This window comes from Diabrotica virgifera, chromosome 4 (assembly GCF_917563875.1).
Source record: "Diabrotica virgifera virgifera chromosome 4, PGI_DIABVI_V3a".
Classification (NCBI taxonomy): Eukaryota; Metazoa; Arthropoda; class Insecta; order Coleoptera; family Chrysomelidae; genus Diabrotica; species Diabrotica virgifera.
The window spans coordinates 149,266,491-149,338,579 of record NC_065446.1 but is presented as its reverse complement, the minus strand read 5'-3'; the positions used below and the strand labels follow the sequence as shown (position 1 = coordinate 149,338,579).

The 72,089-nt window shown below is 32.5% G+C and overlaps 1 protein-coding gene across 2 annotated transcripts; it reads right to left on the bottom strand.

The window, feature by feature from the left end:
- Positions 1–25,821: 25,821 nt before the first annotated feature.
- Positions 25,822–40,635, bottom strand: LOC126883963 (uncharacterized). Of its 2 annotated transcripts, none has more exons than XM_050649731.1 (3): positions 40,336–40,635; positions 27,135–27,266; positions 25,822–26,367 (listed from the first exon to the last, which is right to left on the bottom strand). In XM_050649731.1, exons 1-3 carry the CDS (start codon positions 40,520–40,522, stop codon positions 26,135–26,137), a joined length of 552 nt encoding a protein of 183 aa, XP_050505688.1. In that variant the 5' UTR covers positions 40,523–40,635; the 3' UTR covers positions 25,822–26,134. The 2 variants fall into 2 exon arrangements, with proteins under 2 accessions (XP_050505688.1, XP_050505686.1); XM_050649729.1 differs by lacking the exon at positions 40,336–40,635 and adding an exon at positions 32,327–32,513.
- Between the last annotated feature and the right edge of the window lie 31,454 nt (positions 40,636–72,089).

Sequence of the window (72,089 nt, the reverse complement as noted above, 5' to 3'; positions counted from 1 at the left end):
CAAACTAAATTAATCGACTAAGGGATGGAAAAAACCTACCGGTTATAACCTAAACCCAGTTTTTTTAATTCGAAACAACCGGTTTTACCGGTTGTTTCTTTGTCCCGGTTATAACCGGTTTTTTTCTTTTTAAAGTAATAACCATTGAAAAACCGAATAAGTTGCCTGTGGAAAAAAATTAATTTAGAGAAAAATGAAGAAATTTCTATATATTTTCGATCTTAATCATATAATATTATAAATAATAAATGCGAAGTAATTAACCCAAACAACCATAATTCAACTTTTATTTACTAATAGAGAACTGGACGAAAGTGTCACATCAGCTTTTATGAAACAATTTTGAGAATAGTTATTTAGATTAATAAATATTTCAAAGACTGGTGAAATAGTGCATGTGATGATAATATTTACATAAAAGTATGTGATCTGCTTGAAATCGATATTCCAACCATCATCAGCTAAAAAATTGTTTATACTTGAGTACTTGAGACTTGAGACTCTTGTATAATGTGAATACCGAAATACGATTAGGAATTTCTATTTGTAATTTTTAAACAATAAATAATTCTTACGAAATAAATGGTAGGTATTATACAAACGTATTAAAAAATATTACCTACTGAAATTTTTTGATGGCGATAGAGAAGTAAATACTGAATTGGTTTATCGAATTTATTTTGTAAAATACCTATAAGTCATTTGTACATTTTTTTAAACTTGATAGATCCAAGGGACATTTTGATAGATCGATAGGATCATCACTTTTGGGAATATCCCAATTATTGACAACGCAATATACGCCGACGCCGTCTACAACGAGCGACGAATCAGAGATTAGGGTACTCTGGCCCATTTTTAGGGTAACTTGAAAGCGCCTGGGAAAATTTTTATAGGTTGAATTGGTTGGGGAATTTTTCGGGAGGAAAATTGAGCAAACTAAAGTGCAATATAAATGTAACATTATAACTTATTGAGTATTTGCTTTTGATTAAAAAAACCGAAAACCTGTTTTTGGAACAACCGATTTTTTGACCGGTTATAACCGCCAGGTTAAACCGTAAGTTAAAAAAACCGGTATAACCAAAAACCGGTTTTTTGTTCAACAAGCGCCATCCCTAGACTTTAGGATTTAAAAAGCTGGTACTTTTACATTATTATTATATTATCGGTTTATAACGTTCTTCGTCTTCCGATACCCGTTCGCCATTCCTCTCTGTCCGTACATTGATCTACTTGCAGACCTCTTTCATCCATGGCTTTGTTTATTCCTGCCTGCCAACTTTTCCTCGGTCTACCTCATCTTCTTCTGTCTTGCAGTTTCCATTTTTGCCCTTGTTTTGGGATTCTGTCTTCATGCATTCTTTATACGTGACCAAATCATCGTAGTTGTATTTCGTTGGTTTCGTCATTTATTGTATGTGTGACCTTCATTATTTCTCGTATCCGTTCATTGGTGACATGTTCTCTTCTTGATCTTCCTGCAGCCCTTCTCCAGAAATCCATTTCGGTGACCTCTAACATTCGTTTTGATTTTTCCTTCATATGCCATACTTCGCAGCTGTATGTTATAATGCTTTTCACTACGGCGTTATAGATCTTTTTCTTGTTTTGGTTGTTTACCTGCTGGTCCCAGGGTACTGAGTTTAGGAGCCTAATTGCTTTCCTGCCCTGAGTGTTTCGTTCTTTAACGGCTCCGTCTAGTGTTCCATCATTCGTGATTTTCATATTCATACCCAGGTATTTATATTCGTTACATTTACTGATTGTTTCTCCTCCTTCTATAGTCGAGGAAATGAAGCATTTTGACTCGCAATTTTTTCGTCCAGCATGGATTTACTTGAAATTTTCACAGAAGGTAGGGCGTAGGAAATAGGCCAAGGATCATTTTCTATATCATGCCGCTGTACGCTAAAAGCTTGGGGTGGTTGCCACCCCATCTCGGGGACGGGAAATTTTTATTGCATTTTAACCATGTAAATCGATGTAAAAAGTAATTCTAAGAAAGAAAGGTTTTTTACATTTTCTTCGTAAAACTAATATTTTTCGAGTTATTCGCGCTTGAAAGTAACAGTTTTTCGATGAAAAAATCGACTTTTTTAGAGGGTTTTTTGAGAATACCTCGAAAAATATGCATTTTATCAAAAAATACTGTAGATATGAAAAATTTATCTTTTAGTAACACAAATTACCCCTGTAGTTATCACATTGTTTTCGATGTGTACTTTTACATAAATGTTAAAAAAAACTTTTACCTTGATTAATTACGGTCAAAGTTAGGTACTTTTTTTTATTTAATTCACAGCTAGTTTCTTTATAACAATTAAGAAACCTAACTAGCGCTATTTTAAAGTTCAAGGTATGTATATAGTTTATGTGTAAAAGTTTGAGTAAACTTGAACAGAGTTGTTAATATATCTTTAAAAATGACGTCCTAACGAAATCGACTCGTGGTCTGTGGAGCGGAATTATTAAAATCCGTGCACTCAAAAAATGAAATTAACTTTTCAAATATATGTTTCGCTTAATATCTCCGGAGCTTGTTGATGGACTTGGATCATTATTTTTTAATTTATATATACCTGTAGATTTGTAGAGTATGTTATGTACACATATACCCACCTAACAATACAAAATGTTATGTATACATATACAAGTATATGTATACATATATAATTTCATAAAAATCGTTCAAGCGGTATCGGAGGATTATGGCAACTAACATTACGACAGGAGAATTTTATAGATGTAAATAAATAGATAACTATTAAAAAATAGGGGTTGGTTGTAGAAAGGTGAAAATTAAGGGTTGTATATATTTTTAATGGTACATAATATAAAATGAAGGTAGACAATTTTCTCCAAAACAATAAAAAAGTGGCAGGGGGCAACCCCCCTTATAACGTATGGGTGTAAATAATAGATTACCACCTATTTTCAGTCCTACAGAATATACGTGTAAAATTTCATAAAAATCGGTCAAGCCGTTTCGGAGGAATATGATAACTAACACTGTTACAGGAGAATTTTATGTACATAGAAGTAACTGTGAATTAAATAAGTAATAAAAGTGGCTAACTTTGCTCGTAATTAACCTAGGCGAAAAGTTTTTTTTGAAAATTCGTGTAAAAATATCAGCTTTTCAAATCCCAACGCAGATTTAGTCAATATGTTAATATGGTTATTAAAATTGTTTAGAAGCCAAAAATGATTCTACTTTCGTAAAATGTTTTCAGAATGCTAAAAATGACTTCTTATTGATTTTTTAAATAAGTTAAAAATATAAGTATTCTTCTTTCCTGTGGTTTCCACAGAATTGCTGTATTATTATAATTTTCTGAACAATAACATTGCAAAAAAAGCTCTTTGTGATAAAAAATCGAATAAAATTTAAACTAATTGACAAATCGTCTTCAAATTTATTGTGCATTATGGACTGTTTGACTCAACATTTCATGCAATATCAAAGTCTTAATTTCATTTTTATAACAATTTTTTTATAAGTTATAACAATTTTTTTATTTTCGAAATTTAGTTTTATTTTGCAATTTCCGAAGTAACAAATAATCGGATCAAAATTTAAAAATTTTTAAACCTTTGCTTATCTACTAAAAGGTGAATAATCTAAATAAGATATTTAATTACCTTATTTTTACCTGTAGCGATTTAAACGAAAAACTGTCATATTTGACCCTTATTTGTTAATTACTAAAATTCTCGTCCGAACTGTGACGGGCATTGTTGTATTTATAATGTAATAGGTATAATTCCAAAAAAAAAACCATTTGCAACCTGGCTGGTCAAGTGTCCTGACAAAAACCTTATTTTTCTGGACTATTGCAACTAAGAGAAGAAAGAAAGAAATTTAAAAAAAAAATGTTACAAAAAGAAGCAACCGAAGAAGGAAAAAGCAGTAGAAAGGAAATACAAAGAAAAAATATAGCGGTTAAAAAGCAAGCCAGGAAAGACAAAAGATACTATGTATATGATATGGTAAAAATGTCAGAAAAAGCTGCGCAAGAAAACGACCTGAAGATACAGTACAATATCATCCGAAATTTGACAGGGAAAACACTAAACAGTAATAAACAAGTCAAAGATAAACAAGGAAATATAATTAAATCAGAACATAAAATAATACAAAGATGAAAACAACACTGCGAGGAAATATACTCCAAACACCAGATATAGACGAAGATAACGTAATACAGGAAATAAACATTAGAACAATTGAAATTACGAAAGAAGAAATACAAAACACAGTGAATCAACTAAAAAAATGGCAAAGCCGCTGAAAGCGACAACCTACCGATAAATTTAATAAAGGCGGGCGCAAACAAATTAGTAGAAATGTTACACAAACTCAAGATATGGGCCGACCAGGAGCTCCCACCGAAATGAAACGAGGGTGTAACCATTAAGACACCAAAAAAGGGCGATTTAAATAAATGCGAGAATTGGCGAGCAATAACACTGCTAAGTGCCACATTCAAAATAATGTCAAATATCATATTGAATAGACTGAAGCCAGAAATAGACAAGAAACTAAGACTAAGAAGCAACCAAGAAGGCTTTCGCGCAAAACGCTCCACTATCGACCACATTTGTACTCTATCAGCACCTCTGTATCTTGTACCTGTACCGCTGTATCTCCTGTACTCTATAATTATCTTGGAACAAGCTAGTGAATGGCAAAAAAATATAAACATAATGTTTACTTTGACTTTGACTTTGAAAAGGCATTCGATAGTATAAACAGAGAACAAATGTGGAAGATTCTAAAACTATATGGACTACCGATAAAATACATCAACTTAATCAGACTATTTGACAAGAAATATACAGCCAGACTAGAACATGCGGGAAAAATGGTAGTAGATGTAGTTATACAAAGCGGAGTTAAGCAAGGATGTGTGCTATCCCCAACATTATTTCTAATAATAACGGACTGGATCATGCAGAAAGTAAGCAATAATACAACAGGTATTAGATTGAAATTGCATGACTAGTTGGAGGATTTGTAGTTCCCAGATGACATTTTTCCCCTAACCGAACATAGCAGCCACAAGCAAAAGAAGCTTGCAAAATACTCCAGGGTAATGGGCCTGAAGATAAAGACAAGAAAAAAACAAAACTTAAAAAACAGCAACCAAGAAACTAAAATTAAAATACAAGGAAGACAAATACAGGAGGTAGATAACTTTACATATCATCTGGGATCAACCATGGAAAAAAAGGCGCTAGTAGATCAGATGTAGAAAAAAGGATAGTAAAGGCACAATATGCACTCATTATATATTCATAATGCATTAAGGAAAATCTTGAACACACGCGATATATCAGAATTAACCAAAATCAAAATATTTACAGGAAGAGACAGGAAGAAACAACTAGCAAAAAATTAAAAACCTTTATAAATAAATCGTTGAGGAAAATCCTAAAAATATACTGGCCAGATAAAATAAAAAACATAGATCTACGGAGAAGAACAAAACAAGAGAAAATAACAGTCACGATTAAAAATAGGAAATGGAAATGAATTACACGGACTCTGAGGAAGGATCGAAATAATTTAACCAAACAAGCACTCGAATACCAACCAGACGAAAGAAGAAGAAGAGGAAAACCTGATAATAGCTGGAGAAGAACTGTAATCAGAGATCATGAAAGAATTGGCCTGAGATGGAGAGAAGTCACACAGAGAGCAAGAAACAGAGAGCAATGGAAAATACTTGTATAGCAAATTTCGAAAGAATAAAACAGATAAGGATGCGCTGGGAAGGGATTACAGGAAGAGAGAGAGAGAGAGAGAGAGAGAAACAGTACCGATTATTATCAAAATAAAATTTAATAATATACCTAACCTAACTTATCGAAAGGCTCATCAAACAATTATTAACTTTAAAAAATAAAAATTTGTCAAGGGTATATAGTGGTATTGTTAAGTATATTACAATATAAATTATTCCATCGAAATCTTCCGAAATACATAATCTTCTTCCATCGAAATAAAATAGAAAATCTAAAAGTTTAGAAAATACATCATTCATAACTACACCCAAGAAATAAGTTTTTCTAACCTGATTTAAGAGTATAAAAAAACGAAAACAAACAATTTACAGCAAATCCTTATCGTATATCCGAGCAAAACCACCTAATTGGCAAAAGTTATAAATAGAATTTGTCTGGGTTCTACAACTAAATTTGCACTTAAACACGACCAAGGTTAAATATTTTACTTGATATTATAAGTACGTTGTTGCCAGTATAACGGATGCCAAAGCGAGCGCTAACTGTATGAAATTATTCTTGTTAATATACACGCTGTTTATTGATCGGAAGTCACGAAGAGTCAAAACTATACAGAAGCCACGAGGGACGCAAATACAATATATATATATATATATATATATATATATATATATATATATATATATATATATATATATATATATATATATATATATATATATATATTTCTTTAAAATAACAGCTGACCTGGTAGATAAAAATGGGGTTGAGGTTTATTGGATATACAGCTGAATAAAACCAAGTGGTACTCTGTTTAACAGATCGTTATATTTCGCTGATTTTCATCAGCATCATCAGACGAAAGCTACAATATTTAAAAAATGGTACAATGTTATAATATGATCTTTTTTTAACAATTTTTATCTTACCTAATTGAGGTTAACGGTATTAAGATATTAAGATGACATTGAGATACTGCAATTTTGATATAAAATGGATGAAATTTTGTTAATAGTGATGTATTAGGATTAATTTAAATTATTTTTATATTGACAAGAAGGAAAATTTTTTGATTTGAAGTTGATTGAATGTCAATAAGGTGAAGTACTAGATATACTAAATATTGAATGTTATTGAGTGTTTTATGTGAGAAATAAGTTAGGTATAAATCGTTAATGTCACAAAAGCTTATTTGAATAAAATCTATTATATCGGTTTTCTTTTAGTTGGAAAATTTAATATTATTTTTTGTATGTTAATTATTTATTTAAAATTTATATTTATTGATGTTGTTTTTCTAATTGTAATAAATAAGCATAAATTTCACTTAGATATTCGATGTCTGATTTTTTATTTATTAAGTTATCTGTTTGACTGATAAATGCCATCTCGAGGAATAGTCTCTTGTTAAGATTATTTTCCATTGCAAGGATTTTTGTTTCGTTGTAGTTCATTACATGTTGTTCATCATGTACGTGTTTTGCAAGGGAACATCTATCAGGATATAATCTACTGTCACTCTTGTGTGAAGTGATACGGCTTTTCAGGTATCTATTCGTTTCACCTATGTATTGTTTGTTACAACTTCCATAAGGAATACAGTAGATTATGTTAGATAACTGGTCTTTAGGTGTTTTATCTTTAACCTTAGTGAAAATGGAACCGATTGTTAAAACTGTGTAATTAGCGATTTTAATATTCTCCTCAACTGATTTAAAAATTCGTGTAAGTTTAGGTGTTAAGTCTTGTATAAATGGTAATTTAAAGTATTTAATTGTAGGTAATGGCGTGTTAGTTGTGGTGTGTACTATTGGGTTAACGTTTTGTGGTGTGTGATTAGGGTTATTTTGTGTTATAGATAATGTATCATTTGTTGTATTGAATAGTAGTTTATTAAGTAATTTGTTTGGGTATGAATTCTCTAGAAAAAGCTGATGAAGGATTTTTAGGTTTTTATTATGGAGTGATTGATCTGCAATTTGTAAGATTCTATTTTTCATTTGTGTTATAAGATTAATTTTTGTATTATGTTTATGATATGACCAATAGTTGATATACCTTCCGGAGCTAATAGGTTTTCTATACCAATCTGTTATTATTACGTTGTTATTATTACGTATTAGTTTGGTGTCAAGGAATGGAACTGATTGATGTTTGTCTTCTGTTTCCACTGTAAATTGGATATGTGGGTCGAAATCGTTGAAGATGTATAAGAGTTCATTTCTCATATCTTTTGGTAGGGCTAAGATAATGTCGTCAACGTATTTCTTTAAAAAGGTTATTCTGAATGGAAGAACAGGGATGACTATATCTAAAAGATCATCCATAACATATGAGGCTAGAATAGAACTTACACAGCCTCTCATGGGAGTGCCTATTTTTTGTTTATATATTTTGTTGTTAAAAGAGAAGTATGTGTTGTTGAATAGGAAGTTGACTAGTTCTAAGAAGGTATCTTTATCGATTTTACAATGTTTAGTTATGCTAGACCAATGTTTGTTAATGGATCTTATGCAAGCGTCCAGATAGATGTTAGTAAAAAGAGAAACGACATCCAAACTTACAAGGACGTAATTATTTGGTAGTTGTAATCCATTAAATATTGTTTTTACTTCAAATGAATCTTTTATGTAGTATTCATTATTAAAATCATATGATGCAGTTAGAATGTTTTTTATAAAATTGGCAATATGTTCAGTTAGTGAGTTAATAGATGAAACAATAGGTCTTAATGACAATGTCGGTTTGTGTATTTTTGGTAATGCATAGAATTTTGGAGCGTTACTATTATATTTCGTTAGTTATTTTTTGGTGGTTTCGTCAATAAATTTGTTATTAAGTAAATTCTGTACTAATTTATTACTTTCTTTTTGTATTTTAAGTGTAGGGTCAGAATTTAGTTCTAAATATGTTTCATTATTTTCAAGGAGTTGTTGTGATAATTCTATATAGTCTGTTTGTTTCATGACTACAGTAATGTTTCCTTTGTCAGATCTGGTGACTATAAGTTCTGGATGTTCTTTAAGAAATTTCTTTGTTTTGATAAGTAACTAGTGAAAGTAGTTGTTGGTCTTTTTATTGCGTTTAGCGTAATTAGTGAGTACGTTCGTAGATCTAGCTCTTGTGTTAATTTTTGTTTGTTCATCTTTAATTGATGAAGCTACCAAGTCAATGTCAGCAAGTAAGCTCTTTATTGTAATGTCATTATTCACTTTCGGTTCTATACTGAACTTTGGGCCTAATGCTGGAAATTTTTCAATATCTTTAGGAATATCTACGTTACTAATGTTTTTTAACCAGTTTGGATTTGTGTTAAAGTGTATAGATTCAAAGTCATTTTTAAGTTTCTCTAATTTATTGATTTGTACTGTTTTAGTAATGTGATATAGTCTGTTATATACTATCAGTTGTTTGCTAGAAAATTCATTGAAAATTTGTTCATTTATGTTATTAATGATTTCGTCTTTAAGTAGTGTTAGTTTGCGTTCTAATGTGTTTATTAATTTGTGTACAAAATGAATTTCTTTATTTAGTGGACTAATACTTAACCTTTTTTCTATCTTTAAAAGTTCATGTTGTGCTTCAGGTTCTTGTCTCAGTAACAGTTCTTCAACTGGAGTTGTTACTTGTTTAAGGTGTGTTGGTTGTAATCCCATTGTTCGGCAGTTTAGTAAAAATTGTTTCCTATTTCTTTCTTTAGCTAGTTTTTTATTTGTTTTAGACCATTGTTTTAAATAATTGACGGCATCAGTTCCGTAGCGGTATTCGATGTTTTCGTAAAAACCCATAGCTGGAATTAATTCTTTAAAATAACAGCTGACCTGGTAGATAAAAATGGGGTTGAAGTTTGTTGGGTATACAGCTGAATAAAACCAAGTGGTACTCTGTTTAACAAATCGTTATATTTCGCTGATTTTCATCAGCATCATCAGACGAAAGCTACAATATTTAAAAAATGGTACAATGTTATAATATGATCTTTTTTTAACAATTTTTATCTTACCTAATTGAGGTTAACGGTATTAAGATATTAAGATGGCATTGAGATACTGCAATTTTGATATAAAATGGATGAAATTTTGTTAATAGTGATGTATTAGGATTAATTTAAATTATTTTTATATTGACAAGAAGGAAAATTTTTTGATTTGAAGTTGATTGAATGTCAATAAGATGAAGTACTAGATATACTAAATATTGAATGTTATTGAGTGTTTTATGTGAGAAATAAGTTAGGTATAAATCGTTAATGTCACAAAAGCTTATTTGAATAAAATCTATTATATCGGTTTTCTTTTAGTTGGAAAATTTAATATTATTTTTTGTATGTTAATTATTTATTTAAAATTTGTATTTATTGATGTTGTTTTTCTAATTGTAATAAATAAGCATAAATTTCACTTAGATATTCGATGTCTGATTTTTTATTTATTAAGTTATCTGTTTGACTGATAAATGCCATCTCGAGGAATAGTCTCTTGTTAAGATTATTTTCCATTGCAAGGATTTTTGTTTCGTTGTAGTTCATTACATGTTGTTCATCATGTACGTGTTTTGCAAGGGAACATCTATCAGGATATAATCTACTGTCACTCTTGTGTGAAGTGATACGGCTTTTCAGGTGTCTATTCGTTTGGCCTATGTATTGTTTGTTACAACTTCCACAAGGAATACAGTAGATTATGTTAGATAACTGGTCTTTAGGTGTTTTATCTTTAACCTTAGTGAAAATGGAATTTTTAAATATTGTAGCTTTCCTCTGATGATGCTGATGAAAATCAGCGAAATATAACGATTTGTTAAACAGAGTACCACTTGGTTTTATTCAGCTGTATACCCAATAAACCTCAACCCCATTTTTATATATATATATATATATATATAAAACAGGTATATAATCTTTGCTGAACAGTTAGGAAACAAGGTTGAAATATTGGGGTAGCAGCAATCTCAAAGAAAACTCTTTATAATAATTCCAAGCTTTCGATAATGTTTATTATCATCTTCAGGAAACTACAAATATAAATATACAGTATTTAACAATTAGTCTAACTAAAATTAATAAAAATTGTTATCTTTGTGCCATCAAAAATCCAAAACACCATAGTTTTCTCTCACTAAACTAGGTGTCTAGGATCCCCAGAAACACAAAAATAACAAAATATTGCTCTGAGAAATGCAGAGCTAATACTCTCACTATAAACACCGCATATCACAGAACAACCTTACTAAAAAATTTATTTATATGTTTTGTATATATATATATATATATATATATATATATATATATATATATATATATATATATATATATATATATATATATATATACTTACTTAATCAGTAGACCCATTAGTACCTTTCGGTGTAGGGCAATTTATAATACAATTCATTAAATTACAATTCAATAAATTACAATATTTTACAATCTTCTGAATTGTCCTAGCTCTTAACGAACTTTCTCCATTCCTTCCTATTGGATGCCATCTGTGTTGCTTCCTGCCAAGTCTTACCCTTACTCTGCAGTATCTGCGAAATGTCACTGTTCCATTCTTTGATGGGCCTTCCTCTTCTATTCTTACCTATTGGTTTGGCTTCCCACACTCTTTTCACTTGTCTATCATTGTCCATCCGGGTTAGATGTCCGAACCATGCCAATTTTTTCTTCTTGATTGAGTCGAGTATCGGCTTGATTTTGAGTCTTTCTCTTATTTCTTCATTTCTGATTCTATCTGTTCTTTTTACTCCTATCGTTCTTCTGAGGTATTTCATCTCTGCTGCCTGTATTCTGCTCTGGTGTCTTTTGTTTAATATCCAATTTTCTGCTCCATATGTCACCGTAGGTCTATATATTGTTTTGTATATTTTCATCTTGGTCTTTGTTGATATTTCTTTGTTATTAAGGAATCCTCTATTTAGTGCTTGGAATAGTTTTCCTGTGTTTTCCATTCTGTTGTTAAGATCGTCCTCTATGTCTCCTTTGTTGTTGATTACTGTTCCTAAATATTTGTATGAATTTGTCTGTATTAATTGATGTTGGTCTATCATTATTTCTATTTGATCTTCCATCCCTTGTTTCCTTGATATTTTCATTATCTGAGTCTTCTCTTTGTTTACGTTTAAGTTGTATTTGCTTGCTTCTAGGTTCCATTTCTCTAAGTTGTATTTCAGTTTTTCTGCTGTTTCCGCAATTAGTACTATGTCGTCTGCAAATATACACATCTCAGCGTTTATCATTTGCATTCTGTTCCAACCGATGCAGTATTTCTTGAAAGTTTTCTTACATTCTTTCACTATCTCATCTATTACATTTATGAATAGCACTGGGCTGAGACTTCCCCCTTGTCTAACTCCTTGAGTTGTTTCAAATGGTTCTGACTGTATATTTAACATTCTTACTGTATTTGTTGTTTTCATGTATATACTCTTTGTTGCTTCTATCAGTTCTTCGCTTACTTCCTTCTTCTTTAGGCTTTCCCATATATCTTTTCTTTTGACTGAGTCGAAGGCTTTTTCCATGTCTATAAAGCTCAGGTATATTTCTCTATTTTTCTTTAATGCTTTTTCTATTACTGGTTGCATGGTAAATATATGGTCTTGTGTGTTGTGTCCTTTCCTGAATCCACTTTGTACGTCCTCTAATTTATGTTCTATTTCTTTTCTGATTTTCCTTTCTATTATGGTTTCGTATACTTTTGCTGCTACACATAGTAGTGATATACCTCTATAGTTCTTACAGTCTCTTGTGTTTCCTTTTTTGTATATAGGTATAATTACTGCATTTGTCCATTCTCTGGGTATTACTTTTCTCTTCCATATTAGGTTATATATGTATAACAATTTTTCTTTTGCTTTTATTCCTATATATTTCATCATTTCTGGTGCTACTTCATCGCTTCCTGGTGCTTTTCCAATCTTTGTCTTTCTTATTGCTTCTTCTAGTTCTTCTTTTTCTATAGTTTCTGGATTTTCCGTGTTTCTTATGGATACTCTCTTTATGTGGCTTTCCTTCTCCATTGTGTTCACTTGATTTCCATTCAGTAACAGCTGGAAATGTTCCCTCCATCTTTCCATTATTGTTTTATCGTCATTTATTATTATTCCTTCCTTGTTCATTATTTGTTTCAGTTTCGTTTCTTTGTTGCTTCTTAGGTTTTTCAGTGTTCTATAAAATAATTTTAGGTTTTCTGTGCTGTTTTCTTCCATTTTTTCTCCAAATTTTTCCCAACTTTTCTTTTTCTCTTTCCTAACTATCTCTTTAACTTTTGTTCTTTTTCTCTTATAATTTTCATATTTTTGTTGTGTTTTGTCTTGTATGTATTCTTTCCATAATTTCTTCTTTTCTTTTATTTCTCTTTTCACTTCATCGTTCCACCAATACGTTTGTTTCCCTCTGTTGTTATTTCTTGTGGTTCCACATATTGATTTAGCTGTTTTTATCATCGCATTTTTAAATTTTCCCCATTCTTCTTCTATTGTTTCTGTTATTATATGTTCATTGTCTATTTCTTTCTCTAGCCCTTCTGTGTATCTTATTTTCGTTGTTTCTTCCCTTAGTTTATAAATTTTTATTATTTCTTTGTGTTCTCTGTTTATGTTCTCATTTCTTTTTATTTCTTTTCTTTTGCTTTTGAATGTGGTTTCTAGTAGATAGTGGTCACTACCAATTTCATAACTCCTTTTCACCCTTACGTCTCTTATCCAGTTCTTGTCTGTTTTTTGCACTATAGTATAGTCTATAATTGATTGTTCGTCTCTTGATTTGACTTCTCTTGTTATCTTGTGTATCCTTTTATGTTGGAAGTATGTGTTCATAATCACCAGGTTATTGTCTAGACAGAATTCAAGTAGTAATTTTCCATTTTTGTTTATTTTTTCCTCCCCATACGGTCCGATGACATTGTTCCATTTTTCTGCTTCTTTCCCCACTCTACTGTTCATGTCTCCTGTGATCACCATTTTCTCTGTACAATCATTTATCACTTCTTGTAATTTGTCCCAGAACTCATTCTTTTCGTTTTTTGTTGCGTCTTCATCTGGTCCATAGCATATGATTAGGTTTGTATTGGTTTCCTCTGTATCCATATATATGTCTACTCTTAGTATACGTTCGTTGTAATATATCCAATTTTTTACTTTGTTGATACTATCCTTCTTAATCAGGCACGCTACTCCTGCCTGAGCTCTCTTCGTTTCTTCCACTCCACTGTATATTAGTAACATTCCGTTTTCTAATATTATTGATCCTCTTCCTTTTTTCTTTGTCTCTGTTATAGCTACTATTTCAATGTTCTTATCTCTAATTTCTTCCCCCAGTTCTATTTCTTTCCCATTTATACCTCTAACATTCCATGATGCCATTTTCAAAATTGTTCTGTTCTTTTCTATGTTTAGGTTGTACTTCAATTTGTTTTTCCTTACGTTTGTGTTATTATCTTTAAATCTGGTCATGTCCCTGTTCTTTGCCTGTTTTGTTTCTCGGTCCATCATTGTGTTTTCTACAGCTAGTTTTTTGAACAAGTTGGTTCTGTATTGTATGTTACTTTTTCTATCCGGCTTGTTTTTTGGTTCCATTTCCACTTAATGTCTTCAATAATTATGAATTTATATCCAATTTTTGTCCTTTTCCCATTAGTCTTTTCCTCTGCTGCTATCTTCCTAAGGTTTCTTTGTATTTCTATCTCTTTTAATGTTAGGTCACATTCTATATATACTCTATGTTGTTTATAGCTCATTAGTTTACCCTTGGCTTTCAGTATTTTCATTTTATCTTCGAATTTTTTACATTCTATAACACACATTGTTTCATTTATCTTTTGTACCCTATTTATTTCTGATTTTACTCCCATTTTTGCTTCTATGAAGTTCTCTATTTGCTCTGTTCCTATTGTGTCTAGTGGTAAGCCTCTCATTATTAGGTTATTTTTCTTCTTTTCTTTCTGACATGCTTCCAAGGTTATTTCTATTTTATCTATTTTTTGTTTCATCGTAGCCATTTCTTTCTTTAGATTTTCATTTTCTCTTATTATTTCTTTCATTTGCAATTTGTATTCATTATTTTCCTTCCTAATTTCTTTTAGTTCCTCAATCATATTACCCATTGTATTTTTTATATCTTCCAGGTCCTTGTTTTTCTTTTTGTTATCGCTTGCTAATTGTCTCATTAGTTCCATCATTTCGTTCTGGCTGCTGGTTTCATTCGTTGATGGTTTCGACCTGTCTGGTGTTCGGTTCACTTTTCTACTCCTGCTAAATATATCTGGCTCCTCTTTGCTTTTTCTTTTACCGTCCTCATTAATGCTATCATTACCATCCGCCATCTTTCTTCCTATTCAAATTATTAAAGTAGGTATGTATTTATAAATACAAATATTAAATCAAATTAAAACCTACTTGATTAAATCAAATTAATTAAATTTTTTACTTTAATTACAAAATATTTATATATTATTCAATTTTTTTTACTTTAATTATAAAACTATTTAAATACCATTTAATATCTTGTTATCTCTAATAACAGCTGACCTGGTAGATAAAAATGGGGTTGAAGTTTGTTGGGTATACAGCTGAATAAAACCAAGTGGTACTCTGTTTAACAAATCGTTATATTTCGCTGATTTTCATCAGCATCATCAGACGAAAGCTACAATATTTAAAAAATGGTACAATGTTATAATATGATCTTTTTTTAACAATTTTTATCTTACCTAATTGAGGTTAACGGTATTAAGATATTAAGATGACATTGAGATACTGCAATTTTGATATAAAATGGATGAAATTTTGTTAATAGTGATGTATTAGGATTAATTTAAATTATTTTTATATTGACAAGAAGGAAAATTTTTTGATTTGAAGTTGATTGAATGTCAATAAGATGAAGTACTAGATATACTAAATATTGAATGTTATTGAGTGTTTTATGTGAGAAATAAGTTAGGTATAAATCGTTAATGTCACAAAAGCTTATTTGAATAAAATCTATTATATCGGTTTTTTTTTAGTTGGAAAATTTAATATTATTTTTTGTATGTTAATTATTTATTTAAAATTTGTATTTATTGATGTTGTTTTTCTAATTGTAATAAATAAGCATAAATTTCACTTAGATATTCGATGTCTGATTTTTTACTTATTAAGTTATCTGTTTGACTGATAAATGCCATCTCGAGGAATAGTCTCTTGTTAAGATTATTTTCCATTGCAAGGATTTTTGTTTCGTTGTAGTTCATTACATGTTGTTCATCATGTACGTGTTTTGCAAGGGAACATCTATCAGGATATAATCTACTGTCACTCTTGTGTGAAGTGATACGGCTTTTCAGGTGTCTATTCGTTTGGCCTATGTATTGTTTGTTACAACTTCCACAAGGAATACAGTAGATTATGTTAGATAACTGGTCTTTAGGTGTTTTATCTTTAACCTTAGTGAAAATGGAATTTTTAAATATTGTAGCTTTCGTCTGATGATGCTGATGAAAATCAGCGAAATATAACGATTTGTTAAACAGAGTACCACTTGGTTTTATTCAGCTGTATACCCAATAAACCTCAACCCCATTTTTATATATATATATATATATATATATATATATATATATATAAAAACAAAAGATGTAGATCTTTGAAACACACTCAGTGATCAAAAGATCCACAGGTACTGGTTTAACGACCACTCGTACGAAATCAAACAAATGAAATAGAGAATGTGGAAAAATCCCCTTACGAATAATTCACACATCCACCATTTCGGGCTGGGAAAATTTTTTTGAATAGAATCAAAGACCCAAACACCAGTTCTTAGAAATGTGTTTCGCCCTCTTCAACCTCCCTGGGCTCGTCGGTAAAGATGAGAGGTTGAATATCTTTAGACACATTACAATCAAAAAACAACATCCGAGTCCTAGACATAGCAGGAGCGTAAATCTACGCCCAACCTGAAAATGTCAGTCTCAAGTTTTAATTCCCTAATTACTTTAGAGTAAGTAAGATAATGTTTATGAAAAAACAAAAGATGTAGATCTTTGAAACACACTCAGTGATCAAAAGATCCACAGGTACTGTGAATCAAAAGATCTACATCTTTTGTTTTTTCATAAACATTATCTTACTTACTCTAAAGTAATTAGGGAATTAAAACTTGAGACTGACATTTTCAGGTTGGGCGTAGATTTACGCTCCTGCTATGTCTAGGACTCGGATGTTGTTTTTTGATTGGAATGTGTCTAAAGATATTCAACCTCTCATCTTTACCGACGAGCCCAGGGAGGTTGAAGAGGGCGAAACACATTTCTAAGAACTGGTGTTTGGGTCTTTGATTCTATTCAAAAAAATTTTCCCAGCCCGAAATGGTGGATGTGTGAATTATTCGTAAGGGGATTTTTCCACATTCTCTATTTCATTTGTTTTATATATATATATATATATATATATATATATATATATATATATATATATATATATATATATATATATATATATATATATATATATATATATATATGTGTGTGTGAATTATTCGTAAGGGGATTTTTTCCAAATTCTCTATTGCATTTGTTTATATATATATATATATATATATATATATATATATATATATATATATATATATATATATATATACAGTATGTCCCTGTAAATTGTATCCATATGGAAAACTTTTTTATTATTAATTTTACGAAAAAAAGTTATTCTTTATAAAAAGCTCTGCATGGTCCAAAACCGAAGATTTAACCATCAAATATCAAATTTTTTTAATATTATACGAGGTATGTCAAAAAGTTTGAATTTCACTCAAGAGTAAAGTAGCTTTATTTTTCACAATATTGAAAATTGCTATTATGAAAAGTTGTTTGGAATTAAAAACTGTATTCTAGTATGCAATTACATCCTTTTAATTGAAAAAAAATTTGTTTTTTAAATTCTGGATAACTAACATTATTTTCAGTTATTTTAATTCAGATAACTCTTTTATTATTAATTTTACGAAAAAAAGTAATTCTTAATAAAAAGTTCTGCATGGTCTAAAATCTAAAATACAACCATCTTATGTCAAATTTTATCAATTTTATACGAGGTATGTCAAAAAATATGAATTTCGCTCAGGGGTAAAATACGTTTATTTTTCACAATATCGAAAATTGTTATTATGAAAAGTTATTTAGAATTAAAAACTATGTTTCAGTATGTAATTACATCCTTCTAATTGAAATATTCTGAACTATAAAGGTACTTTACTTTTGATCTAAATTTATCTTTTTTGACGTACCTCGTATAAAATTGATAAAATTTTATGTAAGATGGTTGTATTTTAAGTTTTAGACCATCCAGAACTTTTTATTAAGAATCAATTTTTTTCGTAAAATTAATAATAAAAGAATTATTAGAATTGAAATAACTGAAAAAATAATGATAGTTATCCATAATTTTTCAAAAAAAAAATTTTTCAATTAGTAGGATGTAATTGCATATTAGAATATAGTTTTTAATTCCAAACAACTTTTTATAATAGCAATTTCCAATATTACGAAAAATAAAGCTACTTTACTCTTGAGTGAAATTCAAACTTTTTGACATACCTCGTATAATATTCAAAAAATTTGATATTTCATGGTTAAATCTTAGGTTTTGGACCATGCAGAGCTTTTTATAAAGAATAACTTTTTTTCGTAAAATAATAATAAAAAAGTTTTCCATATGGATACAACTTACAGGGACATACTGTATATATATATATATATATATATATATATATATAAAAAACAAAATATGCACAAGATGGAATGCAATCATAGACACGTGTTTCTGACTTATTAGTCGTCATCAGTATGATATAGCTATTGTTTTATATATTTTGTTTTTCATACTTATTGCGAGCCATGCCGATATTTATTAACTCGCGCTAACCTCTCCTTGTTATATATATATATATATATATATATATATATATATATATATATATAAACAAGGAGAGGTTAGCGCGAGTTAATAAATATCGGCATGGCTCGCAATAAGTATGAAAAACAAAAAACACGTGTCTATGGTTGCATTCCATCTTGTGCATATTTTGTTTTTATATATATATATATATATATATATATATATATATATATATATATATATATATATATATATATATATATATATATATATATGAATAAGTTAGAAGCAACCTACCTTGCTCGTTTAGGTACGAAACCTACCTGTGCCTCTACTTTAAGGCCACGAGGTGGCGCCTGGTATTTATTAGATTTATTTTTTATTTAGCGTATGGCTCTATCACAGTTTTTGTATAGAAATAAAGATCACATTTCACAGTTACCTCGTGGATGTTGTTCTTGGTAGAAATAGAAATCAAGGCTGCATTTTCTATGTCTGTACGTACGTAAGTTGCTACACCGTACGCTCTGTCGTAGGTAGCACCCAGTAGATCATAGCCGGGGATTTTTCCTCTTAAACTCAATTGAAATTCGTTTTCTGTATGCGTTTCTTTTAATGCGACCAGATCAATATCGTTATCTTTTAATAGTTTGTGTAGAATTTGACATTTGGCTCTACTTATACCTTCTATATTTAATTGGCAAACTCTTACATTGGGTCCAATTTCTTTTGTAAATTCTTCTTTGGAAACTCCATTCAATAACTGTGTCATCTTTAATAATTATTCCAAAATAATTCTGATATCTGCCAGGAGATCTTTAGAAAAGACTGTCTGGCGCTTAAAAAAAGAAAAAAAAGAAAGATTAAAATTAGATTGAAAGATATTAGAAAATACCTACGACGTCAAACAAGCAGGAAATAATCGCAACTTTCTACTTTGTAAAAAGTATGAAAATAATATGTAAAATATTATACGCGAAAGAAATATTCTCACCTTCGCCTGTGCTGCAATCTTGAGAACGTTTTCGCCGTTTACGGCTCATCAGTCAAGTCTTGCACAACAGACAAAGATGTAGAATATTCCCTCCGTATACCCGAGGCCGCAAGACAGCCATGCAGTCCTTATGGGACTAGCGCAATCTGAATAAGTTATTGCGCTTCTGAATATGCGCTATCTGAATAACTTCAGATTGCGCTAGTCCCATAATGACCGCATGGTTGTCTTGCGGCCTCGGGTACACGGAGGGAATATTCTACATCTTTGTCTGTCGTGCAAAACTTGACTGATGAGCCGTAAACGCCGAAAACGTTCTCAAGATGGCAGCACAGGCGAAGGTGAGAATATTTCTTTCCCGTATAATATTTTACATATTTCTGACTTATTTATAAAAACAAGCTAGGTTTTTTATCACTTGTTTTTTTTTAGTCTAGATGTAACTGTTAAGACATGGTCTGCCTTTAGCTGCATTTAAGCTTTTTAATTGTTAACTTTACACCTAAATGTTTTATACACTTGTACATTAGTTAGATGGTTCATTTGATGAGATATTTTTTACTCTTACATCTTATCTCTTGCTACATGTCTTTTTGAGGTAACACTATTGTTTTTTTTACTTCTCCTTTGGATGTTGTTTCTTATAACACTAATTTTCAGCTGAACGGATGATGTTCACTGAGCAGTGAACGAAACGTCTTCAATAAATAAATGAAGTAGCCGAATTCTTTGTCTTTTTTCTCCACCCACTTGACCGATTTGACCGATATATATGTCGTAGTTTCTTAGAGAATCAGTTTTTTAGCTAAGAAACTAGCCACTTAGCTAAGAAGCGCTTCTTAGACTAATGAAATTCAATGCCTCCGCCCTCTTTTCTAAAAAGCTGAAAAAACCAGCTTTATAGACAAATTTCGAACGTTTTAGTCTATAAAGCTAAAATCTTCAGTCACTTAGACTAATGTCGCACAATTATTGCCCCGCCTCTTCTCTATAAAGCTGAAACCGGGGCAGTTTTATAGAAGTTTTGCAAAACATGTGTCTAAAAAGTTGGAATTGCCAGTCTCTTAGGTATAACGCCAAATTAATATTTTTTCTCATATTTGAATTTTATTATCCTAATAAATCAGTGTTACAAAATACGTAATATGTACTTAGAATTAAAGATGGGATATATTTATAGATTAATAATTATTGAATGACCATTATGTGAAATGATCTTTTGTTATTTTTTAATAAACTAAAAAGCTATGAGTTTTAATATTGTATATTAGGCGCTGTGTGACTCAGTGATAAGAGAGCCTACCTTTGGATCCAAGGGTTGTGAGTTCGAATTTCAGCTGGGTAAGAAGTTTTTCATTTAATAAAAATCAATAAACAAAGATAATTTTTATCCTTGTGGGATCGGTACTCCCCAGAAGGACCGCAGACGTTCGGATACAATTAGCGTCTCTTTGTATATGTCGTAGTTTCTTAGAGAATCAGCCTTTTAGCTAAGAAACCAGTCACTTAGCTAAGAAGCGCTTCTTAGATTAATGACATTTAATGTCTCCGCCCTCTTTTCTAAGGCTGAAAGATCCAGCTTTTTAGAAAATTTTCGAACGTTTTAGTCTAAAAAGCTAAATTCTTCAGTTACTTAGACTAGCGTCATGGAATTGCCCCACCTATTCTCTATAAAGCTGAAACCGGAGCAGTTTTATAGAAGAATTTAGAAAACATCTGTCAAAAGATGAAATTGTCAATCTTGTAGGTATAAAGCCAAATGGGATGGGAACTGGAATTCCCGTTAGGTCAAATGATCTTTTGTTACTTTTTAAGGAATAAACTAAAAACCCTATGAGCATATTATTTTAGCATGTAGCATTGCACATTATTTTAAAAAAATCTAATAGATCGGCCTTCACAGAATCACGCCTTGTCCCTAAAAGTGTAGGTTAGTTTTGATAATATAGGAAAAGTAAATAATTTAAAAAATCCACAAATAAAATGATTTTCTGTAGACGGCTCTATACCATTTGTCACAAAAAATTCTATTTAGTAAAATCCATTATATGAGTACGGCCCTGAATGACCTAACGAAAGGTGTGTTTATTTCTGGTCTCAACAAAATTGCAAATTTTGTGCAGAAAAAGTAATAGTTTATTTATAAATAGTTCAGTGACAAGTTTATTAGATACCAGCAAGTGCATCCATCGTATTAGTAATTTTTAATTACTAATTATTAATTATAGTTAAAACAAGTTAAATCTGGCAACCCTTGTTTTTTGTAATTGTTAACATGATAAATTACATAAATATCCAATAATTTTTATCCATTAAACAGATCGGTGCAAATCGATATTATATCGTATCTTAGACTATAAATACTCATAGGGGTTTTAGTTTATTCGTACAAAAATAACAGAATACATAATACAAAACTATTTAAACCATTAGTTTGTAGTAATTACTTGACCAAGGCGTGAGTGTGTGTCGGCCGAACTAATAGATTTTTTTGTAAGGTACTATTTATAGGTCTGGATCCCGCGTATGAAAAAAAAGTTGATTAATAGCACGCTGAAAATTTGTTAATAGTCATAATTTCTGTCATTTGACATATTCTACGTGTTCCACTCATTATAATTCCCATTTGGTGATAAATAGCAGCCTGATTTTTGCATGAGAGTTTAATGAAAGGGTAACAAATCAATTGGAAGTTCTGTCGGACAAAATACATGTTACGTTTTCGTGGTCTGACCGTTCCAAATTTTTAACCTGTTCCACAATTAAAACTTCCCCTGTTCCAGTGTTCCTATATATCAAAGTTTGTCCGACTAGACACCCTTAAGCTATTAATAAATTTTCAGCTTGCTATTAATCGACTTTTTTTTCATACGCGGGATCCAGACCTATTAGTACACTTTAGAAGACCAAAAATAATAATTTTTTTCAAGAATTTTTTTCTCGGAACCTTTACCAAAAATGGACATAAAACTTTTACATATTAATATCTAACTCTTAGAGAGTACAAAAAATATATATTTTTTCATAAAAAATGAATAACCATTTTCAATTAACAAACCATTACCAGAGATCCCATTGCTTTCAATCTGGTAGGATGTAGAGTAACATTTTTTGATGCTGTTTTATGTGCTATTAGAATGAAAACTTAGCCTTTTCTTATATCTTTTTTCATTTATGCACGTACTTTGTAAATGTACTAAATATTGTAGAGGGCGAAAAAGTCGAGGCCTCGAAAAATGATGGCGGACAGTTAATCTCAGGATTGGGATATCTGAAACAAAAAACTCGTACTGCATTTTAAAAAAGAAGGTTTCTTATGTGACAATTTACCACAATTTGACCAAAAAATAAAAAATAAATATTTTTTAACCATGAAAAACTGAAGAATAACGGGCGATTTTTTCACAAAAATTTTTCAAATTTGTCACTAACGGTGGTAAATTGTTACGTAAGAAACCCTCCTTTTTCAAATACCGTAGGATTTTTGTTTCAGAGATTCCAATCCTGAGATTATCTGTCCGCCATCAGAACTATGTACGTTTTTTCGAGGCCTCGACTTTGGCGCCCTCTACAATATTAGTGTATGCGTATAAATGACAAAAGATATATTTTTTGTATTCCCTAGGAGTTAGGTATTAATATGTAAAAAATTTTATATTCTTTTCTTACTAAGGTTCTGAGAAAAAAAATCTTGAAAAAATGCTTATTTTTGGTCTTCTAAAGTGTACTAGCACCTTAAATAATATTCAATGCTCATGCTAAAATAATATGATCATATGGTTTTAAGTTTATTTGTTAAAAAATAACAAAAGATCATTTGACATAACGGAAATTCCAGTTCCGACCCCATTTGGCGCTATACCTCTCTCCCTACCTAGACCTAGAGACTAACAATTTCATCTTTTGCCAGAAGTTTTCTAATTCTTCTATAAAACTGCTCCGGTTTCAGCTTTATAGAGAAGAGGGCAATTATATGACGCTAGTCTAAGTGACTGAAGAATTTAGCTTTTTAGACTAAAACGTTCGAAAATTGTCTAAAAAGCTGGATTTTTCAGCCTTATAGAAAAGAGGGCGGAGACATTGAATTTCATTAGTCTAAGAAGCGGTTCTTAGCTAAGTGACTGGTTTCTTAGCTAAAGGGCTGATTCTCTAAGAAACTAAGACATATGTATTTGGATATAACCTGACACAGTGAGATATTTCTACTATCGTCAAATTACAAACTCGACACGGAAAGTATGAGGTACATCTGCACAAATTAGGTCTAAACATTCATTAGCTTGCTTTTGTGATAATGTTTCGATTACAGATTTGAATTATATTTTTTAATGCAAAATTAACGAGAGGTATATAGACCAATTATATTACAATTTACGACAAACATAAGTGTATTTTCCAATTAGTATAGAATATCTACGAAGTTGTCATGAAATGGAAATAATTAAATTACTCATAACTTATTTCAAAGAAACAAATACGAAAATTTTTTTTGTTGAAAAATAAATATTTTCACTCGCAAATGACTTAAGATGAAGTATAACCTGCCAAAGCAAGATACTTCTACTATCGTCAGATTAAAAACTCGACACGGAAAATAAGAGGCACATCTGTACAAATTAGGAATAGTTAATTCATCAGTCTGTTTTTGTGATAATGTTTCGATTAGAGATTTGAACCATATTTTCTTTGAATGCAAAATTAACGAGAGATATATAAATCAATTAAGTATATTACAATTTACGACAAACACACGTTCATTTTCCAATTAGTATAGAATATCTACTAAGTTGTCATAAAATGGAAATATTTAAATTACTCATAAACTACTTGAAAGAAACAACTATAGTCATTTAAGTGAAATAGGTAAAAATATAGCAAAACTAATAAATTGAGGTAAAAATAAAATAAAAATCTGTGGCTAACGGACCCGCATCCAAGCCATTTTTTTACATACACACACACACACACACACACACACACACACACACACACACACACACACACACACACACACACACACACACACACACACACACACACACACACACACACACACACACACACACACACACACACACACACACACACACACACACACACACACACACACACACACACACACACACACACACACACACACACACACACACACACACACACACACACACACACACACACACACACACACACACACACACACACACACACACACACACACACACACACACACACACACACACACACACACACACACACACACACACACACACACACACACACACACACACACACACACACACACACACACACACACACACACACACACACACACACACACACACACACACACACACACACACACACACACACACACACACACACACACACACACACACACACACACACACACACACACACACACACACACACACACACACACACACACACACACACACACACACACACACACACACACACACACACACACACACACACACACACACACACACACACACACACACACACACACACACACACACACACACACACACACACACACACACACACACACACACACACACACACACACACACACACACACACACACACACACACACACACACACACACACACACACACACACACACACACACACACACACACACACACACACACACACACACACACACACACACACACACACACACACACACACACACACACACACACACACACACACACACACACACACACACACACACACACACACACACACACACACACACACACACACACACACACACACACACACACACACACACACACACACACACACACACACACACACACACACACACACACACACACACACACACACACACACACACACACACACACACACACACACACACACACACACACACACACACACACACACACACACACACACACACACACACACACACACACACACACACACACACACACACACACACACACACACACACACACACACACACACACACACACACATACACGTTCCGCAATATTTGTGGCATCGCATACTACATCCTCAATTGTGGCACATGGGAGTAAACATACTATGATGCTGACACCCTTTATGCAGAGTGTTTATGGATAGGATTCACTTCGTTACACTCCATGGTATGAAAGATATCGTCCAATATAATTGTGGCACCGGATTCCATAATTATTTTGTAATCAGAAACTGTGTATAAAAGATGCCACAAATATACCCGTAACAAATTTCTGTGTTTCGGGGTTCCATAATTATGGCTCTTTATACAGTGTGTTTAGAGGCCATGTTGCCACGTTTGTTGTAGGAACAAGTTACTATTTTACCTTTGTCTGTGGTATAGATACTCTTTTGGTTCCTATTACGATTTTTTGTACTTAGTTCATCATAGTGTGATAGATATTTATTTCTACGCATAGTAGAAAGAACATTATATTTTATACTTTTTATTGACAGTTGATATAATATAAAATTTAATGTTTTTTTCTTCTTTTGCAAGCTTTAATTTCATTATAAACGCAATCTTTAATATTCTTCCAATTTCTTCTTTCCAATGTAGCTTTATTATCGACAATACATTGCATACATTGTTCTTTATTAGGAACAATTCCTTTTTTTATATTCACTCTGAAAAATATGAGGACTGCTGACTTTTCCTCCTTTGACCAATTTATCTTTTCTCTTCTATTCTTCCGTATAGGTGACACTGAAACATAATTTTGGAATTAGTATTAGTATTATTACCTTTAATAATGAAAACAATTTAAACACATACAGTATCTCCCAAAATAGCAGGCCAATTTCACGTAACCATATATACAAAATGTTACTTAAGAGGAAACAGTAGCGATCAACAGGTAGCGAAAACGCGTTCCAAGATTGTGGCTGTAATTTTGAATATTTTTTCGAGATATTTGGCACACGTATTCGTAATATAATAAAGAATAGCGGTACAGAGCCCAATTTGAAAAATATATTAATATGTGGAAATTACTCTGTAATTAAATACAATATTAAAAAAACGAGCCTGTACCGCCATTAAGAAGAAGAAAAAAAATACACTTTCTTCAAATAAACTTTTTTATCCGATGCCTAGATTTTGTGTCATTTTGGAACTACTAACGAACTAAAAAAAATTTTAGTAGTTCCAAAATGACACAAAATCTAGGCATCGGATAAAAAAGTTTATTTGAAGAAAGTGTATTTTTTTGTTCTTCTTAATGGCGGTACAGGCTCGTTTTTTAAATATTTTATTTAATTACAGAGTAATTTCCACATATTAATATATTTTTCAAATTGGGGTCTGTACCGTCATTCTTTATTATATTACGAATACGTGTGCCAAATATCTCGAAAAAATATTCAGAATTACAGCCGCAATCTTGGAACGCGTTTTTGCTACCTGTTGATCGCTACTGTATCACCTTAATGATAGGCCGTAATATTAATTCAATTCTGTAAAGTGTAACTAACCTTTTTTTGCGATTCGTCTTTTCGTTGTTTGTTCTTCAGGCACTCCCGCTACATTATTTGGATCTATTTCAATATTTTCGTCCTCACTTTCTGGTTCAATGTTATCTGCTTCGTCCTCCAAATACGGCAAATCTAGAGAATAGTAAATTTAAGAACATATTTATTTTATAAATAAGCTAGATTTGCTCTAAATATACAAATTAATTCCCCTACATAACGCAATGTGAAATATTCTTATATACAAAATATTAGGGTATTGAAAATAAACATTTTTTTTTAATCTTGAATATTTTGCCTATCTGGGTCCATTTCAATTTAGGTAAAGAGAAATAAGGATTTACTCACAATCAATTTATTCCATCACCGACGACCGGATTCGCATACTATAATTTTCTATGCAGCCTCAGGTCAACGGTACATGGCAAACTAAATGCCGAAATTACAATAACCCGTAGTAGGGTGTTGTCTGGTACAAAATATGTAGCAATTATCCCAGTATTATATATGTCCAATTTTTTGGTGTTAAATTCCATTTAATTATATAAATATTTCAATGATACAAATTAAATTAATCTTACTTAGATGCCGATACAAGGAATATTATTAAATGTTTGAGAAAACACTGCAAAACTTCGTTATGATTAGATGGAGACAGGTGATTATTGGCTTTACGGCACTAATTGACGACTATCGGGAAAGTGAAGATTAACAACTAGTATAGTAAGCTAATATTTAAAGTTAAAGTGGAAAGAAATTATACATAATTACCTAAGGCAATACGTACAAATAAGGACGCAACCTTTGTTCAATGTGAGCGAAGTGGAGCAACACTTTATACCGTTTTGTGTCTTAAGTTCCCGATTATATAATATGTGAAATAGAAAGTGTTCCGATGATTCGCAAGTATGAATATACTTAAGTTGAATAGGTGAAGTTTGGACAAAAATATATATGTGATGTTGGATTACAAAACTTGTCTCCTGAAGATATTAGCATAATGAGCGAAACACGTGTCTGGCTATCCAATAAGCTGGTTTTGCTAATGGTAAAACTGTTGGACAAAAATGCCAAAATTGCAAACTTCGAGATTTTAAAAAACAATCAAGTAATAAAATGAAAAGTAAAATGTTAATGACAGTTTGAAAATACATAATATGTTCAGGATATTTAAGGCTGTTTTATCAGTTGAAGCCCATTGCAATTTTAAATGGGCGTATCACTTACTTTCCCAGACTGGTTACGTCAGACACAAACTTGAAATTGATTTGAAGTAGGGAGTGCGACCGACAATTTGATCTTTACTCAGTGGCGCCGGCGGACAAGTATTTTAATGACAACAAAATGCATTATTCTCCATTCAAATTAGTTTTGTCGGGAATACCTTTTTAGATTGATTTTATCGTAGATAATATTTTAAAAAGAGTTATCACATTTTTGTCACATAGTTTGGCCTAGGTCAAACTAGTTTATCCTGATATAATAAAGATTCACACTTCAGGATAAAGTAGTACGGCCTTCTTCTTTTTCTTCTTGTAGTGCCTATCCGTTTCGGATGTTGGCGGCCATCATGGCAATCTCTACTTTTCACACTGCTGCTCTGAAAAGATTTGTAGTGGTTGTGTTGAACCACGTACGTAGATTTTTCAGCCAGGAAATCCTTCGCCTAGTACGGCCTAGCCTACACTAATTTAGCCCAGTCGAAAGTAATTTGACGAACATGTAAGGACTTTTACATGCGGGGAATTCCCAAATTACGTCCTTTATAATCCAAGGATGGTACTAAAAGTGAGAAATTTGACCTAGGCTGTCTGTCCGTCCGACCGCGAATATAACTGCTCCGTCACTATACTAGGTGGAATGACAAATAAGGTGTCAAATGAAAGCTTATAATCCCAGGATGGTACCAAAGGTGAGAAATTTGAGATAGGCTGTCTGTCCGTCGGTCCCTAAGACCGCGAAAATAACTGCTCCGTCACTATACCAGGTAGAATGAAAAATAAGGTGTCAAATAAATGCTTATAATCCAAAGATGTTATTAAAGGTGAGAAATCTTAGCAAGGCTGTCTGTCCGATCGCGAATGTAATTCTTCCTTCAATATACCAGATATAATGACAAATGAGGTGTCAAATGAAAGCCAAGGCTGGTACTTAAGGTGAGAAAGGACCCCGCAGAAACCTTATGGGAAATGGCTCTCTGTCGAACGCTCTGATACTTTGGATTCTGGTAGTTTTTGATATGTAGAACAAAAGGCTTCATGGGCGCGTAGCTCCAAAAAATTATAGTTCTGAGATATAAGCCTCTGAAATTATAGGTACAGTGAGGACGTTTGAGTTGAAATAAATTCATTTTCTTGAGAATGGGAGACTCTGGAGATAAATTACGAATCAGCTTGATTTTTATTTTTAAATAATAATTTTTTGGCGTATATAACATACTAGTGACGTCATCCATCTGGGCGTGATGACGCAATCGTTGATTTTTTTTAAATAGGAATAGGGGTCGTGTGATAGCTCATTTGAAAGGTAATTCAATTCTCTATTAACTAATGTAAACATTTACATAATTATTTATACAGGGTGGCCAAAACTTTTTTTAATTAAATTAATTGAGACAAAAAGAAGAATGTATATAATTTATTTATTTCGAAATACATTTTATTGCTGTCAGAAAACAGAAAAAAATGTTAATTTGAAAAATAAACATTGCCTTTCGCTTAAATTAAATGTTCAAACTGCTAAGAGGTAGGTGGGTGGCAGCTTTAATATGGAATTTTTTATAAACATTTTTTTTTGTTTTCGGACAGCAGTAAAATGTATTTCGAATTAAATAAATTATATACATTCTTGTTTTTGTCTCAATTAATTTAATTAAAAAAACATGGGCACCCTGTATAAATGATTATGTTGATGTTTATATTAGTAAATAGAGAATTAAATAGCCTTTCAAATGAGCTATCACACGACCCCTATTCCTATTTAAAAATATCATCGATTGCGTCATCACGCCCAGATGGATGACGTCACTAGTATGATATATATGCCAAAAAATTATAATTTAAAAATAAAAATTGACCTGATTCGTAATTTATCTCCAGAGTCGCCCATTCTCGAGAAAATGAATTTATTCCAACTCAAACGTCCTCATTGTACATATAACTTCAGTGGCTTATATCTTAAAACCATGATTTTTTGGAGCTACGCGCCCATTGAGTATTTTGTTCTACACATCAAGAACTACCACAATCCTAAGTTTCAGAGCATTTGACAGAGAGCCATTTCCCATAAAGTTTCTGCGGGTTCCTTTGTTCTAGGACTTCCGGTTCTAGACGCTCACTTCAGGCCAAACTAGTTTGGGCTTTAGTAACATTCTTGGATTATAAGCTTTTATTTGACACCTCATTTTTCATTCTCCCTGGTATAGTGACAGAGCAGTTATATTCGCGGTCGGACGGACCGACAGACAGACAGCCTAGGTAAATTTTGTCACTTTTAGTACCATCCTTGGATTATAAGCTTTCATTTGACACCTCATTTGTCATCCTACCTGGTATAGTGACGGAGCAGTTATATTCGCGGTCGGACAGACCGACAGACAGACAGCCTAGGTCAAATTCCTAACTTTTAGTACCATCCTTGGATTATAAGCTTTCATTTAACACCTTGCTGAAAAATCTACGTACGTGGTTCAACACAACCACTACAAGTCTTTTCAGAGCAGCAGTGAGAAAAGTAGAGATTGCCATGATGATCTCCAACATCCGAAACGGATAGGCACTACAAGAAGAATAAGAAGAAGGCCGTACTAGTTTATCCTGAAGTGTGAATCTTTATTATATCAGGATAAACTAGTTTGGCCTGAAGTGCGTCTTTATATCAGGATAAACTAGTTTGGCCTGAAGTGTGCGTCTTTATATCAGGATAAACTAGTTTGGCCTGAAGTGTGCGTCTTTATATCAGGATAAACTAGTTTGGCCTAGGCTAAACTAGTTTGGCCTGAAGTGTGTTTATTTATATCAGGATAAACTAGTTTAGCCTACGCGTGATATGATAAACTAGTTTGACCTAGGTCATACTAGTTTATCCTAGGCGGTTAGGACAAAGTAGTTTGGCCTAGGCAAAACTAGTTTGTCCTGAAATCGGGTTTGGCCGGTAACATATAGGTACATCATTTTAATATATTTATAGGTTGCAGTTACATAAGAAAAGTATCCAATTGATGAATAAAACACAAATCGTGGATAGTAGTATAATTTTCTGTCTTATTTTAAAACACCCTGGGACTCATTTCTTATCTTGTCAACTTATATCCCTAAACTAATGTAATACTTAAAAATACGCGTAAACTAAAGAACTTGTAACTTATACTACTAAACTAATAATATATTAAGTACTTAAAAATACCCGTAAACTAAATAAGTTTAATATTTTCAAAATAACTAAGAATACTGTAAACTGTAAACACTAAGTAAGCAAGTTGATGAAGAAAATACAAGAATGAATAACTGGAAATGGATTCTAATTCAAGCGAACTGACCGACTGACCGTACGTTCATGAGATTTGTCGTCACGAAGGCGATAACGATGAAACTAAGCACCAATGCTGCGAACACGTTTCATTATTAGATTTCAATATTTTTAGCAAATTTTCTTCAAAGTTGGAACACGCTTTTCTCGATTATTACTGGACACAGAAAGGTGAAACAAAAATCAACGATTACAGAAAAAAAAACTCTTTCAAGTGATGGGAGTAAAAAGTTTGGTTATAATAGAACGTTAAAGATTATAATCTAATTTTTCAACAGAATTTTCAAAAAAATAAAAAAAGTAAAACCATCATTTTAAAGGCAACATAATTTCGAATAACGTGTCCAAATTTCGAGACATTCTGTCGGTAAATCACAGAGAAAACACTGTCCCTAGGTTTTGGTGCACCGATAAAACAGCCTTAAATTCAAAATTTTCATGGAGGCGATTAACTTAAAATTTGAGTTATTGTAAAACAAAAATATTTTACAAAGTGAAATTATTAAAAATCCTAATAATTAGCTAATTTTTATTAAATTTAGCCAAATACTTATTTTCAGCAATATTTTATTTTGTGTAGCCATTTATGAACTTTAACCCCATGAATATTTCACAAATGCCTTAAGGTGGACAAATTAAGAATTTCAACATGTTGAGAGTTTTCTTACCTTCTATGGAAATATCCTCAATGCGTTTTCCGGCAAATCGGCTGGCTTCACCTTTGTCTACAGCAATCAGTAGCCTGCTGACTTTAGTTAATTCTACTGCACTTTCATGCAATCTGTAAAATTCTCTATGTACTCTTATGTCATGTCCTAAATGTCTTGCCAGCCAATCATATTCATTCTCTGACATGTTGAACAACTGACAAACCGTCGCTACATACTTCCTTAGCTTTGTTCCACTGATCAGTGACGCGTTTTCAAGTTGTACTTCCTCACATGTCTTATTCAAGCAGTCATGACCTCTGAGGTGGCTTAATGATGGTTTTGATCTCGCAAAAATGTATTTTTGTTTTGCGAAGAAATGTTACACTGATACCGGTGTCGAATCAGCAAATCGATAGACTCTTTTATTATGGGCGTCAAAATTACTGGAACTTTTCTTCCTCTCTTTCCTTCTACTTCAACGACAGTTAGAGTATCGGCCAACTTGCGCTCAATTGGTGTCAATGATTCCTTTATATCATCTGTACTTTGATCTTCCCACCTTGGTCTGTTAATATAATCGCTCATCTTGATCCGTGCCGCTTCTCCGGAGCGTCGTTTGTTAAAAAGAATGATACGGGATAAAACTAGAGTAGCAAGCCTTACCCAGGACTTGTGATTTCTCTCTTCACTTTCAATTTCTTCTTTAGCTGACAAAATATAAGTATCTATATATTTGTTCAGCTTGAGCAAATCGTTAGTTATTGGCAGCAATTGTGCTGCATTCATCTTTCTCTTGTTTAGTGTAGCAACCGCACCTGACGATATCCGAACATTCCATTCTAATTTCATAAGCTGCATAAAGGAGGACAAGGATTTATTTCGCTTTACATTCCCAGATCGTAAAGCACTGCCCCTCTCTATTGATATACATTTCTGTAAACTATACCCAATTTTGAGCGCCAAACTCGGAATATTAAATTGTGGCCTCGATGTTTCGTCATCAACTGTAGTGATGCTGACCTCCTTTGTAGCTTGAACGATTATGTCAAATTTCTCAGGAACAAGAAAGTCACTTAATGATTGTAATGGATTTTTATTTAGCTTTCTTAAAGCTACTGTTAAACGTGCCAACTGTCTCATATTTTGACGTATTAACTCATTTTGCGTTTTGCCATACTTTTCAAACTGCATTGATCCATATTTTAGTATTAATGGATCATTTTTTGCTATTTCACCAATCTGGTCTGGGATAAAACTATTCACTATAGATTGATAAAAATCCTTCGTAAATCCGAAACCATGAATATCATGTATCAATGCATTACTTTCAGATATAACATGCTTCGGTTCTGAATATTTCTCGCTGTTCAGTTTTTCTGTGCAAACATATTTGATATGGTGCCATAGATGTTTTTTCAGACAAAAGCCCAAACAATTAGGGCACGGCCCATATTCAGAATGTTTAACGAATTTTGCTTCATTTTTAGTTGGCCGTCGCATAAGTATTAATTCTCCAGTTTTGGTAGCTAATACATTGCAATTGTGATAAAAATCACCCACGCGGATAAGCTCGAGGAATCCGGCACGACGCTCTTTTGAGTTCTTTGGATATGCTAAGCATTTTGCTACTTCGCTAGTCTCTGAATGTAAAGTTTCAAAGTGTCTACCCATATGGATAACTGACTTGTCACAAATAAAACAGACGTGAGTCTTATCTCTAATCCTTTTCCCGTCTTTATTTGATGCTGCAACTACCTTTATACATGTATCTTTAGTCGTAGTTTCTTTTCTATATGACAGTATGGATTTATCACTTGCTTCCGTACTTTTCACAGTTTCTTCGCTTATTCTTTTTTTGTCTTTCTCAACTACGTTTTCATTCTGCTCTTCAGAATGCACATCATGTAAGCTATCCAAAAATGTATCCATGACTGACTTTTCATCAGGTATTCCGTTATTCGTTGTTACACATTTTTGTTCCCTACCTATTTTTATTTCACCAAATTTTTTGCTTCCAATATAGTTCGCCGTATTAGAATTATCCAATCCATTTATATCCTCATCTTCTTTTTCATTTTTTTCTTTCAAGTTACGTACTTTAGAATGTGTAGCTTGTACACTTTCGAAGAATGTATCCATAATAAACTTTTTATCAGGTGCCTCCCTATATTTTGCTGCATCTGCTTGCTCGCTGCTTGTTTTTATCCACTTAGATTTGTTAGTATGCTTTGTTCTGCATTCAGCATCTTGTGTCACCAAATTCTGCAATATTACAATTTTTTTCAAATGTGAGTTGTTTTCGTTTGGTTTGTTGTTGTTTTTACGTTTTCGAAATCTCTCGTTTTCAGATACTGCCGAGTTTGACGAAGATGGAATATATTCACTCCCTGAGGTCTTGTCTTGATCATCACTTATCATAATATCCCCTATTTGTCCGTCCAAAGAGAAACCTGTAATTTAATTAAAATTCATAGAAAAGTTGTAGAGAATGTAAGCTTCTTAGCTTGCCAAAAGGAGAGCCGAAACGTGATTGGAAAATAACAAAATAGAATTTAAGCCAAATAAAAAAATATTAAATTGTTTATTTTTATAATATAAGATATCTGGATAATTTTAATTACAGTCGCCAAATTACAAATTATTAGATTTTTTGAATTAGAAGTACCTTTGTCTTTGGCTAGTATTCAATATTAACATTAATAGAAGGAAACGAATAACATTCTTTGTTCAATACAATTAACTAAAATGTTAAAATACCTTGGGAAATTAATTATTACACGTATAAATAAATCACTTAGAAATATCAATGTTCCTGTGATACTTCTAAGTGAATGATGAAGAATTTAAACTGTGTAGCCCAAGTTAAATTAGCTTTTAAAAAAAGATACTAATTAAAAAAATAACAAAAAAAAACAATACAAATAATTTAAATTTATTGTTACGTTTCAAACTTTATGACTTTGCAATATTATTCTTGATAATCAGTTAAAATTCAATTGTTTCAACTCTAAAATTGTCACTGTCGTCCTTACATTTTAATTTTTAATATAGATGTGTTCTTTTATCACTACTCACTATATAAAACTCCTTTATTTGTCCTGTTTATACGGAATCTAGGCCAAATGTCCTAACAATCCTTTCTATCACTTTTGGCTGCCAAATTATCCGTGTCTATGGATTAAACAGAGAAATAGGAATTCTACGAAAACCTAAATAAATCATGGCATTCTGTTAATACTGGGAGACAAACGCATAACTGGGGAAAGAAGGATAGTTAAAAGATATAGTCTGAAACGGGAACGGATCTCTATACGAAAAAACAAATGACAATGGCAACAACTACAGAATTTGTCAAGACACAGCAACACTAAATATGACTTTCATATCGACAACATCTGAGCTTCCAAGAAAACACAAGGCAACCTAGAGACACCCATGAGAGAAATAAAATCAAATTGATTACGTCCTAACAACTAAAGAGTACAAATACAAAAAACACTGGACATGAGATCTTACGGAGTGGCAAACGCAGACACGGACAGAAAAGATGAATGAAAATATATACAACCTAATGAGTCAACCCAGAAACATAAACGAAGGATGACAAGAATTAAAAAGCAAAATAAATTAAACAACAGATGATATAATAGGAAAGAAAAAAAAACAACAAAAAGAAATAAAGACTGGTACGATTAAGACTGCTTAAAAGAGAGAACACTAAAAAACTCTATCAAAATGACATGGATCTACAACCCTTCAAAACAAAACAGGGAAGAAAATAGCGGATAACAAAGCCAACGCAACAAATAAAAATAAGAAAAATTACTGCTTAGATGAAAAGCTACAGGATATTGAAAAGAGCAGAAAAAAATCATAAAATAAAACAGTTTTGCAAAAAGTCAGACCAACAAACAATATGCTCAGCAATAAAACAAGAGGTATAAAAAACCAAAAAGAAGAAATTTGGAGATAAACAGATCAGCAAAATAGGGGAAGAATATTACGGAAAAATTATACTCGCTACGGTGGAAACAAACTGGAATAAAGAAGTAAAACGAATAATACAAGATAACGACGAAGCAGAAATTGCCACAGATAAAGAATTACAAAAAGAAAAATAAAAATCTCCAAAATGGAAAAGCAGCAGGAGAAGGTGAAATAGAAGTGGAATTAATAAAATACGAAGGATGAAAATTACTTAACAAAATAAACAAGCTAATACAACAAAAATATAAACATACTATCAGATAGTTGGAACAAAGGTGTTATAGTACCTATTTATAAAAAACAACATCGGGAGGAGTCCGATAATGATTAAATTCAAGCAAACATACTAAAGATTTAAATTATGCGCTGAACGAATATTAGGATATCAGAACATTTCGAACAAATTCGAGAGAATACAACAGAGAAGTAAGACCAATCCTAACATATGCAGCGGAGACAAGGACCGATACAAGAAAGACGAAACAAAAAATCAACAATATCGAAATGAAAGTAATAAGATCAATAGCGGGCATATCATTAAGAGACAGACAAACCAACAGAAGTATACGCGAACAATGCAAAATTCAAAATATTAACAGGTGGATAAAAACAAGAAAAAAAAACTGGAACGAACATGTAAACCGAATGGGGCCAGATAGATTAGCGAACATCTGTAAAAACAACAAACCGTATAGCAGAAGACCTGTTGGAAGGCCGCCAAAAAGGTGGAAAGATAATGTACAGTCAACGACGACTGAAACAGAATAAGAGGCAGACAAACAGGAGTAATCCTAGTCGCACGAAGAAAAGGAAGAAGAAGAAGACAACAGAGAAATACACGTAATATTCATAGATTCCAAAATTGATAGTACAATTAATCGGACGAAAATGATGGAAGAGCGAGAGAATCTTGGAATCCCAGAAAAATTAAGACCTATGCCAACAATAAGTCTAAAGAACACCACAGCAAAGATGAGTTTCAACGGAACAGCTTCTAAGGAGATCAAAGTAAATAAAGGCCTGAACTAACGCGACTCTATCTCATCAACACCGTTTAACCTAATATAAGAAACAATAATAAGAAGGACGTAAACAAAAACATTATTACAGATCAACTTCAAGTAATAGCATGTGCAGATGAGCTAGTCATCATAGCAAAGACGAGGATAACACTTATGAGAGCAGTTAAAAATTAGATAAGAAAGCAAAAAGAATAGGCCTAGAGAAAAACCAACACAAAACAAAATGCATGACGATAGGGAAGGACGACACAACAACTCAGAAATGTCTTGTAACATAAAACCATAAATTTGAAACTGTTCGACCTTTAGCTACTTGAGAGTAAAAACAGGGAAAATCTGAAAATAGAGAACAGAGGAAAGAATTTTAAAAGAAAAGAAAACAAATGGAATAAATAAAAATCTGCTAAGAAGCAAGAGTCTAAGTAAGAGAACAAAGATGTACCTGTACAAGAACTTAATAAGACCTGTTGTTAGATATGGGATAAAAATAATAATTTACAAGAAAGAGAAAGATAGCCGTCTGAAATTTAAAATAAAAAAAAAAATTAAAACAATACTGGGCTTAATGTAACAAAAGATGGAGAAACAAGATTGAAAAAAAATGCCGAAATTGAAGAAGAATTAAAGGTAGAAAATAATAGATATCTCTTCGCTTAAACTGGATAGGACATATACAGAGACGACCACACACCACACAAAGATATGCTGAGAAGGATAACTAAATGGACACCACCACAGCCCAGGTATAAAATAAGGTCTAAAAGAAGGTGGCTGGATGATGTAGAAGAACATATAAGAATAATGAAAGTTAAATACTGGAAAGTTCAGTGCAAAGACAGGAAGAAATGGAAAAGAGTCATGAAAACAGCAAAAAAACACAGCTAGCTATAAATGACATAAAGGAATAATCCACCTCACCCAAGAATAGGATTTTGAACGTCATGGCGTTACCTATACCCTACCGATTGTAATGCTTAATGAATCAATAAATAAATGGATGGTTAATCGCATGATAAAAAAGATGTTTTGTATATATCCAGGACAGTTAGTCATGTTAGTCAAGAGTTTACACATACAAGGACTGAATATAGAACGAAAAGAGAATAGTATTGTCCAAACCATTACCAATATTCAAATATAATAAGTATTGTATATGGCCGTTATCGATCGACATTATCAGAGGTTGTCGTATTAATCATATTCCAGAAAAATTTTGAGGTTTTAACTTAAACTTCTTATTAATTAATCGCTTAATGCCTTTTTTTCTGTACAATACATATTCTGGAACCAAACTGTCTCTTTCCGGTTAGAAGTAATTCGTGAATCAAATCATAACAATAACAGCAAAGAACGAGGGAATACTGCACACGAACATTTACGTACAAAAATTGTTAGTAAATCAGAGAAAGGCGAAAGAAAAGGAAACGATTCAGAGCATATTCTGTCATAAAAATAATGCATGAGTGTGTGGATTGTCCCAAAAAAACAGCTACTTATCTGCTTAAGTGATTATTTCAAACATTTCCATAAACAAAATAAACAGGTTAATATTAAAGTAGAGATTGCCATGATGATCTCCAACATCCGAAACGGATAGGCACTACAAGAAGAATAAGAAGAAGGCCGTACTAGTTTATCCTGAAGTGTGAATCTTTATTATATCAGGATAAACTAGTTTGGCCTGAAGTGCGTCTTTATATCAGGATAAACTAGTTTGGCCTGAAGTGTGCGTCTTTATATCAGGATAAACTAGTTTGGCCTGAAGTGTGCGTCTTTATATCAGGATAAACTAGTTTGGCCTAGGCTAAACTAGTTTGGCCTGAAGTGTGTTTATTTATATCAGGATAAACTAGTTTAGCCTACGCGTGATATGATAAACTAGTTTGACCTAGGTCATACTAGTTTATCCTAGGCGGTTAGGACAAAGTAGTTTGGCCTAGGCAAAACTAGTTTGTCCTGAAATCGGGTTTGGCCGGTAACATATAGGTACATCATTTTAATATATTTATAGGTTGCAGTTACATAAGAAAAGTATCCAATTGATGAATAAAACACAAATCGTGGATAGTAGTATAATTTTCTGTCTTATTTTAAAACACCCTGGGACTCATTTCTTATCTTGTCAACTTATATCCCTAAACTAATGTAATACTTAAAAATACGCGTAAACTAAAGAACTTGTAACTTATACTACTAAACTAATAATATATTAAGTACTTAAAAATACCCGTAAACTAAATAAGTTTAATATTTTCAAAATAACTAAGAATACTGTAAACTGTAAACACTAAGTAAGCAAGTTGATGAAGAAAATACAAGAATGAATAACTGGAAATGGATTCTAATTCAAGCGAACTGACCGACTGACCGTACGTTCATGAGATTTGTCGTCACGAAGGCGATAACGATGAAACTAAGCACCAATGCTGCGAACACGTTTCATTATTAGATTTCAATATTTTTAGCAAATTTTCTTCAAAGTTGGAACACGCTTTTCTCGATTATTACTGGACACAGAAAGGTGAAACAAAAATCAACGATTACAGAAAAAAAAACTCTTTCAAGTGATGGGAGTAAAAAGTTTGGTTATAATAGAACGTTAAAGATTATAATCTAATTTTTCAACAGAATTTTCAAAAAAATAAAAAAAGTAAAACCATCATTTTAAAGGCAACATAATTTCGAATAACGTGTCCAAATTTCGAGACATTCTGTCGGTAAATCACAGAGAAAACACTGTCCCTAGGTTTTGGTGCACCGATAAAACAGCCTTAAATTCAAAATTTTCATGGAGGCGATTAACTTAAAATTTGAGTTATTGTAAAACAAAAATATTTTACAAAGTGAAATTATTAAAAATCCTAATAATTAGCTAATTTTTATTAAATTTAGCCAAATACTTATTTTCAGCAATATTTTATTTTGTGTAGCCATTTATGAACTTTAACCCCATGAATATTTCACAAATGCCTTAAGGTGGACAAATTAAGAATTTCAACATGTTGAGAGTTTTCTTACCTTCTATGGAAATATCCTCAATGCGTTTTCCGGCAAATCGGCTGGCTTCACCTTTGTCTACAGCAATCAGTAGCCTGCTGACTTTAGTTAATTCTACTGCACTTTCATGCAATCTGTAAAATTCTCTATGTACTCTTATGTCATGTCCTAAATGTCTTGCCAGCCAATCATATTCATTCTCTGACATGTTGAACAACTGACAAACCGTCGCTACATACTTCCTTAGCTTTGTTCCACTGATCAGTGACGCGTTTTCAAGTTGTACTTCCTCACATGTCTTATTCAAGCAGTCATGACCTCTGAGGTGGCTTAATGATGGATTTGATCTCGCAAAAATGTATTTTTGTTTTGCGAAGAAATGTTACACTGATACCGGTGTCGAATCAGCAAATCGATAGACTCTTTTATTATGGGCGTCAAAATTACTGGAACTTTTCTTCCTCTCTTTCCTTCTACTTCAACGACAGTTAGAGTATCGGCCAACTTGCGCTCAATTGGTGTCAATGATTCCTTTATATCATCTGTACTTTGATCTTCCCACCTTGGTCTGTTAATATAATCGCTCATCTTGATCCGTGCCGCTTCTCCGGAGCGTCGTTTGTTAAAAAGAATGATACGGGATAAAACTAGAGTAGCAAGCCTTACCCAGGACTTGTGATTTCTCTCTTCACTTTCAATTTCTTCTTTAGCTGACAAAATATAAGTATCTATATATTTGTTCAGCTTGAGCAAATCGTTAGTTATTGGCAGCAATTGTGCTGCATTCATCTTTCTCTTGTTTAGTGTAGCAACCGCACCTGACGATATCCGAACATTCCATTCTAATTTCATAAGCTGCATAAAGGAGGACAAGGATTTATTTCGCTTTACATTCCCAGATCGTAAAGCACTGCCCCTCTCTATTGATATACATTTCTGTAAACTATACCCAATTTTGAGCGCCAAACTCGGAATATTAAATTGTGGCCTCGATGTTTCGTCATCAACTGTAGTGATGCTGACCTCCTTTGTAGCTTGAACGATTATGTCAAATTTCTCAGGAACAAGAAAGTCACTTAATGATTGTAATGGATTTTTATTTAGCTTTCTTAAAGCTACTGTTAAACGTGCCAACTGTCTCATATTTTGACGTATTAACTCATTTTGCGTTTTGCCATACTTTTCAAACTGCATTGATCCATATTTTAGTATTAATGGATCATTTTTTGCTATTTCACCAATCTGGTCTGGGATAAAACTATTCACTATAGATTGATAAAAATCCTTCGTAAATCCGAAACCATGAATATCATGTATCAATGCATTACTTTCAGATATAACATGCTTCGGTTCTGAATATTTCTCGCTGTTCAGTTTTTCTGTGCAAACATATTTGATATGGTGCCATAGATGTTTTTTCAGACAAAAGCCCAAACAATTAGGGCACGGCCCATATTCAGAATGTTTAACGAATTTTGCTTCATTTTTAGTTGGCCGTCGCATAAGTATTAATTCTCCAGTTTTGGTAGCTAATACATTGCAATTGTGATAAAAATCACCCACGCGGATAAGCTCGAGGAATCCGGCACGACGCTCTTTTGAGTTCTTTGGATATGCTAAGCATTTTGCTACTTCGCTAGTCTCTGAATGTAAAGTTTCAAAGTGTCTACCCATATGGATAACTGACTTGTCACAAATAAAACAGACGTGAGTCTTATCTCTAATCCTTTTCCCGTCTTTATTTGATGCTGCAACTACCTTTATACATGTATCTTTAGTCGTAGTTTCTTTTCTATATGACAGTATGGATTTATCACTTGCTTCCGTACTTTTCACAGTTTCTTCGCTTATTCTTTTTTTGTCTTTCTCAACTACGTTTTCATTCTGCTCTTCAGAATGCACATCATGTAAGCTATCCAAAAATGTATCCATGACTGACTTTTCATCAGGTATTCCGTTATTCGTTGTTACACATTTTTGTTCCCTACCTATTTTTATTTCACCAAATTTTTTGCTTCCAATATAGTTCGCCGTATTAGAATTATCCAATCCATTTATATCCTCATCTTCTTTTTCATTTTTTTCTTTCAAGTTACGTACTTTAGAATGTGTAGCTTGTACACTTTCGAAGAATGTATCCATAATAAACTTTTTATCAGGTGCCTCCCTATATTTTGCTGCATCTGCTTGCTCGCTGCTTGTTTTTATCCACTTAGATTTGTTAGTATGCTTTGTTCTGCATTCAGCATCTTGTGTCACCAAATTCTGCAATATTACAATTTTTTTCAAATGTGAGTTGTTTTCGTTTGGTTTGTTGTTGTTTTTACGTTTTCGAAATCTCTCGTTTTCAGATACTGCCGAGTTTGACGAAGATGGAATATATTCACTCCCTGAGGTCTTGTCTTGATCATCACTTATCATAATATCCCCTATTTGTCCGTCCAAAGAGAAACCTGTAATTTAATTAAAATTCATAGAAAAGTTGTAGAGAATGTAAGCTTCTTAGCTTGCCAAAAGGAGAGCCGAAACGTGATTGGAAAATAACAAAATAGAATTTAAGCCAAATAAAAAAATATTAAATTGTTTATTTTTATAATATAAGATATCTGGATAATTTTAATTACAGTCGCCAAATTACAAATTATTAGATTTTTTGAATTAGAAGTACCTTTGTCTTTGGCTAGTATTCAATATTAACATTAATAGAAGGAAACGAATAACATTCTTTGTTCAATACAATTAACTAAAATGTTAAAATACCTTGGGAAATTAATTATTACACGTATAAATAAATCACTTAGAAATATCAATGTTCCTGTGATACTTCTAAGTGAATGATGAAGAATTTAAACTGTGTAGCCCAAGTTAAATTAGCTTTTAAAAAAAGATACTAATTAAAAAAATAACAAAAAAAAACAATACAAATAATTTAAATTTATTGTTACGTTTCAAACTTTATGACTTTGCAATATTATTCTTGATAATCAGTTAAAATTCAATTGTTTCAACTCTAAAATTGTCACTGTCGTCCTTACATTTTAATTTTTAATATAGATGTGTTCTTTTATCACTACTCACTATATAAAACTCCTTTATTTGTCCTGTTTATACGGAATCTAGGCCAAATGTCCTAACAATCCTTTCTATCACTTTTGGCTGCCAAATTATCCGTGTCTATGGATTAAACAGAGAAATAGGAATTCTACGAAAACCTAAATAAATCATGGCATTCTGTTAATACTGGGAGACAAACGCATAACTGGGGAAAGAAGGATAGTTAAAAGATATAGTCTGAAACGGGAACGGATCTCTATACGAAAAAACAAATGACAATGGCAACAACTACAGAATTTGTCAAGACACAGCAACACTAAATATGACTTTCATATCGACAACATCTGAGCTTCCAAGAAAACACAAGGCAACCTAGAGACACCCATGAGAGAAATAAAATCAAATTGATTACGTCCTAACAACTAAAGAGTACAAATACAAAAAACACTGGACATGAGATCTTACGGAGTGGCAAACGCAGACACGGACAGAAAAGATGAATGAAAATATATACAACCTAATGAGTCAACCCAGAAACATAAACGAAGGATGACAAGAATTAAAAAGCAAAATAAATTAAACAACAGATGATATAATAGGAAAGAAAAAAAAACAACAAAAAGAAATAAAGACTGGTACGATTAAGACTGCTTAAAAGAGAGAACACTAAAAAACTCTATCAAAATGACATGGATCTACAACCCTTCAAAACAAAACAGGGAAGAAAATAGCGGATAACAAAGCCAACGCAACAAATAAAAATAAGAAAAATTACTGCTTAGATGAAAAGCTACAGGATATTGAAAAGAGCAGAAAAAAATCATAAAATAAAACAGTTTTGCAAAAAGTCAGACCAACAAACAATATGCTCAGCAATAAAACAAGAGGTATAAAAAACCAAAAAGAAGAAATTTGGAGATAAACAGATCAGCAAAATAGGGGAAGAATATTACGGAAAAATTATACTCGCTACGGTGGAAACAAACTGGAATAAAGAAGTAAAACGAATAATACAAGATAACGACGAAGCAGAAATTGCCACAGATAAAGAATTACAAAAAGAAAAATAAAAATCTCCAAAATGGAAAAGCAGCAGGAGAAGGTGAAATAGAAGTGGAATTAATAAAATACGAAGGATGAAAATTACTTAACAAAATAAACAAGCTAATACAACAAAAATATAAACATACTATCAGATAGTTGGAACAAAGGTGTTATAGTACCTATTTATAAAAAACAACATCGGGAGGAGTCCGATAATGATTAAATTCAAGCAAACATACTAAAGATTTAAATTATGCGCTGAACGAATATTAGGATATCAGAACATTTCGAACAAATTCGAGAGAATACAACAGAGAAGTAAGACCAATCCTAACATATGCAGCGGAGACAAGGACCGATACAAGAAAGACGAAACAAAAAATCAACAATATCGAAATGAAAGTAATAAGATCAATAGCGGGCATATCATTAAGAGACAGACAAACCAACAGAAGTATACGCGAACAATGCAAAATTCAAAATATTAACAGGTGGATAAAAACAAGAAAAAAAAACTGGAACGAACATGTAAACCGAATGGGGCCAGATAGATTAGCGAACATCTGTAAAAACAACAAACCGTATAGCAGAAGACCTGTTGGAAGGCCGCCAAAAAGGTGGAAAGATAATGTACAGTCAACGACGACTGAAACAGAATAAGAGGCAGACAAACAGGAGTAATCCTAGTCGCACGAAGAAAAGGAAGAAGAAGAAGACAACAGAGAAATACACGTAATATTCATAGATTCCAAAATTGATAGTACAATTAATCGGACGAAAATGATGGAAGAGCGAGAGAATCTTGGAATCCCAGAAAAATTAAGACCTATGCCAACAATAAGTCTAAAGAACACCACAGCAAAGATGAGTTTCAACGGAACAGCTTCTAAGGAGATCAAAGTAAATAAAGGCCTGAACTAACGCGACTCTATCTCATCAACACCGTTTAACCTAATATAAGAAACAATAATAAGAAGGACGTAAACAAAAACATTATTACAGATCAACTTCAAGTAATAGCATGTGCAGATGAGCTAGTCATCATAGCAAAGACGAGGATAACACTTATGAGAGCAGTTAAAAATTAGATAAGAAAGCAAAAAGAATAGGCCTAGAGAAAAACCAACACAAAACAAAATGCATGACGATAGGGAAGGACGACACAACAACTCAGAAATGTCTTGTAACATAAAACCATAAATTTGAAACTGTTCGACCTTTAGCTACTTGAGAGTAAAAACAGGGAAAATCTGAAAATAGAGAACAGAGGAAAGAATTTTAAAAGAAAAGAAAACAAATGGAATAAATAAAAATCTGCTAAGAAGCAAGAGTCTAAGTAAGAGAACAAAGATGTACCTGTACAAGAACTTAATAAGACCTGTTGTTAGATATGGGATAAAAATAATAATTTACAAGAAAGAGAAAGATAGCCGTCTGAAATTTAAAATAAAAAAAAAAATTAAAACAATACTGGGCTTAATGTAACAAAAGATGGAGAAACAAGATTGAAAAAAAATGCCGAAATTGAAGAAGAATTAAAGGTAGAAAATAATAGATATCTCTTCGCTTAAACTGGATAGGACATATACAGAGACGACCACACACCACACAAAGATATGCTGAGAAGGATAACTAAATGGACACCACCACAGCCCAGGTATAAAATAAGGTCTAAAAGAAGGTGGCTGGATGATGTAGAAGAACATATAAGAATAATGAAAGTTAAATACTGGAAAGTTCAGTGCAAAGACAGGAAGAAATGGAAAAGAGTCATGAAAACAGCAAAAAAACACAGCTAGCTATAAATGACATAAAGGAATAATCCACCTCACCCAAGAATAGGATTTTGAACGTCATGGCGTTACCTATACCCTACCGATTGTAATGCTTAATGAATCAATAAATAAATGGATGGTTAATCGCATGATAAAAAAGATGTTTTGTATATATCCAGGACAGTTAGTCATGTTAGTCAAGAGTTTACACATACAAGGACTGAATATAGAACGAAAAGAGAATAGTATTGTCCAAACCATTACCAATATTCAAATATAATAAGTATTGTATATGGCCGTTATCGATCGACATTATCAGAGGTTGTCGTATTAATCATATTCCAGAAAAATTTTGAGGTTTTAACTTAAACTTCTTATTAATTAATCGCTTAATGCCTTTTTTTCTGTACAATACATATTCTGGAACCAAACTGTCTCTTTCCGGTTAGAAGTAATTCGTGAATCAATTCATAACAATAACAGCAAAGAACGAGGGAATACTGCACACGAACATTTACGTACAAAAATTGTTAGTAAATCAGAGAAAGGCGAAAGAAAAGGAAACGATTCAGAGCATATTCTGTCATAAAAATAATGCATGAGTGTGTGGATTGTCCCAAAAAAACAGCTACTTATCTGCTTAAGTGATTATTTCAAACATTTCCATAAACAAAATAAACAGGTTAATATTTCTTTATAGTATCCTTTAATGTTTACTAATAGCATATAGTTAACTTTCAATTGTAATGTTGACATAAAATTAAAATAAAAACTAATATTTAAATTTTCTGTATATCTTTATATATAATCTTTAGTATCTTTAAATTTTTGGAAGGAAAATTTTATAAATTCATTTTACTATAGAATATAAGTTATTTTAACCTATCTGGAATTTCCGTCTTATTTTAATATTCTTAAAATATTTATATCCTAAAATGTACCTAATATAAATTATTTGTACTAAACAGATAATCCAAGCAATATGTTTTGAGCAGTCTTTAACCCTTAAGTACTAACACACCGTCTCTCAGACGGCATCGTTTGTTGAAAGTGGGATATTTCCCTTCCTAGAAAAATTTGAAGGTCATCCGTTTATGACTTTTCAAGTTGGGTTGTTATTTACTAGTATTGAATTCGGCAATTTGCTGCAGGTTGTTATTCGAAAGATATTTAGACTCAAAATGTGATTTCCGTCTAATAGACGGGGTGTTAGTGTTTGTGCCCAGTTCGTCATTAAACATAATGTGCCCCAGTTCGTCAAAAAGTTCAAATAAGGGGATAAAGACTATGAGGAAACTCTTTTGAAATGACTTGATGAGGTAGAAGACGACGTAAGCGAAGTGGGATCAATTTGTGATGAAAATGTTGCCACTGACTACCATTGCTACACTGTACAAATTTTAGTGCCTGTCAGTTTTTTTTTGTTTTAATATTTTTAAATTTTTTTTTATTTTCATGTTTATTACTCTTTGTTTAACTCGATTATAAATTTTTATCAAGATTCTTTAATTTGTTTAATTTTTATCACACTTTTTTTTAGGAATAAAAAGTCGCACAGACAATCCTTCCATTCTTGTTATAATGTTTTGTATTTTAATAAATACAGAAAAAATAGATCAATTACTGTGTTTTTTAGATAAGTAATACTTTCAGTAAGTCATCAAAATATTTTTTTGCATTATAATATTTAACAAAAGAAAAATAACCAGTAAAATGTGAAACCCGTCTGTCAGGCGGTTAGTTAGTGTTTGCGCCATTGATTTAAGATGTTAGTACTTAAGGGTTAATTCCCGTCTAATTTGAATAATAATGTATACCTAAATTGTTTTCCAAATTTTCAGGTACTAAATATAAATCTTTTTGACAGTAGGGTACCGCAAGCTATCTCGACCCTTCTTTACTATTAGGTAATTAATGCAATAAGTAACATTATTTCAATTTGAATACTTCTTACCTGCAAACCATTCTGTGAAATTGTATTATTGTATAATTCTATTGTATTTACTAAGACTCAACTTGATTTCAGTTATTTTGAATTCATAATAGACCTTCCAGGGATATTAGCAATTTGGTGATGTAATAAACAAAATATGCAAAAGAATAAACGTTTTTTTTTTACTTATAAACAATATATAACAATAACTATTAAGTAAATCTTGAAATGTTTATATCTACATACTTGTGATATTGTCCCTAATCTCATGAACAACTAAAGTTTTTTATCCGTTTTTAGAAAAGGTATTAATAATTTTAAGAAAACCAGTTTTGAAGCTATTTTTGCAATAATTTAGCAAAAAATAAGCTCTTATTTTAAATGATTCTATGCTTTTTAAGAAAAAATGTGTCATTTTTCCATATAATTTATCGGTTTTACTTAGTAATTAAAATCAAATAGCGATCTTACATTGTTTATATATTGTTTATAAGTAAAAAATTACGTTTAATCTTTTGCATATTTTGTTTATTACATATTGTTATCACTAATTTTATCAAAAGCAATTGTTAGATACCTGTGTCAAAGACTGTTACTTCCCTGGTATATAAAATGGACTCACGATTCGAAATCGCTTAGCGATATGCTGACGACTCGGATCCGAATCAATTTTTGAAAACTGTTAAAATTTATAAATTATGTAAGATATCGCTTTATTTTATATTTGATTTAAGCACAAATATTTAAAGATTTAAAAAATATATATTGATTAACACAGAGTAACATTTCATCAGTAACAGTTTGATAAATTAGTTATCTAAAAACATGGGCCGACATTTTTAAATTACATCAAGATACGACTGAGACTGAAGTAGCAAAATGCTAGAGAATACAAAAGAGGGTCGTACTGAATTTTTAGGCTTATCTGCTTGGGTGACGACCAACTCAAAATGCAGCAACATTTTAAAAATTCTGATTATAGGTCGTGTCCTAATTGTTTAGACTTTAGTATAAAAAGCAACTATGAAACCATATCAAATATGTTTGCAAAGGAAAAACGAAAAATATTCTCAACCGAACCATGATATATATCGAAAGTAATGCCCTGATACAAATAGTCATGGTTTCGTATTTACGAAAGATTTTTATCAATCTAGCTTTATTTCATACCAAATCTGTGAAGTAGCAAAAAATATTTACTTAATATTGAAAAATGGATATTTATAGAAAGAGTCACTAGGAGGCTTTTTTGTTCGTGAGAGATTTGACGTTATCATTCGGGCAAGAAAGGAGAATATCATGACTACAAATGATGACCTAATATCAAGCTCATACTTTAAAGTCAAAACTTAGTTAATTTTACAAAAATATATATCAATAGAGAGTGAGTGCTTTGCAATCTATAAATGTTCACCTTTCTGAAACTATAAATTATATTGGATTATCAAGTGAGGTTCCTACACTATACACGAGAATGAAAAGCGCAACATATCTGATACTATAATATCAGAGAACTAAGAACTAATATCAAAAGACCAGTGTGAAAAGTTTAAAATACAGATGAGATGGAAAAATCATTGGGAGTGTTCAGCAAACCTACTAAATAACAGTAGTTATGGAGTTTCTTTATTAATTTGGCAGCAGTTTTGGCTGTCAAATTCGATAACATGTTGAGTAATGATTTAGTTAGCATAAAATCGCTGCACCATTTTACGTTGGATAAACGCTACCATTGACCTCAGTTGAGTGCAAATTTCATAGTATCATTAAAAACAGACGAACTGTCACAGATACATATAAAATATGAAATTAATTGCCCAGTTGGATTTGCACTTTAAGAAAGGCCACCGGAATGGCCGAAATATCATTTAAAGAGTAATTTCTACATTATGTCTGACTTGATTTAAGAGCTAGGAGTTCTATTAACATTCAGGGCACGATACTGGGTTTGTACCTAATATTGAGTTATTGAAGATAATTTATTTTATTCTATTATATTCTATTTAAAAAATGAACTATTAATGACAACTTAAAAAATGCAGCTCTAACAATTGCTTTTGATAAATTTGTTGATAACAATATGTAATAAACAAAATATGCAAAATATTAAACGTCATTTTTTACTTATAAACAATGTAAGATCACTATTTGATTTTAAATACTAAAGGTGAAGACCGGCAAATTGTATGGAAAAGTGTGTGGACTTTTACTAAAAAAGCACAAAAAATCATTTAAAATTAAAGTTTGTTAAGTCATTTTTGTAAATTTGTTGCTTAATTATTGCAAAAATAGCTTCAAAAGACGTTTTTTTGAAAACAATTAATAATCTTTTCTAAAAATTCACAAAAATCTTTAAAATGTCAAGAAGTTTTACTCAATACTTATTGCAAAATTAAAATTATTTATCCGAGAAAGCTTTTATCTACAACGTTATTGTGCGTAAAGTATTAGATGTACATGAATTTTGAAAGCACAAATTGAAGAATAAGGTTTACTTTTTCAAATTAAATTAGTTATTAAATAAAAAATTATTATTAAATATTGAAAAATTGGTTTATAAAAGTACTGTGATTTTAAGCTTATAAACATTTAAAATAACTCAGACGCAACAACATATAGGAAGTTATTTTTTACTCGAAATGTCGGAATTTTTATACGAATTTAGAACAATTCAATGTCTTAAGACGCGCGACGCTTAGAATCCGAGTTAGCATTTTGTTTATTTCTCGATTTTATTATTTCAAAAACTGAATTCATAAAGTCAAAATAAAAGTCGCAATATATCTGGTTCTACTCAACAAAAATTGATGTTTCAGTTCAAGTTAACTTATGAATCTATTTAATCGAGGAATTTGTTTAAACAATTTAAAATAAATATTTAATTTGCAAAATTTTACTTTCTTCTTATTATTAGTAATAGAAAAGGTTATGAAAAGATAGGTAACTTAAATATTTATGTATTATAAATAAATAAACAAAGATAAATAATATCTTTAAAAAATAACCTTTACAATATTTTTTATTTGAAAATCAAATCAATCCGTGTTTGTCTTGAATTATGCTTATTATTTCACAATAATTACTTTTCTTGACTAAAAAAGATTATAAATATATTTTAAACAAATTAGTTGCTATAGGCTTTGTTTAATTATAAATAAAAATAGTAAAGTTAAGTATGTAACTTGCATAATTAAAAAAAAATTAACAAGTATCGATTTGATTTTCAAATAAAAATTTATTTTTTTAATATTTATTTTTACAAGATATTGTAGAACTTACCTGCTATTGCGATTTGCTGTTCTGTTACAGAAGTACCATGAGTAGTCTCATATTTCGGAAGAAATAATAGATTTGTTTTATTAGAATTATTCACTAATGATAATATCCTTTTACTCCTTGTCGACATCGCCATCGTGTATAAGAAAATTTTTGCACTAAATTGTGGCACCTACCACACACTTATACACATTATTTTCAAATGAGAACTAAAACTGTTTTTAGGCAACAGCGCAAAGTCATCTCAGATGGCGCTACTCTACGACCACGCCCATGGTGCCACAATTACGTGTGTAAATGCATTCTGCCTCATCCTGCATTGTGGCAACATACACAGAATTAACATGATACACTTTTTATTTAAGCTCTATTCGGTCCTATGTAGCAAAAAAAGTAGCTATTCAAAGCAAGTGATGACAAAAAGTATTTATACTTTTATTAGATAGTAAAGACTACTAGAAGAAAGAAGATAGTAAAGTATAAAATTGTGGTAACGTGTGTAAGTTACCACAATTTATGAAGTTACCATAATACAGGAATATGTTCACACAAGTTACCACAAATATCCACACACACACACACGCACCCACCCACACACACACACACACACACACACACACACACACACACACACACACACACACACACACACACACACACACACACACACACACACACACACACACACACACACACACACACACACACACACACACACACACACACACACACACACACACACACACACACACACACACACACACACACACACACACACACACACACACACACACACACACACACACACACACACACACACACACACACACACACACACACACACACACACACACACACACACACACACACACACACACACACACACACACACACACACACACACACACACACACACACACACACACACACACACACACACACACACACACACACACACACACACACACACACACACACACACACACACACACACACACACACACACACACACACACACACACACACACACACACACACACACACACACACACACACACACACACACACACACACACACACACACACACACACACACACACACACACACACACACACACACACACACACACACACACACACACACACACACACACACACACACACACACACACACACACACACACACACACACACACACACACACACACACACACACACACACACACACACACACACGCATCCCGCCTTCACGGGGTGGAATGGGGGTGATGTTTGGTGTCATTCAATAGATTTTAAAAAAATATTAAACACGTATTTTTCAGTTTTTTTATGTGATCTTCATTTCGCGAAATATTCGACCGTTCCGCTGCTTTTGGGACACTCTATATAAATAACGCATCACAAAAGTAAAATATTATGAATGTGTCAAATATACGTTTACAAAATTATACGTTAAATAATCTGCTTTTTATTTTCACTTAAACAGTTAAGACTGAATGTAGCCACGCCTCAACAAAAAAATATAATTTGCATATAACCGATCCGTTACATTTAGTTATTTTGTATGCGAATATTGGAAATCACGAAAACTTTCATGAAACGCTTACATTTCCATGTCGTTGGAAAAACCTGCCCTAATTTAGATGCACATTTATTTACATCTATAATGGGGGCACGAATACAGTAGCTTCACCAATCACAAAGGTGTATATGGAAGATACGGTAAAAATTGGGCGTGTAAATACAAGGAGCATAAGTATGACATTTTAAAAATGGAAAATGAATAACTTTAACTTTATGAAACAAAATAGAGTTTTTTTGCAATCAATTGGTCTTTTATAATAATAGTCCAGAGAAATAAGGTTTTTCTCGTGACACATCCCCCTCCAGGCCGAAACCAAATTTTTTGAGTAGTATGGACATCTATATTATTAACCTATATGTTTCCTGCAGCCGATTTTGATGATATACATAGTTATAAACAAATGAAGTTCGAAAAACGGTAAATTATCGCTTTTTTCGTCTATTACCAAAAAGTTAAGCACTTTAAACAAATTTAAGAGTAAGAAACTCATAAATCGTATAAAAAACTTCAATATGGCATTCGCTGAATATGTCCAACCTTATTGGTTGCTTAGAAAATTGCAAAATAAATCATAAATATTGAGTTTTTATAAATATTCGTAACTTAGGTAAAAATTAACTTAGAATCTTCTTATTACGCGGAATGCCGAGACTTCTTGTACTTAAATTATATTTTAAATTTCAAAGCAATTGGTCAAATAGTTTAAAAGTTATTTAATTTATTTTTCCCAAATTCATTTTTTTTGCAACACTATAAGTCAGAAAATTATGAGGTTACAATAATACTTCGGACAGTTTATGAAAGAAGAACATTTATACTATTACCTTAATTAAAAATAAATGACAAAAAATAATTTTAAACAGTGTAAAATAATTTTGCAAAAACATGTCCATTTTTTGCTTACTTATAAACAATTAGATTAATTTTTTGACCGTTACCCGTAGAAAAATTATTTTTTCATATTTAGAAAGACTGAATTTTTATACACATTTAGAAAGAAAAACAACTGTTCTAGGATATTTAGGGACAAAGTTAGCCCCCCCATTTTTTTAATTTTTGCAAAATTATTTTGCAATATCTATAATTATTTTTTGTCATTTTTTTTTAAATTAAATTAATACTGTAAATTTTCTTCTTTCATAAATTATCCAAAATATTACTGTAACTTCATCATTTTCTGACTTACAGTGTTGCAAAAAAAATTAATTTTGGATAAACAAATTAAATAACTTTTAAACTATTTGACCAATTGCTTTGGAATTTAGGGTGTAATTTAAGCACCATAAGTCTCAGCATTTGATGTAATAAGAAGGTTCTAAGTTAATTTTTACATAAGTTATGAATATTTATAAAAACTCAAAATTTATGATTTATTTGGCAATTTTCTAAGTAACCAATAAGGATAGACATATTCAGCGAACGCCATATTGAAGTTTTTTATACGGTTTATGAGTCTATTACCCTCAAATTTGTTTAAAATGCCCAATTTTTTAGTAAGAGACGAAAAAAGCGAAAATTTACCGTTTTTTGATCTTCATTTGTTTATAACTATGTATATCATCAAAATCGGCTGCAGGAAACATATAGGTTATTATTATAGATGACCATATTACTCGAAAAATTTGGTTTCAGCCTGGAGGGGGATGTGTCACCAACACGATATTTTTTTTCCTTATTTCTCTGAACTATAAAATTAGTGATTTTTCGCGTCTTCATGCGACGGGGGATACAATCAATTAATTGTCCTTTCCAGTCACTGCGCTAATTTCTGTTTTATTTCCTTCTATTTTATTGTATCTCCCTCTAATTTTTTCCGACTTCCTCTATTTTTTACTGACTCCCGTTGATTTATTTTTATTATACAATATAATATATATATATATATATATATATATATATATATATATATATATATATATATATAAATATATAATTATTATATATATATACAGGGTGTTTCATTAATAATTGTCCATATTATAGTAACTGGAGAAACCTTAGCACAAAATACGAAGATTTAACCTAAAACACTTAAATAAAATGTGGTTCCTTACTGAGTTACAGGGTGTTTTATCTAAAAATTTAAAAAATATTTTTGCTCAGCATTTTAAAACTATTCGACGTATCCTGTTCGTACTTGGCAGGAAGTATAGGTACTGTACAAACTACTATATTATGTTAAAAAAACGTTTCCTGCTATTTTCAGAGGCGTACGACGGGGGAAAGTGAATGGTTGACCTTTTCCAAATCCTACGCCACTGGCGGAATTGCTATTTTAGTTTAATTTTTGGATTCTCCAATATTTTCTATGAAAATAATACCCTCCTTATTCGTAACGATAAAGTCATTAGTTTTCGAGATCTTTGAAGTTAAAAATTAAACGACACGGTTATTTTGATTAATGTAGTGTATCCCTTCATTTTTAATTTCAAATCTCTCAAAAACTAATCATTTTATCGTTACGAGTGAAGAGTATATTATTTACGTAAAAAGTATTAGAAAATGAAAAAATTACACTAAAATAGCAATTTCGTCAGTGGCGTAGAATTTGGGAGGTGTCAACCAGCCACTATCCCCTGTCGTACGCCTCTGGTAGTAGCTAGAAACGCGTATTTATCTTAATTTAGTAGGGTGTATAGTGCCTACACTTTCTGCCAAGTATGATAAGGATAGGCCAAATAGTTTTAAAGTACTGCCTACAAATAATTTTTAAATTTTAATCATATGAATCATATCATAAATTAATCAAAATAACTGTGCCGTTTCATATTTAACTTCAAATATCTCGAAAACTAATGACTTTATCGTTACCAATGAAGAGTATATTATTTACGTAGAAATTATTGGTGAATCTAAAAATGGCACTAAAATAGTAATTCCTCCAGTGGCGTAGAATTTGAGAAGGGTCAACCATTCACTATCCCCTGTCGTACGCCTCTGGTAGTAGCTAGAAACGCTTGTGTATCATAATTTAGTAGGGTGTATAGTAGTCGCACTTTCTGCCAAGTATGAAAAGGATATACCGAATAGTTTTAAAATGCTGAGCAAAAACAGTTTTTAAATTTTTAGATAAAACACCCTGTAACTCAGTAAGGAACCACATTTTATTTTAAGTGTTTTAGGTTAAATCTTCGTATTTTGAGCTAAGGTTTCTTCAGTTACTATATGGACAATTATTAATGAAACACCCTGTATATATATATATATATATATATATATATATATATATATATATATATAGATATATATATATATATATATATATATATATATATATATATATATATATAGATATATATATATATATATATATATATATATATATAGATATATATATAGAGATATATATATATATATATATATATATATATATATATATATATACATATATATATTAAACACTGTTATAAAGACAACCAGTTTGAAATATTTAAAGCAAAACAACCGTAGTGTTCATAAAGCTTTGCTAAGGGAGACCTTTACCGCATGACATATTATATCTCATCTGAAATCTCGATCACCGCAATAATTAAATTATGTTAAATCCATAGCTCACTTTGTGAGATAGTGTCCTTCGTCAGCTATTTGGTTGAATGATTGACTTGAAAGCGATCCAACGATCTGAGTTGGCCCAGAATAACTCGTGTCCATTCAGGCAGAATTATTTTTTATTTTGATCGGTTCTTTATCAGGACCGTCGTATGATCACTTGCATGTACATGAGTTTAATCCCTTTTATGCACTCGGTTTACGTTTCGTGACTCTACTTATAAAGTAGAATGGTATTTAAAACTATTAACCCGGGAGTAGTCGCGCTCACTTCTGTAACTTGAACAGCCGCGTGTTAGATTTCATTTGACAATACGAATTTAACAATGAATTTACAACAATTTTTTATTTTTTAATATTTTTATTTACCTGCTATGTTAGAAATAATATTTCTAACAATTATTAAAGCTAATTGGCTCTCCCCAAAGCCATAAATTCCACAAAAAGAAGAAGAAGAAAAAATACCTGCGCATTACTACATCCTTCCTCGAGGCACTTACGAAATTTTTTCAAAATTGCAAAATTGTTTATCAAATTATCGTGAAAAAGGATAAAATATGAGATTCTATCTAACCGCGCGACTACTCGCGGGTTAAATAGTGTCATTTGAATAAATTAGTTTACGGAATATTTATAAAAGAAGTCCAATCAAATTAATAAATGTATAAAATAAACTAGATTAACAAAAATGTTAAGTTTACAGTAGATGTGAATTTACAGTTGGTAAATATAAACAGTTACCTAAATATCAACATTGAATCAAAATGTAATGATAATCTTATTTACTGGTCGAGTATTTTCAGAAAAACAATAAAACAAATAAGCGTATTGATAATGAAATAAGATACTTAAATCAACTAAGCATTATCCTGTAAATATTCCTGGTATAAAATGCCTGAGCATACAATATTATATGTCACGCTAGTTTGCTATCGTATTCACAATCAAAATATTTTTAAAAGTTAAGGAAATTTATCATAGTACATATAAAATAAACATAAGATAATAAGTAGATAATAAATAAACATATTATGTAATATCGTCGTTAGGCATACCCGAAGGCGATTTTACAAAATATACCCGCTGTCAGCACAAGCTCCCCCTTCTACACATACGTCATCCAGAACTGTAAGTATCCGTACCCGCTATCAACACATCTTAAAAAATATACCTGATTCCAGTGATTCCAGCACATATGATATGGTGCCATTTGAATCCAGTGTGGCATTGTGTTTGTGTATTTTCACTCAAGTTTTCTATCCATTTATTGTATTGCACACTATAAACTATCTAGTCCACTGAAATATTCTCAACTGCTCAAAATTGGCAAAGAAGACGAAAACCTTTTGCAAATATGTTTTCGACCCTCAGGAATCCGAATCTGAAATTAGTTTTGCGAGAAAATGCCGAGAAATCCGGAAAAATCGTAAAATAGAGCTTTTCTGCAGTTTTCTTAAAAACTACAATAGCTAGCCGAAAAATAATCAAACCATCGTGTTTATTTGACGACTTTTCGAAATTTTTATGATTTTTGACGAAAAATCATAAAATAGAGATTTTCCGCAATTTTCTCGAAAACTACAGTAGCTATCGGAAAAATAATCAAACCATCGTGTTTATTGGACGATTTTACATAAAAATAGATGTGCTTTTTTGCGAGAAAATGCCGGGAAATCCGAAAAAATCGTAAAATAGAGATTTTCCGCAATTTTCTTGAAAACTACAGTGGCTAGCGGAAAAATAATCAAACCATGGTGTGTATTGGACGTTTATATAAAAACAGATGTGCTTTTTTGCGAGAAAATGCAAGGAAATCCGGAAAAATTGTAAAATAGGAGATTTTCCGCAATTTTCTCGAAAACTACAGTAGCTAGCGGAAAAATAATTAAACCATCGTGTTTATTGGACGATTTTACATAAGAATAGATGTTTACTAAAAAATAAAAGTAATCCCAACGATAAGGAATTAAATTCTTGTGTAAAGTGATAAAAACTTGTGTGATATCGAATATAAACAAAGCAGGTTTTACAGTAGGTGGAAACAAAACAATATTATTGTGAATGGTGTATTTCTACAGGCAAATAAAGCATATTAATAACCAGAATCAGCTGTAAGTAGAAAACTTTATTATAATGTTATTAATTTTATTATAAACAGATAACCGGGGCCGGATTTTGATTTTTACCTAGGAATAAAAGTGCTGGAAAATTAGTAACAGCCAGCGCGGGTGCGGGTGTTAATTTGAACTGTGAGTAGAGTTCCCCAGGAAACTTCACCCGTGACGCATTGACTAATAACTCTAGCACGAAAAATAACTAGGAATTAAGAACAATGAGTTCAGATAGCGAATTAGCTGATGAAATGAAAAGGAGAAGGGAAGAGGAGGAACATCCCAGCAAAAAATCAAAAAGAACAGCTATAACATCACAAAAAACAGATGCAGAAAACATAAGCGGAATGGAACAAACGATGAAAATGATGAGGGAATTAGCAATGGATATAAAAGACATAAAAAAAGACCAATATAGATCTGGAGACGAAATCACACAACTAAAAAATGAAATTAAAGAACTGAAAGATCAACAAAGCGGCTACAAAGATAAAATAAAAAAGCTGCGAGAAACAAACGAAAAAGCTATAAAACAAATAGGTCAATTAGAAAAAGAAATTAGTAAAGCAAATGAAAAAATAGAGAAATTGGAAAATGAAAGAAAGAGGAAAAATGTAATAATACAAGGAATAAAAATTGATACAAATGATCAGAAAGCTTTACGAGGGGCTATGGAGAATTTTATAGAAAAAGAGCTACAAGTTTCAGTAGATGTAAATGGAGCAAGGAAAATAGGAGAAAATACTGTCATAGTGGAACTTGATAACAACTTGAACAGCGTGAAAAACAAAATAGAAGTAATGAAAAATAAAGGTAAATTAAAAACCAAAAAGGACGAAAGAATCTATATTAATGATGATATGTCAAAAGAAGAAAGAATTATCCAGAAAGAAAATAGAAGCAAGGCTATGGTAGCGAGGCATAATGGAAAAAATGTAAAAATAGGATACCAGAAGCTAATCATTAATGGTGAAATATGGACATGGAATAGCAGTCAACAACAACTCATACAAGAGAAAAATATACAACCAAAAAACTAGCAATACAACTAAAGCAGTCTGAAATAACGGAGACGACATGGCAAAGTAAAGGTACACGAAATAGACAAAATGTACAGATTATTAATGAAAAGAAGCCCGTAAACGAACATATATTAGTAGGAACATGGAATGTAAGAGGAACATACGAAGAAGGAAAACCGAAACACCTAGTAGATGAATGCAAAAAATAAAAATTCGAAATAGTAGCACTACAAGAAACGAAATAACTAGGCCAAAACTCAATGGAAATAAATGACTATTTATTTTTCAATAGCGGAGGGAAAAATAGAATTTTAAGTAAAGGATTTGTAGTAAACAAAAAGCTGAAAGATCTAATCTTTGACTTTAAACCAATTTCAGAGAGAAGATGCATACTAAGAATAAGAGGAAAATACCAAAAAATAACATTTTTAAACATACATGCACCGATGTGGGGTGTAAGAATATGTTATAGAGGTAGCACCTTTTATTGGAAAGACCACATCAAACGTCATCGACGGGAGATTGTTTTTGATAACTGGTCCTCATAAGGCACTCAACTCTCACTTATGGCTCCACGTGCCACATCCCGGGCAACTGCATTGGTCTGCAGGCTAAACTAAGTGAGGGTAGCCAGACGTGGTGATAGGTTAGACTTTAGACAGTGGCAGTTGGCTGTTACAAAACTGACCATGCGGCGAGAATCATAGCCACAGAAACGGCACATATACAGCGGTGCAGAATTCAAAGGGAAACCACTGCACTATTTTCCCAAGAGAATTTCTTCCCATAACGATGACAATTTCAGTAAATGAAGATGGAATGTGTAGCGACCCGTCTCACGCTCGGCGCCATCTCGGTTCCGGGTCGGATGGTGTGAAATTTGCTACCGGATGCCAAGGTGTGCACAATCTTTCTGTACTGGGACTCTCTGAAACTCACTCGAGAAGTAAAGGGCATTTTAAAACAACTGCTGGCAACGTCGTCTATTTTTCAGGCCCAGATAACAAAAGTACAAATGGAGTCGCAATAATTGTACCCTCTAAACTTAACGACTGCGTAATTGGATATAATACTATTGATGACAGGATAATATCCCTTAAAATGAGAATATCCACCAATACCCTACACCTTGTCCAGGTATACGCTCCTACAACAGCTGCACAAGAAGAAGACATCAACAGGTTCTATGGTCGTCTAGAAGAAACTGTTTGCGCTATTCCGAATCGTGAACTCATCACAATTTTAGGAGATTTTAACGCCAAAGTGGGGTCATCTAATGAAAATATTGAAGGAGTGCTGGGCAAAAATGGACTGGGACAGAGAAATGAGAATGGCGACCGTCTAGTGGAGTTCTGTGTAGAACAACATCTTACAATTACAAACACGTTATATCAACATCATCCACGGACGAACAAGGAATCAAATAGACTACATCCTAATAAGATCAAGATGGAAGTCGTCGGCCATCAACTGTAAACCATATCCTGGCGCAGACTGTGGAACCGATCATCAACTCCTGGTATTGAACGTTCGACTTCGTTTTAAAGTTCCCAAAAGAAGACCCCAGAGAAAAATCATGTCTCTAAATCCATCAAAAATCAATGACTTCCAACACAACCTAGAAGAAACTCTCTCTTTAGACCAAGTAGATAGTGACCCTGAAAGCACTTGGATTTATTTCAAAGATAACGTAATCGATGCTGCAAAAGACTGTAAGACAGCGGTTTCCACTGGCCGTAAGCCATGGATACGTGGACTGTTATTCAACGCAGAAAAGAACACAAAACTAGACACGAAACAAACGATGAATACAGAGCGTTAACGAAAGAAATCAAAAAACAGTGCCGCAAAGACAAAGCTGATTACATCTTCTAGAATAAATCCCTCGGTTTATTTCGACAGCCATGTTCCTCTATCTCTCTGCATCTTCTGGAATAAATCCTTCGGTTCATTTCGACAGCCATGTTCCTCTATCTCTCTGCATATTTGAGAGTGTTCTTTTCTGCGTTGAATAACAGTTCACGTATTATCGGATATCCATGGCTTACGGCCAGTGGAAACCGCTGTCTCACAGTCTTTTGCAGCCTCGATTACCTTATCTTTGAAATAAATCCAAGTGCTTTCAGGGTCACTATCTACTTGGTCTAAAGAGAGAGTTTCTTCTAGGTTGTGTTAGAAGTCATTGATTTTTGATGGATTTAGAGACATGATTTTTCTCTGGGGTCTTCTTTTGGGAACTTTAAAACGAAGTCGAACGTTCAATACCAGGAGTTGATGATCGCTTCCACAGTCTGCGCCAGGATATGTTTTACAGTTGATGGCCGACGACTTCCATCTTGATCTTATTAGGATGTAGTCTATTTGATTCCTTGTTCGTCCGTGGATGATGTTGATATAACGTGTTTGTAATTTTAAGATGTTGTTCTACACAGAACTCCACTAGACGGTCGCCATTCTCATTTCTCTGTCCCAGTCCATTTTTGCCCAGCACTCCTTCAATATTTTCATTAGATGACCCCACTTTGGCGTTAAAATCTCCTAAAATTATGATGAGTTCACGATTCGGAATAGCGCGAACAGTTTCTTCTAGACGACCATAGAACCTGTTGATGTCTTCTTCTTGTGCAGCTGTTGTAGGAGCGTATACCTGGACAAGGTGTAGGGTATTGGTGAATATTCTCATTTTAAGGGATATTATCCTGTCATCAATAGTATTATATCCAATTACGCAGTCGTTAAGTTTAGAGGGTACAATTATTGCGACTCCATTTGTACTTTTGTTATCTGGGCCTGAAAAATAGACGACGTTGCCAGCAGTTGTTTTAAAATGCCCTTTACCTCTCCAGTGAGTTTCAGAGAGTCTCAGTACCGAAAGATTGTGGTCTGCCTTTTCTTTTTCAATTATGTGTAACCTTCCAGGGTTTTGGATCAGTCCCTGGACGTTCCATGTACCAATTCGCTGACATTATCTTAAATTAAATGAAAATTTGGATTCAGTCTCACAATTTCTGCCAGGTGCCTGGTCCCTCACACCTTGGCAGCCGGTAGCAAATTTCACACCATCCGACCCGGAACCGAGATGGCGCCGAGCGTGAGTCGGGTCGCTACACATTCCATCTTCACTTACTGAAATTGTCATCGTTATGGGAAGAAATTTTCTTGGGAAAATAGTGCAGTGGTTTCCCTTTGAATTCTGCACCGCTGTATATGTGCCGTTTCTGTGGCTATGATTCCCGCCGCATGGTCAGTTTTGTAACAGCCAGCTGCCACTGTCTAACCTATCACCATATCTGGCTACCCTCACTTAGTTTAGCCTGCAGACCAATGCAGTTGTCCGGGATGTGGCACGTGGAGCCATAAGTGAGAGTTGAGTGCCTTATGAGGACCAGTTATCAAAAACAATCTCCCGTCGATGACGTTTGATGTGGTCGTTCCAATAAAAGGTGCTACCTCTATAACACATTCTTACACCCCACCCTTATTTTGGTATTTTCCTCTTATTCTTAGTATGCATATTCTCTCTGAAATTGGTTTAAAGTCAACGATTAGATCTTTCAGCTTTTTGTTTACTACAAATCCTTTACTTAACATTATATTTTCCCCTCCGCTATTGAAAAATAAATAGTCATTTATTTCCATTGAGTTTTGGCCTAGTTGTTTCGTTTCTTGTAGTGCCACTATTTCGAATTTATATTTTTTGCATTCATCTACTAGGTGTTTCGGTTTTCCTTCTTCGTATGTTCCTCTTACATTTCATGTTCCTACTAATATATGTTCATTTACGGGCTTCTTTTCATTAATAATCTGTACATTTTGTCTATTTCGTGTACCTTTACTTTGCCATGTCGTCTCCGTTATTTCAGTCTGCTTTAGTTGTATTGCTAGTTTTTTGGTTGTATATTTTTCTCTTTTATGAGTTGTTGTTCACTGCTATTCCATGTCCATATTTCACCATTAATGATTAGCTTCTGGTATCCTATTTTCACATTTTTTCCATTATGCCTCGCTACCATAGCCTTGCTTCTAATTTCTTTCTGGATAATTCTTTCTTCTTTTGACATATCATCATTAATATAGATTCTTTCGTCCATTTTGGTTTTTAATTTACCTTTATTTTTCATTACTTCTATTTTCTTTTTCACGCTGTTAAGTTCCACTATGACAGTATTTTCTCCTATTTTCCTTGCTCCATTTACATCTACTGAAACTTGTAGCTCTTTTTCTATAAAATTCTCCATAGCCCCTCGTAAAACTTTCTGATCATTTGTATCAATTTTTATTCCTTGTATTGTTACATTTTTCCTCTTTCTTTCATTTTCCAATTTCTCTATTTTTTCATTTGCTTTACTAATTTCTTTTTCTGACCGTTACTAATTTTCCATCACTTTTATTCCTAGGTAAAAATCAAAATCTGGCCCTGGTTATCTGTTTATAAAAAAAAATAATTACATTATAATAAAAATTTCTACTTACAGCTGATTCTGGTTATTAATACGTTTTATTTTCCTGTAGAAATACACCATTCACAATAATATTGTTTTGTTTCCACCTACCGTAAAACCTGCTTTGTTTATATTCGATATCACACAAGTTTTGATCACTTTACACAAGAATTTAATTCTTTATCGTTGGGATTACTTTTATTTTTTAGTAAACATCTATTCTTATGTAAAATCGTCCAATAAACACGATGGTTTAATTATTTTTCCGCTAGCTTCTGTATTTTTCGATAAAATTGCGGAAAATCTCCTAATTTACAATTTTTCCGGATTTCCTTGAATTTTCTCGCAAAAAAGCACATCTATTTTTATATAAACGTCCAATACACACCATGGTTTGATTATTTTTCCGCTAGCCACTGTAGTTTTCAAGAAAATTGCGGAAAATCTCTATTTTACGATTTTTTCGGATTTCCCGGCATATTCTCGCAAAAAAGCACATATATTTTTATGTAAAATCGTCCAATAAACACGATGGTTTAAATATTTTTCCGCTAGCTACTGTAGTTGTCGAGAATATTGCGAAAAATCTCTATTTTACGATTTTTCCGGATTTCCCGGCATTTTCTCGCAAAAAAGCACATCTATTTTTATGTAAAATCGTCCAATAAACACGATGGTTTGATTATTTTTCCGATAGCTACTGTAGTTTTCGAGAAAATTGCGGAAAATCTCTATTTTACGATTTTTCCGGATTTCCCGGCATTTTCTCGCAAAAAACATATCTATTTTTATGTAAAGTCGTCAAATAAACACGATGGTTTGATTATTTTTCCAGTAGCTATTGTAGTTTTCAAGAAAACTGCAGAAAAGCTCTATTTTACGATTTTTCCGGATTTCCCGGCATTTTCTCGCAAAACTAATTTCAGATTCGGATTCCTGAGGATCGAAAACATATTTGCAAAAGGTTTTCGTCTTCTTTGCCAATTTTGAGCAGTTGAGAATATTTCAGTGGACTATATCTCGGTATTATTTCGGTTTAGATTTGTTTGTACCCACACGTTAGTAGCATTATCAGAACTTGATTCAATCTCTAATACATCGTGCAGTTTTAAATATTTTCTTAAATATAATTCAGACATTTTTCATACATTGCTACTGCTTCAGCAAATAGTATCTATTTTGTAGCATTTTCTGTTACATAAAACTATGTGCTTTTGTTGAGAAGAACATACTACACAACTAACAGAAGTACCTACTACTGACCTGAAGTATCTACTACTAAGCATAGCGCCAGCCGTGTTCGCATCACACCAATCGTGATGGAACTAGTTTTCCATCTGCTTGTAATTTGTTAACTCACATTTTTCATCATCATCATCAGCCTCTCTCAATCCACTGCTGGAGATAGGCCTCCCCTGTTTGTCTCCAAAGTGTTCTATCTTGTGCTTTCTGCATCCAGTTTTTTGTTGTCTTTCGTAAGTCGTCTTGCCATCGTGTTGGTGGTCTTCCTCTGCTACGTTTATTGGCTATTGGTCTCCATTCAACTAGTTTGCGAGTCCATCTTCAGTCCTTCATTCTGGCAACGTGTCCAGCCCATTTGCATTATAAGTTACAGCTTCTTTCAATGATGTCTATGACTTTGGTCTTAGCTCGTAGATCTTCGTTTCTAATCCTGTCTCGCAGAGTGGCCCCTATCATTGATCGCTCCATTCTTCTCTGCGCTACTCTTAGTTTTTGTGCGTTTTTCTTTGTGAGCGATAATGTTTCTGCACCATAGGTCATCACCGGTAGCACGCATTGGTCGAAAACTTTTTTCTTCATGTTATTTGGAATGTCACTCTTAAAAATGTTCCTAAGACAGGCGCACATCATAGAAATATGAAACGTAAAACATTAAACGTGAAACATGAAACAAATAAATTGTAAAAAAAGTAACCGTTTCATGTGATACTAATCGATGAATTGAAAATAAAATTTGTATAGTCGGCAATGGATAATGACGTGATCGTTGCTGTCGGCGCCGCTCTTTAATTTCTTTTTAATATTAGCCAAGCCGCACACCAAAGAAACATGAAACGAAAAACATGAAACATAAAACGAAAAACATGTTTCATGAAAAGAAAACACTGCTAAAAAAATCTCAAAGTCCGCCTACTAATGAAACGAGTGTGATTCATGCTCATGACACATTTTTATTTTCGGAGAGTCTCATAAATGGCCGGATATATATTTGTTTAGCAGTGGTTTATTTCCATGAAACGTAATTTACGTTTCATATTTCTTTGATGTGCGGCCGGGCTAAGAAACGTAAAACATGAAACGTAAAACATGAAACAAATAAATTGTGAAGAACGATACCGTTTCATGTTATATAGTGTAGGAAACAGAGGTTGAACTTCGCAAACTCGACACAAGTCCGGTTTTACTTCTTTTCTAGTATATCAAGGGGTGCTTTTAATGAGACTAACTTTTTCTTAAAAGATTTCGCCCCGTAACACCCATTTTCATCCCTTTAAAAGGGGTAGTTTGTGGTTTTTGCGAAATGTAGCCCTTCCTGTACGTTATTGCAAATAATTCCTTAATAGAAATATAGAAATATGAAGAGGACAATATTTTCTACAATTTATTCCGCGACAGCGTAATATATCTGTAACACACCGTTTAGCGGAGGTGTCGCCCCAAAGTTGACAAGTTTTTAAAAAGATGTTTAAAAAAAATTATTTTTCCCTAACCGTAATGAGAATCAAGAAGCAACCCAGCGGCAACTAATCACAAATAAATGTCTGATTTTTTGCTATAGGTTTCATTTAAGGGCATTGTCCATTTTTTAATTACAGGGTGTTAAATTTTAAAAAGTCCCTTTTTATACCATCTGAACCGCTTATGCTAGAGTAAAAAAACTTTCAGCGATTACCCATTTACAAGAGTGGACAACCACCCAAAAAAAAGGAAAATGAATAAAGAAAATATGCAAAAATTGAATCTGGGACACCACTGTGGCTTTAGGGTGCAAAGAAAGTAAAATATGTATAGATCATAATATGTAGCAGACAGTGTGTTCTTTTATTTGTCATAAGTATGTTATTGATAAAATGAATAGGTGACGAAAAAAAAAAACAAACCTGGAGCCCCCTAAAGCATTTCTGAGGTTTGCGGCGCCACTGTGCCGTAACGGTTGCTTATACGAAAAAATGCATTTATTTGTAGAGAAAATGGTGGTCTTTAATTTTGTATAAGCGTTGTGACAAAAAAATATATAGGTAATGAAAAAATCGTAAAAACATGCTCGCCAAACTTATTTTCAGGGATAAGGGTAGTTTCCGCAGGGATTTTGCAATAACCTTAATATATATTTATAAAAAAACCCTACTGATGGAGTAGGATTTTTCCCTACCCCTTTTAAAGGAATGAATATGGGTGTTCCGGGGCACATCTTTTAAAAAAATGTTAGTCTCTTAATAAGCACCTCTTGATATACCAGAAAAAAAAGTAAAACAGGACTTGTGTTTGTGTCGAGTTTTCTAAGTTTAACCTCTGTTGCCTACACTAATACATATACCAGGAGTGGCCAAACTTTCTTAACAGTGTGCCACTATCTGTTTATGAAAAGTTAGTCGTGTCACCAAAAATTTTCTAACAATAAATTCAATAGGTAGGTGGAATTTGTATGAAATAACAAAAAATATATATAGCTACAATAGTATATTATTCCACGAGCATGTAATGATGTCTATTACTCACGATGATGAAGTTTGCGACACGAGCGAAAGCGAGTGTCGTAATTCATCAGAGTGAGTAATAGCCATTACATGCGAGTAGAATACTATACTTTTTCTACGACCTTTTTTATTTTAAATAGTAAAAAAATATAATTATCAACTACACGAGATTGTTTATTAATTTATTACTAGTAGTACAGTACATGTTTATGGTTGATGTGGTTAATGTGGCTTGTGAATCTGAATTTTCTTAATTAAGTCTTGAATGTTGGGGTCAATTTTTGTTACAGCCAATAAAATTAGATTTTTCAAATGATTATTGGTTAATTTTGAACGATATTGTGATTTACTAACATTCATAATTGAAAACATTTCTTCACAAACATACGTCGAACCAAAACGAAAACCATACCGCAAAGCAAAATTGTGAAGATATGGAAAATCAGCTGTGGAACCGTAGTTCCAAAATTCAATATAATTTGAATTAGTTGTACTTAAAACAAGCTCGTTATGTTTATTTTTCAACAAAATATTACTTTGCAAATCTATTATTTCCATTTGGAATTCCGGCGGATGATTTTCAACGTCTTTAAGTGAAATGGAAATGGATTTGTGAAAATATTTTTATTTTCCTCCTGGAAATCCTGAAATCTCGTAATAAATGAGCTTTGAAGACTTGACATTAAATTTTTAAACTTATCGTAATTTAGAACATTATTTAATTTGATGGCTAATTCCTTCATGAATTTAAAATGAGTGAGTTTTTTTTTCATTAAAATCTGAATAAAAATGTGATATTTTGTTTTTGAACGAGCTTACGTGGCTAACTAAGATTGGAAAAATACAATCTTTTCCTTGTAATCTTAAATTTAATATGTTCAAATGTCCCATTATGTCCGCAAGGAAAGCTAGATCCCATAGCCAGTCTTAATTTTTCAACAGAGAGCACTCGTTTGGCAATTCCTCATTCTCTTCCAAAAATTGCAAAACACACTCTTTCAAATTCCAAAATCTTGCCAGTGCATTCCTTTTGGACAACCATCGAACACTGTAATAAAGGAGTAATTCCTGCCTCCTCCGATCCTTCCTGAGAAAGTTCTCGGAATCGTCGTCGATTACTAGCTCGAGCATGTATTTTATTGATACACCGCGATACAGGCTCAATCACCGAGGATAGATCGAGGTCCTTGGCACATAACGCTTCTTGGTGGATTATACAATGGAACTTGAAAACATTTCTTCCTAAAAAGTTTTCAAGTAGCGTTGCAAATCCTTTGATTCGACCAACCATGGAAGGCGCTCCATCTGTACAAACCGACTCCAATTTCGACCACTCCACTTTGCTACCTTCAATAACATTTTTCACTTGATCCAAGACATCCTGTCCTGTTGTGGAGACCAGTTGGCGCAAATCTAATAGCTCCTCCACAACATCGAAACTATCTGTCACGAAGCGTACAAATATGCTCAACTGCGCATTACCTGTGATGTCACAGCTTTCATCCAAAGCCAGTGAAAAATATTTGCAGTCTCGTAGTCCGCCGATAATTTGTGTTTAAACATCCTGGCCCATATCATCAATTCGGCGTATGACGGTGTTTCTGGACAAAGCGATTTGGTGCACCATATGTTTTATGTTTAAATCACCGACATTTTGAGCGAATATTAGTAAACTATTTTTAATTACCTCTTCTCCGTCGGAATATGGCTTTTTCTTGCGTGCTAATAACAGCGAGAGTTCATATGAAGTCTTCACCATTGTTTCCATTTCATTACTTCTTTTTTGGAACAAAGATTGTTGCCCGGCTAAAGATTTTCTTTCTTGGCGATGAATTCGGTTGGTAGGCGTGATCCGACAGGATAATTGTTGGTGAAATCGTCATGAACTTGCTTATAATGGCGCTCCAGATTAAATTTTTTTGGCACTGCCACACAAATTCCACATATCAAACAGCAAGGCTTGGAAGTGTTGTGATGAGTAAATAAGAATTGTTCTTCCCACTCAGTTTTAAATTCACGAATCGCGATATCGTCCTCATATTTACGTTTTGAAGTTGATGGCTTACTCGTGGTCATTTCGAAAACAATTGTTTTAAAAGGAAATAAACTGTAAAAACATTATCTCACAAGGCAAACAGACTTGAAGCGTCTCGCACAAAAGTTGAGAATCAACTGAGTAGAGGATAACGTGAACGTGTCTAGCGCGAGGCAGTGGCGTACAATAAAAGAGTGGCGTAAAATAAAAGACGAATTTTAAATTTTTTACTAAGTTAATTTTTTTTATTTTTTTTTTTATTTTTCCAAAAAGTCCTCGCGTGCCACTTCTAAGACACCGCCGTGCCACACCGTGGCACGCGTGCCGTGGTTTGGCCACCCCTGACATATACTAATCAAAGACACAAAAATAAAATTTGTATAGTAAATAATAGGAAGTGATGATGACGAAGTCGTTGCTGTTCTGAAAACTCTTTTATTATTGTCCAAAAATCATAACCCTAGTACATAATATCTGGTTTCAAACGAATTAAATATTCATCTTGCAAAATTTCAATAATTTTATAGAATGATTATTCAAATATTTACATTGTTTTGTGTAGGTCCTGGTTTAAAAAACGATATTTTCTTGTTATTGTCTATTCGAATACCACTCTAGGTTATAATTCTACAACTCTTCGTTCTGCTCCACCACAGAAACCAATGCAATATTAAATCCTTGGTCAGCATTTATTTTACGTACGTAATTAATTATTCAAAACAATGAAACTGATATCGAAAAATAGACCACGTCCTATTTCATGAAACAGGTTTCAGGAAGATAAAAATGTTACATGGGCATGAATCACACTCGTTTCATAGATATGCGGACGTCTATTTGTTTAGCAGTGTTTTATTTCCCTTCCACGTCCTATTTCATGAAACAGGTTTCAAGAAGATAAAAATGTTACATGGGCATGAATCACACTCGTTTCATAGATATGCGGACGTCTATTTGTTTAGCAGTGTTTTATTTCCCTTATATATATATATATATATATATATATATATATATATATATATATATATATATATATATATATATATATATATATATATATATATATATATAAAAAACAAAATATGCACAAGGTGGAATGCAACCATAGACACGTGTTTCTGACTTATTAGTCGTCATCAGTATGATATAGCTAAACAGGAGCAATGCAACCAATTTGTGGCTATAATGTTAGAAGACCCTCAGGATTCGAGAGCAACAACTAACAAATCCACGGAGGAAGCTACAGCTACCTGAGGCAAGGAATGCCAAACGTTTAGAACGTTTTAAACAATCAAACAAGGAGAGGTTAGCGCGAGTTAATAAATATCGGCATGGCTCGCAATAAGTATGAAAAACAAAATATGCACAAGGTGGAATGCAACCATAGACACGTGTTTCTGACTTATTAGTCGTCATCAGTATGATATAGCTAAACAGGAGCAATGCAACCAATTTGTGGCTATAATGTTAGAAGACCCTCAGGATTCGAGAGCAACAACTAACAAATCCACGGAGGAAGCTACAGCTACCTGAGGCAAGGAATGCCAAACGTTTAGAACGTTTTAAACAATCAAACAAGGAGAGGTTAGCGCGAGTTAATAAATATCGGCATGGCTCGCAATAAGTATGAAAAACAAAATATGCACAAGGTGGAATGCAACCATAGACACGTGTTTCTGACTTATTAGTCGTCATCAGTATGATATAGCTAAACAGGAGCAATGCAACCAATTTGTGGCTATAATGTTAGAAGACCCTCAGGATTCGAGAGCAACAACTAACAAATCCACGGAGGAAGCTACAGCTACCTGAGGCAAGGAATGCCAAACGTTTAGAACGTTTTAAACAATCAAACAAGGAGAGGTTAGCGCGAGTTAATAAATATCGGCATGGCTCGCAATAAGTATGAAAAACAAAATATGCACAAGGTGGAATGCAACCATAGACACGTGTTTCTGACTTATTAGTCGTCATCAGTATGATATAGCTAAACAGGAGCAATGCAACCAATTTGTGGCTATAATGTTAGAAGACCCTCAGGATTCGAGAGCAACAACTAACAAATCCACGGAGGAAGCTACAGCTACCTGAGGCAAGGAATGCCAAACGTTTAGAACGTTTTAAACAATCAAACAAGGAGAGGTTAGCGCGAGTTAATAAATATCGGCATGGCTCGCAATAAGTATGAAAAACAAAATATGCACAAGGTGGAATGCAACCATAGACACGT

Coding starts and splice junctions, on each gene's coding strand:
- LOC126883963 (XM_050649731.1), bottom strand. CDS start 40,522: ATGTCAGAGAATGAATATGATTGGCTGGCAAGACATTTAGGACATGAC. Junction 27,267..40,335: donor TGAGGATATTTCCATAGAAG/GTAAGAAAACTC, acceptor ACTATTCTCTAG/ATTTGCCGTATTTGGAGGAC. Junction 26,368..27,134: donor AAGACGAATCGCAAAAAAAG/GTTAGTTACACT, acceptor ATTATGTTTCAG/TGTCACCTATACGGAAGAAT.